At 36.6% G+C, this 72,089-nt stretch overlaps 1 protein-coding gene across 1 annotated transcript; it reads left to right on the top strand.

The window, feature by feature from the left end:
- The first annotated feature begins 32,356 nt into the window (after positions 1 to 32,356).
- Positions 32,357 to 37,561, top strand: LOC130467420 (protein FAR1-RELATED SEQUENCE 5-like). Its single transcript, XM_056835924.1, has 6 exons — positions 32,357 to 32,380; positions 34,170 to 34,254; positions 35,380 to 35,568; positions 35,686 to 35,912; positions 36,005 to 36,318; positions 36,394 to 37,561. The coding sequence occupies exons 1-6, from the start codon at positions 32,357 to 32,359 to the stop codon at positions 37,559 to 37,561; spliced, it is 2,007 nt and encodes a 668-aa protein (XP_056691902.1).
- Positions 37,562 to 72,089: the final 34,528 nt, after the last annotated feature.

Genomic DNA, 72,089 nt, shown 5'->3' on the forward strand with positions numbered 1-72,089 from the left:
TCCATCTATGAATATTCGGAATCGACGGATCTTGGTTTCAGTGGGAGCTGAGATCGTCACAGGCAAGAAATGAATACTCCGGAAACGATGATATTGCCGGAAACGGAAATATGGATCGTATCGGAAATATAAATATTATCCAAGTCGTAGATGTTGCCGGAAACGGAAACATGGTACGTATCGGAAAATATTATCGGAAATGGAAATATTGCCAGAATCGGAAATATTGCCGGAAACGGAAATATTGTCAGAATCGGAAATATTATCGGAATCGGAAAATAATTCCGGAAACGGAAATATTAAATATTTGTTCGAAACGGAAATTAATTCCGGAATCGGAAATGTTAAATATTGTTCGTATCGGAAATGAATTCTGGAATCGGAAATTTAATCGGAAGCGTATCGTACGAATAAGCATCGGACGAGGCCTGCCGGACGAGGGCCCAGCTCGAAGCCAGGCCATCGCCCAGCAAGCCAAACGCGCGCCACAAGCCCAGCCAAGGCAGCGCCCAGGCCTACCGCAAGGCAGGCCCAGCGCGCGCCAAGGCCGCGGCTGCGTGGGCCTCGCTGCGTGGGCTGCTGCTCGCACGCACGCGCATGGGCGGCCCATCGTGGCTGCCGTGTGTGTGTGTGTGAGTTTGTGTTCATGCACGATTCCTAAAACATGCAGAGTTCGGTTAATGATTAAATTTCTAATTCTATTTGATAAATTAATTAATTAGAGTTCTTGTAGGATTCTAAGTTTAATTAATTCGTATCCTAATAGGATTCCAATTCTCTTTCCATACCCCTATAAATATGTGGCCTGGGTTCACAATTTTTAATGAGTTTTCAAGTATTCAAAGTGAGTTTTTGAGAGAAAAATTCAGTCACACATCTTGCTCAAAAGTGCCGAAAATTCTAGTACCTTAAGGGCGATTCTAGTTGGTCAATCTTAAGGCGGATCCGGACGTGCTGTGGACTATCTACGGAGGGACGACACTTGGAGTCCTAAAGACTTGTTCTTGTTCGGTTCGGGCGCAGCTAGGGAGGGCACGCAACAAAGAGTATGCATCTAAATTATGTTATATGATTATGTGTAAATAATATGTATTCCTGGGTTAATGGTTGTTTCCGCATGATTTATGTAATATCATATGTATCATAACCTAACAGTGGTATCACGAGCCCCTTATTATTTTCATAATCTAAATTGCATGAACATGGTTAAATATTACAAATTTGCATGAATTAAAAGGGGTGATTAATTTTCATAATTGATAATTAATTGCAAATTGCGTTTATTTAATTATACGTACGCAGTTTTTCGGCAGTTTCTTCGTTACTCATCCAAATCGAGTGATTTTTGTGTCAATTCCGCATGTAAAAGGCATTATAAAATTTTGACAAAAAAAGTATTTTTCTGCCGAACCCAGAATTCTCAAATTCGAAGCCTAACTATGACTTTTCGAAGGCTTTAGTTTTTCGAATGCAAAATTTCGTAAATTTAAGATGTTAAATTTGTAATTATGATTAATTTGTTGAAAATTAGAATAATTTAGAATTAATTTGATTTTCATAATTAATTATAATTTAATTAGAAACCTATGATTAAAAACAACCATAAAAATTGTAAATTTATGATAAATTTTAAATTTTTATGACCTATACTTGAATCCATGATAATCGGAAATCAATTGAATAATAAATTTTCGATTTTTCGCCCTAAAATTATGAAATTAATATTATTTATTAATTTGTCATTAATTTTAAATATAAATTTTAAATTTTTATGCGATTCGTTCATATAACTTGCACGCACAAAGCAATGGACGCTTCGTGTTACCCTTAAGGGGTGTTGTATAGTGCGGGCATGCGACGACGAGCAAGGGAGCTCGTCGCCCATGCGGCACGAATGCAATGAGCAAGGGCATAGTGCACGAGCACAAGGCAGCAGCCCTGCCTTGTGTCGTGGGCCACGAGCTATGAATGAATGGGCATGGGCGAAGGCAAGGCACGACAGTCGCTTGTGGGCAGCAAGCGAGCTGAGCCACAACGCGCACTGCCTCGCGCAAGCGCGCGCAGCCTCGCGCGCAGCGAGCGCAAGCTCGCGTGCCACGAGTGCTGCGCCCAGCGAGCGATGGTCGCGCACAGCGAGCGCTGGCGAGCGCGCACAGCGAGCGATGGCTCGCGTGCATCGAGCGCTGGAGCGCGCGCAGCGAACACAGGCGAGCGCGCACAGCGAGCGATGGCTCGCGTGCATCGAGCGCTGGAGCGCGCGCAGCGAGCACCACAGCGTGCGATGGCTTGCAATGGAAGATGCAGCAGCTATGCGACGAGCGCATGGGCTGCACGCACATGGCCAGCGATGGCTGTGTGCGTGTGGCCCATGGGCGTGCGATGCGTAGGGTGTTTGCGTTGCGATTAGATCGTTTTGAATGTTTAATTTGAAAATTTTCAGTTTACGTAATTTTAATTAATTTTGAAAATTAATAATTTAAATTATTTTCTTGGATTTTAATTTTGAATATTGTAATTATAATAAATTTTATTTATTCTAATTATTTTACTAAAATTAAAATCATGAATTAATTTAAATACGACTGAAATTAAATTAAACTTTTTGGATTCAATTATAAATTTATATGAGCTTTAAATTTTAATTAAATTTGTATGTTTCCGGTTAGATTTGAAATACATTTTTATGTTTAAAATTAGTAAAGCATATGAATTTATTGGTTTAAGTGGGAGCCCTTTTAGTCATAAACTCTTGATTAGGTCTACAAATCCTTAAGGTTAAAACAACTTGATTAGAATTAATAAGGACTGAATAATTGGTAGATTATTGGTGCCCTTGATTAATTGCTGCAAATGTTTACGTGATGCATAATGTGTTTTACTAACCAGCTATGTGGGCCATTCATGATAATGAATGGGTGAATGGTATATATTGTATATGTACTGTTTTGCAGGTTATAAGTGACTAGTATGGCCCAAATAGGATAGAAAATATGGTCTGCGTACCATTAATTTGAATGTAATTGGTCTAAAGTACCAAAGCTGTTTTTGAATTCAAATATGGTCTGCGTACCATCAAATAGTTGTAATTAGTTATAGCTTATCCTATTTGAAGAAAATGGTGCCTCCCACGGAGATTTTCAAGACGGACTTTGAAGTCAAAGCTTCAAGATGAAGTCGGGCCATACTAGATCACATTTATCTTGTGCATGCTTTAAGTTATTTATTGCTTTAAATATGTCTTAATTATGCATAAGATTGTGGCTTGATTATGTTGCATGATTAAGGATTTTAGTTCACTTAAAATCTAACCAACATAGTAAGAGCCTTAAGTTCCAAACTTAAAAAATTGAGTTATAAGGTGCCATGCCAAAATATACACTTGCTTGGATATCCTTTACATCAATCTAGTAATAGTTTTCGCTCAGCGAGGTGTTACTTATTGGTCCTAAAGGGGCAAGGTACACAAATAATTGTGAGTACATGTTAGTTTTGGTGAAACTCAACGATATAAGTAAGGAGTCCTTTTATGTCGTGGCAAAATCGATAGGTTTACCTAATAAGTTCTTAGACGTACCTATCAACCAAGAATAGTTTCTAGACTATTAGCAAAAGGTTTTTGCTTACCTAAGATGTTTTAGGATTAAGTCGACAAACTGTGCTTAGTTCTTTAATGATTTTAGGATCTTGGAATCATTTTATTCACACCTGCCGGAACAAATAACTTGAATAAAATGCTTAATAAACATTGAATTATGCATGTATGCTAGAATTTAAGTTTATTAAGAGAAACTGTGAATGGTTATTTATTTGTTTATTCTTTTCAATTGTAGTTTTTAATATGGCAAACAACAATTCATTCAACATTCGATCAATTCTCGAAAAGGAGAAGTTGAACGGGAAAAACTTCCTTGACTGGCAAAGGAACTTGCAAATAGTTCTTATGCAGGAAGAAAAGGAGTATGTCCTAGATGAGGCGATGCCCGAAGCCGCAGGCGACGGGGTCACTCAGGCAGCCCTCAATCGTTGGATTAATGCCAACAAGGATGTGAAATGTCTAATGCTCGCCACCATGAGTGCGGATCTGCAGAAAACGTTCATCAACTCAGATGCTTTCACAATCATCAGTGAGTTGAAGAACATGTTCCAAGATCTGGCTCGAGTCGAAAGATTCGAGACTCATAGGCAAATTCTTGAGACCAAGCTTAAGAAAGGCGAGCCCGTAAGTCCACATGTTCTCAAAATGATTGGACTCATTGAGAATATGAGTCGGCTGGATCAGCAATTTTCTCAGGAAATGGCTATAGACACCATCCTCCATTCTCTTCATAGCGGGTATGATCAGTTCAAACTGAACTACAGTATGAATAGTCTGGACAAAACGCTCACTGAGCTTCACGGTATGCTGAAGACCGCTGAAAAGACGCTCAAAAGTGATAAGCAGGATGTGCTTATGGTGCGTGGGGGCAAGTTCAAGAAATCTGGAAAGAAGAGGAATGCTAAGAAAGGTGGCAACAAGGCCAGCCCAACTAAGCAAACTGGCGCCAAATCTGTAAAGAGGAAGGTCAGTCAACCCACTTCTGAATCCGAATGCTTCTACTGCAAGAAGAAGGGGCATTGGAAGAGAGATTGCTTGAAGCTAAAGGAAGATCAGAAGAACGGAACAGTCGTTCCATCTTCAGGTATTTTCGTTATAGACTGTATACTTGCTAATTCAACTTCTTGGGTATTAGATACAGGTTGTGGCTCACACTTATGTTCCAATCCACAGGGACTAAGAAGAAGTAGAAAGTTAAGCAAGGGTGAAGTCGACCTACGAGTGGGAAATGGAGCACAGATTGCTGCATTAGCTGTAGGAACTTACTATTTGTCGTTGCCCTCCGGGCTAGTTTTGGAACTGGAAGAATGTTTCCATGTTCCAAGTCTTACTAAAAACATCATTTCAGTTTCTTGCTTAGATGCTAAGGGATTTTCCTTTTTAATAAAAGACAATAGTTGTTCGTTTTATTTTAAAGAGATGTTTTATGGATCTGCTAGATTAGTCAATGGACTTTATTTATTAGATCACGACAAACAAGTATATAACATAAATACCAAAAAGGCCAAAAAGGATGATTCAGATCTCACCTATCCGTGGCATTGTCGATTAGGCCATATAAACTTGAAACGCTTAGAAAGACTTCAAAAGGAAGGAATTCTAGAACCATTTGACTTAGAGGATTATGGTAAATGCGAATCATGTTTACTTGGCAAAATGACAAAGCAACCTTTCTCTAAAGTTGGAGAAAGAGCAAATGAACTATTGGGTTTAATCCATACAGATGTATGTGGACCAATGAATACAAATGCTAGAGGTGGTTTCAGCTACTTTATCACTTTCATTGATGACTTCAGTAGGTATGGTTATGTCTACCTAATGAAGCATAAGTCTGAATCCTTTGACAAATTCAAGGAATTTCAGAGTGAAGTAGAGAATCAATTAGGCAAGAAGATTAAGGCACTGCGGTCTGATAGAGGCGGTGAATATCTGAGCTATGAATTTGATGACCATCTGAAAGAATGTGGAATTCTATCAGAATTGACTCCTCCTGGAACACCACAATAGAACGGTGTGTCGGAACGGAGGAACATAACCTTGCTAGACATGGTCAGGTCAATGATGGGTCAGGCCAAACTTCCATTAGAATTTTGGGGACATGCACTAAATACAGCTGCACTCACTATAAATAGAGCTCCGTCTAAAGCTGTCGAAAAGACTCCATACGAATTATGGTTTGGAAAGCCTCCAAATGTGTCTTTTCTTAAGATTTGGGGATGTGAAGTATACGTCAAACGATTAATTTCAGACAAACTTCATCCAAAATCTGACAAATGTATCCTTGTGGGCTATCCAAAGGAAACAAAGGGGTATTACTTCTACAATACATCTGAGAACAAGGTGTTTGTTGCTCGAGATGGTGTCTTTTTGGAGAAAGATCACATTTCCAAAATGACAAGTGGGAGAAAAGTAGACCTCGAAGAAATTCGAGTCGAACAACAAACTTTAGAGAATACTCAAGATGACATTCAGGATGAAACTCAGAGATCTTTAGAAGAATCTGGTGAGAATCATGGTCAATCTAGATGTTACCCCGCGTAGATCGCAAAGATATAGATCTCAACCGGAAAGGTACTTAGGTATTTTGACGAACGAGAGCTATGACGTTCTATTACTTGAAAGTGATGAACCTGCGACTTACAAACAAGCTATGACGAGCCCTAGCTCCAAGCAATGGCAAGAAGCCATGCAATCTGAATTGGACTCCATGTCTGAAAACCAAGTATGGGATTTGGTCGATTTGCCAGATGGCTATCAAGCCATTGGAAGCAAATGGGTTTTCAAACTGAAAAAGGACAAGGATGGGAAACTTGAAGTTTTCAAAGCTAGATTGGTTGCAAAAGGTTACAAGCAAGTCCACGGTGTGGATTACGATGAAACTTTTTCACCAGTTGCAATGCTAAAGTCTATTCGGATAATGTTAGCAATCGCTGCATATTACGATTACGAAATATGGCAGATGGATGTCAAAACTGCTTTCTTAAACGGCGTTTTAACAGAAACTGTGTTTATGACACAGCCTGAAGGTTTTGAGGATCCAAAGAATGCTAAAAAGGTATGCAAGCTAAAGAAGTCAATCTACGGATTGAAGCAGGCATCCAGGAGCTGGAATATACGTTTTGATGAAGCAGTCAGTGACTTTGGTTTCATCAAGAACGCAGACGAATCTTGTGTATACAAGAAGGTCAGTGGGAGCAAAATTGCTTTCCTAGTATTATATGTCGACTACATATTACTTATCGGAAATGACATTCCTATGTTGAACTCTGTCAAGATTTGGCTTGGGAAATGTTTTTCGATGAAGGATCTAGGAGAAGCACAGTACATATTGGGCATCAAGATTTACAGAGATAGAATTAAAAGGATGATTGGACTTAGTCAAAGCACTTATATCAATAAGGTGCTTGATAGGTTCAAGATGGCGGACTCCAAGCGAGGCTACTACCCATGTCTCATGGAATGACTCTAAGCAAGACTCAGTGCCCAAAAACACTTGATGAGCGTAGACGAATGAGTGGGATTCCATATGCATCATTGATTGGTTCAATAATGTATGCTATGATATGTACACGCCCGGATGTTGCGTACGCACTCAGTGCTACGAGCAAATACCAGTCAGACCCAGGAGAGGCGCATTGGACTGCTGCCAAGAACATTCTGAAGTACCTAAAAAGGCACAAAGATGACTTCCTGGTCTATGGTGGAGATGATGAATTAATTGTTAAAGGCTATACGGACGCAAGTTTCCAAACCGACAAAGATGATTTCAGATCACAGTCTGGGTTTGTCTTCTGCCTCAACGGAGGAGCAGTAAGCTGGAAAAGTGCTAAGCAAAGCACCATTGCGGATTCTACAACTGAAGCGGAGTACATTGCTGCACATGAAGCAGCAAAGGAAGCTATATGGCTAAGGAAGTTCATAGGTGAACTTGGTGTAGTCCCCTCCATTAAAGGACCAATAGCCCTGTATTGTGACAATAACGGAGCTATTGCACAGGCAAAAGAGCCTAGACACCACCAGAGAGTCAAGCATGTACTTCGTAGATTTCACCTTCTACGAGAGTTCGTTGAAAGAAAAGAAGTCGAGATAAGCAAGATTGGAACTGATGACAACATATCAGATCCATTAACTAAACCACTGCCGCAAGCGAAGCACAACTCGCACACTGCAGCTATGGGAATCAAGCATATTGGAGAATGGCTTTGATGTCTCTATTTAATGTTTTAAAGTTTTAGAGTTTAAATCTTTGTAAAACATTATTGGTTAATCATTCACAATAAATGAAAAGAATTCATTTTTCCATTTAATTTGTGGTTTATTAAATGATGAGTCCCTTCAATTTGACGATATATTCAAGATAGACTGTCAGGACCAGTCCTGTGACTAAGAAATGTCTATCAAGTGAACTTGAATGTCAAAGGTTGAAAATGGTCCCTAGTCGAAGTTTTCTATAAAATTGGACGCATAGAAAACGTTAGACGATTAGAATGCAAGATGACTAGTAGTTCTGTTTCTTGAACTATGTGGACATGGCAATGTCATAATCATTTGCATAGATACTTACTTTGAGAAGACTAGTATCGGACAAGACCTATGAAACTTTACTGTAAGAGATGAAAATCTGTCATAAGTAAATTTCATTAAAATTATTAGACACTAAATCCTCAATACCTGAGTGGTTTGAGATTACTTGTTTGAGAACTGGTTGCTTTGACGTTGACCAACCGTCGCACCGTAAAAGGAGGCTATAAAGGCAACGCTTAGGTTGGGATTGTCCTCCCATAAATCGGGATGAGATGCTTAAAAGTTGTACAAGGCCACTCGGAGAGCTAGAAACTGTGAAATGCATGGCCGTGCTCGGATAAATCATAGGCTATGATTATCTGTTTATTTGATCAGTTGAACTCTGAAACCGAGGAACACCTCTGGACATAATAAGGATGACAACTCTTACCTTATGTTCAAGAGCAAGCATCGAGCGACAAAGGAATTAGGAAATGCACACTTGTCCCTAAGGACAAGTGGGAGACTGAAGGAAATAATGCCCTTGGTCCAAGTATGCATTCTATGATAAGTCTAATAAATGCGGTTCAGTATTAATTAACAAGTTAATAATTCAGTGAGATCAAGTGAGCTGAATGCCTAGCTAGAGGCAGCTTCAGTTCAAGTGGAATTAATGATATTAATCCACAGCTTACTCTTGACTGAACCCGTAGGGTCACACAAATAGTACGTAAACGGATCAAGTATTTAATGGCATTAAATACTCCATCTATGAATATTCGGAATCGACGGATCTTGGTTTCAGTGGGAGCTGAGATCGTCAGGCAAGAAATGAATACTCCGGAAACGATGATATTGCCGGAAACGGAAATATGGATCGTATCGGAAATATAAATATTATCCAAGTCGTAGATGTTGCCGGAAACGGAAACATGGTACGTATCGGAAAATATTATCGGAAATGGAAATATTGCCAGAATCGGAAATATTGCCGGAAACGGAAATATTGTCAGAATCGGAAATATTATCGGAATCGGAAAATAATTCCGGAAACGGAAATATTAAATATTTGTTCGAAACGGAAATTAATTCCGGAATCGGAAATGTTAAATATTGTTCGTATCGGAAATGAATTCCGGAATCGGAAATTTAATCGGAAGCGTATCGTACGAATAAGCATCGGACGAGGCCTGCCGGACGAGGGCCCAGCTCGAAGCCAGGCCATCGCCCAGCAAGCCAAACGCGCGCCACAAGCCCAGCCAAGGCAGCGCCCAGGCCTACCGCAAGGCAGGCCCAGCGCGCGCCAAGGCCGCGGCTGCGTGGGCCTCGCTGCGTGGGCTGCTGCTCGCACGCACGCGCATGGGCGGCCCATCGTGGCTGCCGTGTGTGTGTGTGTGAGTTTGTGTTCATGCACGATTCCTAAAACGTGCAGAGTTCGGTTAATGATTAAATTTCTAATTCTATTTGATAAATTAATTAATTAGAGTTCTTGTAGGATTCTAAGTTTAATTAATTCGTATCCTAATAGGATTCCAATTCTCTTTCCATACCCCTATAAATATGTGGCCTGGGTTCACAATTTATAACGAGTTTTCAAGTATTCAAAGTGAGTTTTTGAGAGAAAAATTCAGTCACACATCTTGCTCAAAAGTGCCGAAAATTCTAGTACCTTAAGGGCGATTCTAGTTGGTCAATCTTAAGGCGGATCCGGACGTGCTGTGGACTATCTACGGAGGGACGACACTTGGAGTCCTAAAGACTTGTTCTTGTTCGGTTCGGGCGCAGCTAGGGAGGGCACGCAACAAAGAGTATGCATCTAAATTATGCTATATGATTATGTGTAAATAATATGTATTCCTGGGTTAATGGTTGTTTCCGCATGATTTATGTAATATCATATGTATCATAACCTAACAGGTATAGTTTCTTAAAGCGACCAAACCCATTGTGCAGTGAATTGAGCAGGATAGAGACTACCATCCTTTCACTTATTGGTGTTCCTAGCAGACTTAGGCGATCAAAATATGAAAGCATAAGCTCTACATGGAACCTTAGTGGGACACCAATTCTTTGTTTAGTGCGAAGGACCTGAACATGTGCTTCTTGGACCTCCATCCTAAAACACCTGTTATGAGAACTAACCTTTAGACCAGACATTGATTCAATCAACTCATGGACATTTAGGTCCCTGTCCTCCGTGTTTCCACGAAAGATATCCCTCAGATTCTTGATGAGCGTAAAAGGTTCATAAGCTACAAACCTTCTATCCCATTCATCAAGGATATTATTCAGCATGAGACTCATAACCTTTTTGAGATCCGCATCCCAGGCGGCAAATCTTTCAGGGGTCATGTCTCTGGCATATATAGTAGCTTGGCATGGGATGGAACAGTACATACTCAAGTCCATTGAGTCTAACTACTTCAACTAACTTAGCTTCCCATTCAAGAAAATTTGTTAGGTTCAGCTTGACCATAAGCTCAGAACCTATGATGATGTTTTGATTGTTGTTTGCCATAGTAAAAACTACAATTGAAAAGAATAAACAAATAAATAACCATTCACAGTTTCTCTTAATAAACTTAAATTCTAGCAAACATGCATAATTTATCATTTATTAAGCATTTTATTCAAGTTATGTGTTCCGGCAGGTGTGAATAAAATGATTCCAAGATCCTTAAATCATTGAAGAGTTAAGCACATTATGTATTTAGACTCAATTCTAAAATATTTTAGGTAAGCAAAGCCTTTGCTAATAGTCTAGAAACTACTCTTGGTTGATAGGTACGTCTAAGAACTTATTAGGTAAACCTATCTCATTTGCCACGACATAAAAGGACTCCTTACTTATATCGTTGAGTTTCACCAAAACTAACATGTACTCACAATTATTTGTGTACCTTACCCCTTTAGGATCAATAAGTAACACCTCGCTTAGGCGGAAAACTATTACTAAGATTGATGTAAAGGTTTATCCAAGTAAGTGTTATTTTGGCATGGCACCTTTTAACTCAATTTTAAAGTTTGGAACTTAAGGCTCTTACTATGTTGGTTAGATTTTAAGTGAACTAAAATCCTTAATCATGCAACATAATCAAGCCATAATCTCATGCATAATTAAGACATATTTAAAGCAATAAATAACTTAAAACATGCATAAGATATAAATGTGATCTAGTATGGCCCGACTTCATCTTGAAGCTTCAACTTCAAACTCCGTCTTGAAAATGGATTGGAAACTCCGTCTTGAATTTCACCATGGGAGGCGCCATTTTCTTCAAATAGGATAAGCTATAATTAAACTAATTACAACTATTTGATGGTACGCAGACCATATTTAAAGCAATAAAATTTGGTACTTTAGACCAATATTACATTCAAATTAATGGTACGCAGACCATATTTAATATCCTATTTGGGCCATACTAGTCACTTTCAATAACCTGCAAAACAGTACATATACAATATATACCATTCACCCATTCATTTATCAATGAATGGCCCACATAGCTGGTTAGTAGAACATATTATGCATCACATAAATATTTGCAGCAATTAATCAAGGGTTTCAATAATCTACCAATTATTCAATCCTTGTTAATTCTAATCAAGTTGTTTTAACCTTAAAGGAATGTAGACCTAATCAAGAGTTTATGACTAAAAGCTCCCACTTAAACCAATAAATTTACATGCTTTACTAATTTTAAACATAAAATTGTATTTCCTAGTCTAACCGGAAACATACAAATTTAATTAAAATTTAAAGCTCATATAAATTAATCATTGAATCTTTTAATTTATTTTCAGTTGAATTAAATAAATAAATTTAAATTTATTCAAGGTTTTAATTTTAGTAAAATAATTAGTATAAATTAAAATTTATAATAATTAGATTATTCAAAATTAAATTCCGAGAAAAAAAATTTAAATTACGAATTTTAAAGTTAATTAAAATCGTTTCAGAACTGAAAATTCAAAATTAAATTCAAAGCGCATCAATCGAATCAAGACGAGGCCATGGGCTTGCGCCCATGCCCCGTCGAGTGCACGAGGCATCAATGCCCCTCGAATGATCGCATGGCAATGCATGAGCAGGCCACATGCATACGCAGCCAGCCCAGCCACGCATGCGCGCAGCCCGCCTTGCTCAACACGTTCTGGTCTGCTCGCTAGGCGAGGCAGCTCGGCTTGTGCCTTGCCCCCAAACGTGTCTGCTCGCTCGGCTTGTGCCTTGCCCCCATCGCCCATCGCCCATGCGCGCAGCACACACGCCCAGGCATCACTGCCTTGCGCGCGCACCACGCTCGTTGCTCGCTGCATTCGTACGGCATGGGCGACGAGCTCCCTTGCTCGTCGTCGCATGCCCGCACTATACAACACCCCTTAAGGGTAACACGTAGCTTTCATTGCTTTGTGCGTGCAAAATTCATGAGCGAATTATATAAAAAAATTAAAACTTTTAATTCAAATTTATTGACAAATTAATAAATTATATTAATTTCATAAATTTAGGGAGAAAAATCGAAATTTTTTTAATCAATTAATTTCCGATTATCATGGATTCAAATCTAGGTCATAAAATTTAAAATTTATCAAAAATTAACAATTTTTATGGTGGTTTTTAATCATGGATACCTAATTAAATTGTCAATTAATTATGAAAATCAAATCAAATTCTAAATTATTCGAATTTCAACAAATTAATTACAATTACAAATTAGGTTGTATAATTAACAAGCTTAGGCATATAAATTTGTTAAACATATACAGTAGGTCAATAAAAAAATTCAAGATTTAACAACAAGAAGCGCAAATATTTAATTTAACATCTTAAAAGTTACAAATTTTGCGTTCGAAAAACTAAAACTTCCGAAAAGTCATATTATGCTTCGAATTTGGGAATTCTGGGTTCGGTATCAAATCTTTGATTTTAATCAAAATTTTAAAACGCTGTTTACATGCGAAATACACTATAAAATTATACGATTCCGACCATTATTGACTAAACTGCCGAAAATTCTGCGAACATATAATTAAATAATCACACGAATTTGCAATTAATTACAAAAAATTAAAAATTTCGTACATTAATCACCCCTTTAATTCATTGCAAATTCATAAAATTTAACCATGTTAACTAATTATTATGGAATTAATTAGAGGCTCGTGATACCACTGTTAGGTTATGATACATATAACTGAATATAAATCCTGCGAAAAAACCATAAAGCCAGGAATTCAAATTAATTGCCACATAATAATTAGCATAATTTAGGACACATACACTTTGTAGCGTGCCCTCCCTAGCTGCGCCTGAACCGAACAAGAACAAGTCTAGGACTCCAAATGTCGTCCCTCCGTAGATAGTCCACAGCACGCTCGGATCCGCCTTAGATTTAATTAACTAGACTTGCACCTAATGTTCTATGTAATTTTCGGATTTTATAGCAAATAAAAATATGAGTTTTAAGCCTAAAACTTATATGAATACTTGAATTAGATTGTCCATAAATTGTGAATATGATCACCTATTTATAGGGTAGGGAAATCATATTTTAGAATCCTACTAGTAATCAATTTAGCTAATCTGAATTTAATTTAAATTCAATCACATAATTTCTAGTAGATTTAGGAATTTAATCTAAACGAATCCTAATCGATCAAGGCTTCGTACACAAACACAAACACACACGCACAGCCCATGAAGGGCGTTGTGCACGCGCGCTGAGCTCGGCCCAGCAGCTGATCGCAGCCCACGAAGGGCGCGCCAGCTTGCTGGCCTTGCTCGCGGGGCTGGCCTTGCTTCTCGCTTGGCTGGGCTTGCTTGCTTGGTCGCAGCGGGTTGCGCATATGTGCTTGTGCGCGCGGGCTTCGCTAGGCGTTGGGCCTAGCTTCGTGCTGGGCCTTGCGTCTAGCAAGCTTGTCCGATGTTTATTTCGTACGCCGCGCTTCCGATTAATTTTCCGATTCCGGAATTCATTTCCGATACGAACAATATTTAATATTTCCGATTCCGGAATAAATTTCCGTTTCGAACAAATATTTAATATTTCCGTTTCCAGAATTATTTTCCGATAATATTTCCGATTCCGATAATATTTTCCGATACGTACCATGTTTCCGTTTCCGGCAACATCTACGACTTGGATAATATTTATATTTCCGATACGATCCATATTTCCGTTTCCGCCAATATCATCGTTTCCGGAGTATTCATAATTTGCCTTTGACGATCTCAGCTCCCACTGGAACCAAGATCCGTCGATTCCGAATATCAATAGATGGAGTATTTAATTCCATTAAATACTTGATCCGTTTACGTACTATTTGTGTGACCCTACGGGTTCAGTCAAGAGTAAGCTGTGTTAATATTATTAATCCACTTGAACTGAAGCGGCCTCTAGCTAGGCATACAGTTCACTTGATCTCACTGGATTATTAACTTGTATAATTAACACTGAACCGCATTTATTAGATTTACCATTAAATGCATACTTGGACCAAGGGCATTATTTCCTTCAGTTGCATGGAGCAGAAAAATGAAAAGTCAGATTGTGTTTGGAATGAGCTCATTTATCTAGACATATTATATGTCAACCCTTCAAGGCTTTAACAATAAATGCCGAAACAATAAACTTCAGAAGTAACATGATTTTCGCATTGAAGGAAACAATGTGGGTTGGAGAGTATATGCTGCAACTACGCTTGAAATACTAACCACAATAATATGGAGATATATGAAATGTAAGATAGATAACTGATTTGTCTGGCCCTTAGTTGCTCTTGTTCAGATGGAACCTGAAAAAGGAACCAGTTATTAAGTAAGGATATCTACGATCGACATCCCTGATAAAGTCAATGCACCAAAATCACAGTATTCATAAGTCATATCAGCAATACTTACCTTCAAAAGCCATGGAAGGAAGCAGCGATCATCAATAGGAGGACACCATTGACTCAAATTCCAATTCATGTCCTTCAATGCATTCACGCTCAAACAAGGTTCCCGACAAAGAAGAACGACTACACTTTCGGATTTTGCCGAAATAAATCCAAGTACAAAAACATTTCGGCAACCACAATTATAACACTCAAGAATTGTTTCTCCAAGAGGACTATCTTTATGAAGACAAACTTCCTTGTGTTTGGCGCGAACCTGCAAAACACCAGTTATTAAGAGTAGATTTAAAGAAAACATAATACAATGAGTCTAACATTAAGCACCAATTTGTCAAAATATTGAGCAATTGAAACACGGGAACAACCCCATGACTTCTAGGTTTTTTCATGAAATTAACAACGATTTCTCTGATATTCTAAATACGGAGTAACTAAGAAAGATTTGCCAAGTCCAACAAATACTAATAGCACAGAACCACTGCAAAGTGCAGAGACATCACATACTTGAAGATGTACCATACAAACAAAGCCAATATAGAACAACATCATGGCAACGTAGTAAGTGGTCTATACTGAGTACTAAGGTATTACGAGATGAAAGCAGGTCAATAATGACATTAACAGCAGAACATATAAATGAAAAAATGGTTCGTAATTCACGTCAAAGAAAAATTCTACAGATGCCACCAGCAAAAGTTAACTAGAAGTACAAATTTCAAGCTATTAATGATCAAAGTAATACATGCGCAACAGCTAGTTTCACTTCGCATCAAGGGCAAGCTCGAAATAAAGATTTGCACTCAATGCCACAGATAAAAAGCATCAAAATTTAAAGAACTAACCCCAAAAAAGCACCCCATCACCATCCCAACAGAAATTCAGCAGCATATGCCAGCAGAATCATATTTCAATATCCCCCAACTCATCAATTGACCTAGTAGGTCGAAAATCAAAACAAAACGAACACAATTTCATTCCCCCTAACCCTAATTTCCCAAACTTGATGACATTCTAGGGTTTGCGAAAATAAAAATAAAAATAAGGTCAAAATTAAAGGTCGAGAAGATCACCTGAGCAAAACACACCACTCCCGCAACACGAAACCCTTAGATTACAAAACCTATGTCGCAAAACAGCAAGCAAAATTTGAAATCCTTTGCCCTAATTTCCGAAACTAGGGTTTTTTTAGGGCTTGTAAAACGAAACTAAAAAAAAAATCGATTTTCCTTTTTCCTCCTCTTCAACAAACGAATTCGAACCCTAATTTCATGAAATTAACAACGATTTCTCTCTCCGAAATCCAAATAGAAGAATGATCGGGTAGAAGAAGGAGTGAGTGCGGGATTTTTGATTTCCATTTTGCTCGTGGTTTGAATAGAATTACCTACCTTTGCAGCGAAAAAAAATTACAAAAAACTATTGCAGGGGGCTTTTACCATGTACGTTGCAAAATGGAAGGTCTATTGTAGGGGGCTTTTACTATGTACGCTGCAACAAACTCTTTTGCAGGGGGCAATTAATTTGTACGCTGTAACAACCCTTTAAAAGGTTTGACCCGCGTTGATTGACTGGTTGTTGAAGCGTATTAATACATGTACGCTGCAACAAGGGGGGTGCAACAGGAGTTTTTTCTACTAGTGCCTACTCTACAATATGCTATGATTCTCGAGGAATTCCTATTCTACTTTAGGTCTCACGTGATTTTGCAGTATCCAAACTTTTGGCATTGAAATCAGGAGTGTTTTACTAGGGTTCCTATGAAGCAGGTCATCCGACTAAACAATGCATTTTTGCATATTATTTCTTCAGTATGTTACAATATCATGCTAAAGGTCATTCTATATGCCTAACACTAATATGAACCTTTTGTGTTAGGTGGTTCTTCTCTCCTATCCACTTCTTTGGTTGAAGCTTTACTTGCATTTACTTAAACAAAGAAGATCTAAGCTCAGAAAACACCATGACAAGAAAAGGGAGTGAATATCTCAATACAGTCTGTACGATCTCTCTGTGTATTAATGAGCTACTTATATTCTGTATGTATCTCATGTTTTATAGATGACTGATTCATTGAATTCAAACATAAATGCATTCTTTCTTTCAGTCATATCATAAGTATAATAAATATTTGTTTCAGTTAGTGTCAATGTCAGTGTGTCTCCCTTCTGTTGGAATTAATAGTTATATATGTAGTGCTTCGTAATTCAAAACTTTGTTGCTGATGTACATTGCAAATCTTTTTAGACTAAATCAAAATTATTGATGCTCATGCCTACCTACAAAATTGTCCGTTTTGTGTTTGGTGCTTACTTGAATATTGTGTATTTGATACCTATTTCATTATTTGACACCCTTAGTTTAATATGTAACATGGTTTAGTTCCCCTTCCCCAACTAACTCTCTGATGCAACGGTGAGATTTTGATATTTCTCAAGATGTTTAGGGATTCATGTTTGTTTACCAGACCACCAATGGAGAAGTTGAGGAGGAGGCAGGCAACCACAGCACCAAGGCACTGAGCAATCCAGTAGAGGATTGTGCAGAAGAATGAAATTTTACCACCAAGGGTGACGGCAGGGTTCATGTGACCACCAGAGATGTTAGCACCCACTGTCCACTGATACGGCCACAAACAGCGCAAAACCATGAGATAATGCCGCAACTACCAGCCCGGCAGGGGTTGCGGGACCATCACCTGAAAGCTTGGCTGTTCCAGAAAACATACCAAAATCATCAGTAACTTTAGAAGCAAAATATTCAAATCTTCTAATACAAAAATGCCAAAGATGTCACCTTTTTTGTGTGTAGTACATGCAAACATTTGAAACAATCTATATATCAGTTAATATAGTTGACATTTTAAAATGGTAAGAGTTTGTTAGTGATCATGGATTAGTGGAACATACCAAATGCCATGCCAGAACCTTCTCCAGCCAATGTCAGCCGAAATCGATTCTCGGAATTGCCATTCTTGAAATCCTAGTTAAACTCTTAATAGCTTTTGCTAACCTAAGGTTGCTAGGTACTTGCTATTAAGCTTGTTCTTATTAGAGGAGTGGTTAGGTGAATTGGCTTGCCTCCTCTTTCTTGTATTTAATCTTATGTCATTGTGATTGTTATAACCAAACGCCTACCACGAACTATTAGGAACAAACCCTGCAAATACAATATAGAACAAATAGTAAAAGACAATAATAAAAGACACAAGTGTTTATGAGGAAATTTATATTTCCTCCCCTCAAATATTATCGTATTATTAAGGATATTTTGATATTTACCACCTTCTAAGTTTCATGTTTTTGTATTTACCACCTTATAAAATGTTATTTCATATTTACCACCTTAATTTTATGAAATATTTTAAATTCACCACCTCTTAGCGGTTTTCATCAAATTTTAGGCCCATGTGAACCTTGTTTAACTAACTTCTTCAATTGAAAACCTTCTAAAAGATGAGGAAAGTTGAAGAAGTTGGTTAAGTGGAGTTCACATGGATGAAAAATCTGATGAAATTCGTTAAAAAGTGGTGAATACGAAACTTTTCATAAAATTAAGATGGTAAATATGAAATAACATTTATAAGGTGGTAAATACAAAAACATGAAACTTAAAAGGTGGTAAATATGAAAAATTCCTATTATTAAGTTCCTGCAAAATAACACAATAATCCCTCAATTGATGATTCCTCTCACTCACCAATGTATTTTCCGTCTTATTTTCTAGCTAGGCCTAAACTCTCTTTTATAGGCTAAACTAGAAACCCACGTCTACTAGAATTATACTTGCTCCCCAAGTCTAAATAATTCTAGAGATTGTTACATACCAAAATATATCTACTTTCCTTACACTTCTAATTAAACTAGGAAACAATATATCAAATCAAACAAGTCCGTTTCGTATTTTTGTCAACTTAACTAAGTTGTGTTTATTTCCTAACAAACCTTCCCTTAAACTCAACTTAGTCTCTTCGCGAACTAACGAACAACTTTCGGGGCTTGCCTTCCCTTGAGCCAAAATTTGTCCCTCATTACCTCCTTCAAGTATGAAGAGATTTTGTTTGTTACGTCGTCCCTTCAAGATCACAGTCCTAGCTTTGGTGACCTCCAAACGACCTCCCTCAATATGAATAGCATAACCCAAGCCATCCAAACGACCCATAGATATAAGATTGCGATCAAGTCTCGAAATGTACCTCACCTCTCGTAATTTTCGAGTCTTCCCATCATGTGTCTTGATCTCAACCTCACCTATACCCTCAACCTTAGCCTCTTCTCTCTTAGGCAAGGTAACACACAATCCATCACTTTGTTTATAAGAAGTAAACCACTCCGTCCTACAACAAATATGTTGTGAGCATCCCGAATCTAAAATCCAACCCTCTTTTGGATCTTTACTCTCCTCCACCATTAAAGCCATATCCTCATCAATAGCAATCGTAGCAGCACCTCTAACCCTTCCGTTCCTCAACGCCATCAAGTCTTCCTTGTACCTAGGACACTTTGATTGTATATGTCCTACCTCGTCACAGTACCAACACTTGATATTAGGGTTTGTATTGCCTTTCCAGTTATTGCTACTACCTTCCGCTACCAATCCTGCTCCTCCATGGATTGATGATGATCCCCCTTGCTTCATGAACCTCTCCGCCTCGAATAACACCACCACAGTATCGTGAAGGAAATAGTGCCCTTGGTCCAAGTATGCATTCTATGTTAAGTCTAATAAATGCGGTTCAGTATTAATTAACAAGTTAATAATTCAGTGAGATCAAGTGAGCTGAATGCCTAGCTAGAGGCCGCTTCAGTTCAAGTGGAATTAATGATATTAATCCACAGCTTACTCTTGATTGAACCCGTAGGGTCACACAAATAGTACGTAAACGGATCAAGTATTTAATGGCATTAAATACTCCATCTATGGATATTCGGAATCGACGGATCTTGGTTTCAGTGGGAGCTGAGATCGTCACAGGCAAGAAATGAATGCTCCGGAAACGATGATATTGCCGGAAACGGAAATATGGATCGTATCGGAAATATAAATATTATCCAAGTCGTAGATGTTGCCGGAAACGGAAACATGGTACGTATCGAAAATATTATCGGAAATGGAAATATTGCCGGAATCGGAAATATTGCCGGAAACGGAAATATTGTCAGAATCGGAAATATTATCGGAATCGGAAAATAATTCCGGAAACGGAAATATTAAATATTTGTTCGAAACGAAAATTAATTCCGGAATCGGAAATATTAAATATTGTTCGTATCGGAAATGAATTCCGGAATCGGGAAATTAATCGGAAGCGTATCGTACGAATTAGCATCGGACGAGGCCTGCCAGACGAAGGCCCAGCACGAAGCCGGGCCATCGCCCAGCAAGCCAGCGCGCCACAACGCACCAGCCAAGGCTGCGCCAAGCCCACCGCAAGGCAGGCCCAGCGTGTGGGCCTCGTGGCAATGGGCTGCGAGCTCGCGGGCTGCGCGCGCGCATGGCGCCCCTCGTGGGCTGCTGTGCGTGCGTGTGTGTGTTTGTGTGCTATACGAATCCTAAAGCTATCAGGTTTCAACATATGATTAAATTCCTAAACCTAAAAGGATGAATTAATTAAATAAGAATTCTATTAGGATTCTAGTTTAATTAATTCGTATCCTAATAGGATTCCAGTTCCTTTTCCATACCTCTATAAATAGGGGCCTAGGGTCATAATTTATATATACAATTTAAGTATTCAAAGTGATTTTTGAGAGCAAAAATTCAGTCATATAATTGCCTACATTAGCCGAAAATTCTAAGTACCTTAAGGGCGATCCTAGTTGGTCAAGCTTAAGGCGGATCCGGACGTGCTGTGGACTATCTACGGAGGGACGACACTTGGAGTCCTAAAGACTTGTTCTTGTTCGGTTCGGGCGCAGCTAGGGAAGGCACGCAACAAAGTGTATGCATCTAAACTATGCTAAATGATTATGTGTAAATAATATGCTTTCCTGGCTTTATGGTTTTTCCGCATGATTTATGTTTTGTCATATGAATCATAACCTAACAGTGGTATCACGAGCCTCTTATTATTTTCATAATCTAAATTGCATGAACATGGTTAAATATTACAAATTTGCAAGAATTAAAAGGGGTGATTAATTTTCGTAATTGTTAATTAATTGCAAATTACGTTTATTTAATTATACGTACGCAGTTTTTCGGCAGTTTCTTCGTTACTCATCCAAATCGAGTGATTTTTGTGTCAATTCCGCATGTAAAAGGCATTCTAAAATTTTGACAAAAATATTAATTTTCGACCGAACCCAGAATTCTCAAATTCGAAGCTTAACTATGACTTTTCGGAGGTTTTAGTTTTTCGAATGCAAAATTTCGTAAATTTAAGATGTTAAATTAAATATTTGCGATTCTTGTTGATAAATCTTGAATTTTTGATTGACCTACTGTATATGTTTAACAAGTTTGAATGCCTAGCCTTGTTAATTATGCAATCTAATTTGTAATTATGATTAATTTGCTGAAAATTGGAATAATTTAGAATTAATTTGATTTTCATAATTAGTTATAATTTAATTAGACACCTATGATTAAAAACCACCATAAAAATTGTAAATTTATGTTAAATTTTAAATTTTTATGACCTAGACTTGAATCCATGTTAATCGGAAATCAATTAAATAATAAATTTTCGACTTTTCGCCCTAAAATTATGAAATTAATATTATTTATTAATTTGTCATTAATTTTGAATATAAATTTTAAAATTTTATGCGATTCGCTCATATAACTTGCACGCACAAAGCAATGGACGCTACGTGTTACCCTTAAGGGGTGTTGTATAGTGCGGGCATGTGACGACGAGCAAGGGAGCTCATCGCCCATGCGGTACGAATGCAATGAGCAAGGCCATGGTGCACGAGCGCAAGGCAGCAGCCCTGCCTTGTGTCGTGGGCTGTGTGCGATGGGCGAATGGGCGAGGGCGAGAGCAAGGCACGAGCAGTCGCGTGTGGGCAGCAAGCGAGCTGCGCCACAGCGCGCACTGCCTCGCGCAAGCATGCGGAGCCTCGCGTGCAGCGAGCGCTATTGTGCGTGCGACGAGCGCTGCGCCCAGCGATGGCGTGCAGCGTGCTTGTTGCGACGTGCGACGAGCGCTGCGCCCAGCGATGGCGAGCAGCTTGCTTGTTGCGACGTGCGACGAGCGCTGCGCCCAGCGATGGGCTGCGGCAGCATGCTTGTTGCGTCGAGCGCTGGCATATGTCTTAAAATGCATGAGATCAAAAGCTTGATTATGTTGCATGATTAAGGATTTTAGTTCACTTAAAAATCTAACCAACATAGTAAGAGCCTTAAGTTCCAAACTTAAAAATTGAGTTAAAAGGTGTCATGCCAAAATATACACTTGCTTGGATATCCTTTACATCAATCTAGTAATAGTTTTCGCTCAGCGAGGTGTTACTTATTGGTCCTAAAGGGGCAAGGTACACAAATAATTGTGAGTACATGTTAGTTTTGGTGAAACTCAACGATATAAGTAAGGAGTCCTTTTATGTCGTGGCAAAATCGATAGGTTTACCTAATAAGTTCTTAGACGTACCTATCAACCAAGAATAGTTTCTAGACTATTAGCAAAAGGCTTTTGCTTACCTAAGATGTTTTAGGATTAAGTCGACAAACTGTGCTTAGTTCTTCAATGATTTTAGGATCTTGGAATCATTTTATTCACACCTGCCGGAACACATAACTTGAATAAAATGCTTAATGAACATTGAATTATGCATGTATGCTGGAATTTAAAGTTTATTAAGAGAAACTGTGAATGATTATTTATTTGTTTATTCTTTTCAATTGTAGTTTTATTTATGGCAAACAACAATCAAAACATCATGGGTTCAGAGCTTATGGTCAAGCTGAACCTAGCAAATTTTCTTGAATGGGAAGCTAAGCTAGTTGAAATAGTCAGACTCAATGGACTTGAGTATGTACTGACCAATCCCATGCCAAGCTACTATGCCAGAGACATGACCCCTGAGAGATTTTACGCCTGGGATGCGGATCTCAAAAAGGTTATGAGTCTCATGCTGAACAATATCCCTGATGATTGGGCTAGAAGGTTTGTAGCCTATGAACCTTTTACGCTCATCAAGAATCTGAGGGATATCTGTCGTGGAAGCACGGAGGACAGGGACCTGAACGTCCATGAGTTGATTGAATCAATGTCTGGTCTAAAGGTTAGTTCTCCCAACAGGTGTTATAGGATGGAAGTCCAAGAAACACATGTTCAGCTCCTTCGCACTAAACAGAGGGTAGGCGTCCCACTGAGGTTCCATGTGGATCTTATGCGTTCATACTTTGATCGCCTAAGTCTACTAGGAACACCAATAAGCGAAAGGATGGCAGTCTCTATCTTGCTCAATTCACTACACAATGGGTTTGGTCGCTTCAAGCAACTATACCTAAGTGAACCAAGAGAAGAAACAGTTGCAGAATTTGTTCACCATGTCAGAAAGGCTGAGATAATACTAAACTGTGAAGCCAAAGATTTCCTCAAGGCTAGAAGGAGACCGTTCAAGAAAAGTGGAAAGTCCAAGGGAAATGCTAAATCAAAGCAGGACAAGTCCACATCAAGCTGTCTTTATTGTGATGGAATAGGCCATTACAAAAGAGAATGTCCAAAGCTAAAGGAAGATCAGAAGAACGGAACAGTCGTTCAATCTTCAGGTATTTTCGTTATAGACTGTATACTTGCTAATTCAACTTCTTGGGTATTAGATACAGGTTGTGGCTCACACTTATGTTCCAATCCACAGGGACTAAGAAGAAGTAGAAAGTTAAGCAAGGGTGAAGTCGACCTACGAGTGGGAAATGGAGCACGGATTGCTGCATTAGCTGTAGGAACTTATTATTTGTCGATGCCCTCCAGGCTAGTTTTGAAACTGGAAGAGTGTTTCCATGTTCCAAGTCTTACTAAAAACATCATTTCAGTTTCTTGCTTAGATGCTAAGGGATTTTCCTTTTTAATAAAAGACAATAGTTGTTCGTTTTATTTTAAAGAGATGTTTTATGGATCTGCTAGATTAGTCAATGGACTTTATTTATTAGATCACGACAAACAAGTATATAACATAAATACCAAAAAGGCCAAAAAGGATGATTCAGATCTCACCTATCTGTGGCATTGTCGATTAGGCCATATAAACTTGAAACGCTTAGAAAGACTTCAAAAGGAAGGAATTCTAGAACCATTTGACTTAGAGGATTATGGTAAATGCGAATCATGTTTACTTGGCAAAATGACAAAGCAACCTTTCTCTAAAGTTGGAGAAAGAGCAAATGAACTATTGGGTTTAATCCATACAGATGTATGTGGACCAATGAGTACAAATGCTAGAGGTGGTTTCAGCTACTTTATCACTTTCACTGATGACTTCAGTAGATATGGTTATGTCTACCTAATGAAGCATAAGTCTGAATCCTTTGACAAATTCAAGGAATTTCAGAGTGAAGTAGAGAATCAATTAGGCAAGAAGATTAAGGCACTGCGGTCTAACAGAGGCGGTGAATATCTGAGCTATGAATTTGATGACCATCTGAAAGAATGTGGAATTCTATCAGAATTGACTCCTCCTGGAACACCACAATGGAACGGTGTGTCGGAACGGAGGAACAGAACCTTGCTAGACATGGTCAGGTCAATGATGGGTCAGGCCAAACTTCCATTAGAATTTTGGGGACATGCACTAAATACAGCTGCACTCACTATAAATAGAGCTCCGTCTAAAGCTGTCGAAAAGACTCCATATGAATTATGGTTTGGAAAGCCTCCAAATGTGTCTTTTCTTAAGATTTGGGGATGTGAAGTATACGTCAAACGATTAATTTCAGACAAACTTCATCCAAAATCTGACAAATGTATCCTTGTGGGCTATCCAAAGGAAACAAAGGGGTATTACTTCTACAATACATCTGAGAACAAGGTGTTTGTTGCTCGAGATGGTGTCTTTTTGGAGAAAGATCACATTTCCAAAATGACAAGTGGGAGAAAAGTAGACCTCGAAGAAATTCGAGTCGAACAACAAACTTTAGAGAATACTCAAGATGACATTCAGGATGAAACTCAGAGATCTTTAGAAGAATCTGGTGAGAATCATGGTCAATCTAGATGTTACCCCGCGTAGATCGCAAAGATATAGATCTCAACCGGAAAGGTACTTAGGTATTTTGACGAACGAGAGCTATGACGTTCTATTACTTGAAAGTGATGAACCTGCGACTTACAAACAAGCTATGACGAGCCCTAGCTCCAAGCAATGGCAAGAAGCCATGCAATCTGAATTGGACTCCATGTCTGAAAACCAAGTATGGGATTTGGTCGATTTGCCAGATGGCTATCAAGCCATTGGAAGCAAATGGGTTTTCAAACTGAAAAAGGACAAGGATGGGAAACTTGAAGTTTTCAAAGCTAGATTGGTTGCAAAAGGTTACAAGCAAGTCCACGGTGTGGATTACGATGAAACTTTTTCACCAGTTGCAATGCTAAAGTCTATTCGGATAATGTTAGCAATCGCTGCATATTACGATTACGAAATATGGCAGATGGATGTCAAAACTGCTTTCTTAAACGGCGTTTTAACAGAAACTGTGTTTATGACACAGCCTGAAGGTTTTGAGGATCCAAAGAATGCTAAAAAGGTATGCAAGCTAAAGAAGTCAATCTACGGATTGAAGCAGGCATCCAGGAGCTGGAATATACGTTTTGATGAAGCAGTCAGTGACTTTGGTTTCATCAAGAACGCAGACGAATCTTGTGTATACAAGAAGGTCAGTTGGAGCAAAATTGCTTTCCTAGTATTATATGTCGACGACATATTACTTATCGGAAATGACATTCCTATGTTGAACTCTGTCAAGATTTGGCTTGGGAAATGTTTTTCGATGAAAGATCTAGGAGAAGCACAGTACATATTGGGCATCAAGATTTACAGAGATAGATCTAAAAAGATGATTGGACTTAGTCAAAGCACTTATATCAATAAGGTGCTTGATAGGTTCAAGATGGCAGACTCCAAGCGAGGCTACCTACCCATGTCTCATGGAATAACTCTAAGCAAGACTCAGTGCCCAAAAACACTTGATGAGCGTAGACGAATGAATGGGCTTCCATATGCATCATTGATTGGTTCAATAATGTATGCTATGATATGTACACGCCCGGATGTTGCGTACGCACTCAGTGCTACGAGCAGATACCATTCAGACCCAGGAGAGGCGCATTGGACTGCTGCCAAGAATATTCTGAAGTACCTGAAAAGGCACAAAGATGACTTCCTGGTGTATGGTGGAGATGATGAATTAATTGTTAAAGGCTATACGGACGCGAGTTTCCAAACCGACAAAGATGATTTCAGATCACAGTCTGGGTTTGTCTTCTGCCTCAACAGAGGTGCAGTAAGCTGGAAAAGTGCTAAGCAAAGCACCATTGCGGATTCTAGAACTGAAGCGGAGTACATTGCTGCACATGAAGCAGCAAAGGAAGCTATATGGCTAAGGAAGTTCATAGGTGAACTTGGTGTAGTCCCCTCCATTAAAGGACCAATAGCCCTGTATTGTGATAATAACGGAGCTATTGCACAGGCAAAGGATCCTAGACACCACCAGAGAGTCAAGCATTTACTTCGTAGATTTCACCTTCTACGAGAGTTCGTTGAAAGAAAAGAAGTCGAGATAAACAAAATTGGAACTGATGACAACATATTAGATCCATTGACTAAACCTCTGCCGCAGGCGAAGCACAACTCGCACACTGCAGCTATGAGAATCAAGCATATTGGAGAATGGCTTTGATATCCCTGTTTAATGTTTTAAAGTTTTAGAGTTTAAATCTTTGTAAAACATTATTGGTTAATCATTCACAATAAATGAAAAGAATTCATTTTTCCATTTAATTTGCGGTTTATTAAATGATGAGTCCCTTCAATTTGACGATATATTCAAGATAGACTGTCAGGACCAGTCCTGTGACTAAGAAATGTCTATCAAGTGAACTTGAATGTCAAAGGTTGAAAATGGTCCCTAGTCGGAGTTTTCTATAAAATTGGACGCATAGAAAACGTTAGACGATTAGAATGCAAGATGACTAGTAGTTCTGTTTCTTGAACTATGTGGACATGGCAATGTCATAATCATTTGCATAGATACTTACTTTGGGAAGACTAGTATCGGACAAGACCTATGAAACTTTACTGTAAGAGATGAAAATCTGTCATAAGTAAATTTCATTAAAATTATTAGGCACTAAATCCTCAATACCTGAGTGATTTGAGATTACTTGTTTGAGAACTGGTTGCTTTGACGTTGACCAACCGTCGCACCGTAATAGGAGGCTATAAAGGCAACGCTCAGGTAATCACCTATCAAACGAAGTCTAATCTCAAGATCGCAAGATTGGGATTGTCCTCCCATAAATCGGGATGAGATGCTTAAAAGTTGTACAAGACCACTCGGAGAGCTAGAAACTGTGAAATGCATGGCCGTGCTCGGATGAATCATAGGCTATGATTATCTGTTTATTTGATCAGTTGAACTCTGAAACCGAGGAACACCTCTGGACATAATAAGGATGACAACTCTTACCTTATGTTCAAGAGCAAGCATCGAGCGACAAAGGAATTAGGAAATGCACACTTGTCCCTAAGGACAAGTGGGAGACTGAAGGAAATAGTGCCCTTGGTCCAAGTATGCATTCTATGTTAAGTCTAATAAATGCGGTTCAGTATTAATTAACAAGTTAATAATTCAGTGAGATCAAGTGAGCTGAATGCCTAGTTAGAGGCCGCTTCAGTTCAAGTGGAATTAATGATATTAATCCACAGCTTACTCTTGACTGAACCCGTAGGGTCACACAAATAGTACGTAAACGAATCATGTATTTAATGGCATTAAATACTCCATCTATGGATATTCGGAATCGACGGATCTTGGTTTCAGTGGGAGCTGAGATCGTCACAGGCAAGAAATGAATGCTCCGGAAACGATGATATTGCCGGAAACGGAAATATGGATCGTATCGGAAATATAAATATTATCCAAGTCGTAGATGTTGCCGGAAACGGAAACATGGTACGTATCGAAAATATTATCGAAAATGGAAATATTGCCGGAATCGGAAATATTGCCGGAAACGGAAATATTGTCAGAATCGGAAATATTATCGGAATCGGAAAATAATTCCGGAAACGGAAATATTAAATATTTGTTCGAAACGGAAATTAATTCCGGAATCGAAAATATTAAATATTGTTCGTATCGGAAATGAATTCCGGAATCGGGAAATTAATCGGAAGCGTATCGTACGAATTAGCATCGGACGAGGCCTGCCAGACGAAGGCCCAGCACGAAGCCGGGCCATCGCCCAGCAAGCCAGCGCGCCACAACGCACCAGCCAAGGCTGCGCCAGGCACACCGCAAGGCAGGCCCAGCGCGCGCCAACGCTGCGGCAGCGTGTGGGCCTCGTGGCAATGGGCTGCGAGCTCGCGGGCTGCTCGCGGGCTGCGCGCGCGCGCATGGCGCCCCTCGTGGGCTGCTGTGCGTGTGTGTGTGTGTTTGTGTGCTATACGAATCCTAAAGCTATCAGTTTTCAACATATGATTAAATTCCTAAACCTAAAAGGATGAATTAATTAAATAAGAATTCTATTAGGATTCTAGTTTAATTAATTCGTATCCTAATAGGATTCCAGTTCCTTTTCCATACCTCTATAAATAGGTGCCTAGGGTCATAATTTATATATACAATTTAAGTATTCAAAGTGATTTTTGAGAGCAAAAATTCAGTCATATAATTGCCTACATTAGCCGAAAATTCTAAGTACCTTAAGGGCGATCCTAGTTGGTCAAGCTTAAGGCGGATCCGGACGTGCTGTGGACTATCTACGGAGGGACGACACTTGTAGTCCTAAAGACTTGTTCTTGTTCGGTTCGGGCGCAGCTAGGGAAGGCACGCAACAAAGTGTATGCATCTAAACTATGCTAAATGATTATGTGTAAATAATATGCTTTCCTGGCTTTATGGTTTTTCCGCATGATTTATGTTTTGTCATATGAATCATAACCTAACATATCGTACAAAGAAATTGTTTTCTTCCCTACAAGTAAACTAGTTATCATAGAGTTATACCTTTTAGGAAGATATGTCAACAATAAAATTGCTTTGTCCTCCTCCTCGATTTTCACATCTAAACTCGCCAATTGGGTGATCAATCCATTAAACTTATTCAGATGATCTTGTAGTGCGCTGTCTTCCTCCATCTCGAGTGAATAAAGGTCTTTTTTTAAGAACAACTTGTTGGCCAATGACTTAGATGCGTACATCTTAATCAATTTGTCCCACAACTCTTTTGGATTGTTATCCTCTAAGACGTTGTACTTGATCTCCGGTGTAAGAGCTAATCTGATCGTACTAGTAGCCCGTAGTTGCATATCCTCCCACTTGTCCTTGTCCACCGAATCGGGTTTCTTATCCTCCAAAGTCTTGTGAAAACCTTGATGTATAAGAATATCCTTAATTGTACTTTGCCATAATGAGAAATTCGTCTTCCCATTAAAAAGTTCTACCTTGTACTTGTTCCCCAAATCATCCATGACTAAACTCAGCTCTTGATACCAGTTTGTTATAACCAAACGCGTGCCACGAACGATTGAGAACAAACCCACAAATATAATATAGGACAAATAGCAAAGACAATAATAAAAGACACAAGTGTTTATGAGGAAATTTAGATTTCCTCCCCTCAAATATTATCGTATTATTAAGTTCCTACAAAATAACACAATAACCCCTCAATTGATGATTCCTCTCACCAATGTATTTTCCCCTCTTATTTTCTAGCTAGGCCTAAACCCCCTTTTATAGGCTAAACTAGAAACCCACGTCTACTAGAATTATACTTGCTCCCCAAGTCTAAATAATTCTAGAGATTGTTACATACCAAAATATATCTACTTTCCTAATTACACTTCTAATTAAACTAGGAAACAATATACCAAATCAAACAAGTCCGTTTCGTATTTTTGTCAACTTAACTAAGTTGTGTTTATTTCCTAACAGTGATTATATTAATTAACCATAATCAAATCGTTGTTTTGTGTAATATTATTGCTCAGTGGAGATGATTAAAGTGCTTAATTTTATGTTAACTAGAATTAATGCACTGATCAATACATTAAAATTACAGAGTGAATGCATGATTTGTTACTTTTTTTATGGGGTAAAAGTATTACTGACATGATTCTCGTCGTAAGAACCATTACAACGTGATTCCGTCTAAAGTTCGTCGTGAAAGGGGGTTGGGTCGTCATAATTGACTACCTCATCACATATATCGATTATGTTAGTAATTAGAAACTCTGTCGAAGAATACTTCCCTTAAAATACGGCATTTGAGCCCGTCATAAGTAGCCCTTCGTTAATGAGAATTTTTTTTGTGTAATGTAGTTGTATTATGATTATATAGAACATGGAAATTGACTTCTAATAAAAAAAACTAATTTTTTTTTATTATTTAGACTCCTAGTAAATTTATCTCTTATTGTCTTTTACTAGTATTTGACTCCTATTATATTCAACTTTATCTCATTATTTATCATTTAAAAATAATTAAAATTCATATTTGATTATGTGACTGGACAATCTTGCGTGGACGCTCTAAATGCTCTTGAAAAACTCTCCTTTATATATAAGACTAGTATTGAAGCCTGTGCGATGCACGGGTTCAAATAGTTATTTTATAAATTATACGTATAATAGAAAGTTAAAATAGGTCACATTTCAAGTTGGAGTATAAATGTGTTCTTAATATTTAAAATGTTTATGTATAAGGTATTTATAGGAAAATTGAGTTATGAAATGGTTAGTTCAATAATGTTAAACTCGAGTTAGTTATTCATGTGTTCTCTACAAAATTATTACATATAATTGTATAAGTATAAACTCACTCTGTCCTTATTTTTTTCGCCCCATATTCTGTTTAGTCCATCCCTTAGAGACTGCTTCATTTGCGTATATTGTATTAAATTTACCCTATGGACCCCATTTACTTTGCTTTCAGCTTCCTTAGCTTCAATATAAGATCAAAAAAAAAAAAATCCTTCAATATAAAAGGAACTATTTTTATGTAATAATTAATTAATTCTATTCATTTTAACTAAAATACATTTTCTCTCCCCGTCTATTTCTCTCTCTCTTGCTGGGTTCTCTTTCTAATAGTTTGACATGGTATCAACAGTAAGATAGTCTTCCACATTTTTTCTCCTGGTCATCATTGATGGATATTGCAGAATCTTGCTGATTAGGTCGATTTTTTCCCGATTTCGTCACATTCAATTCCTAATTTCTCTGGTTTGGTTCCTAATTTTCTCTAGATGTTTGCAATTTCTTCCCTATTTGTTGTTCTGATGATATTACTTCAATTTGGTAGTAATTTCAAAGTCATATATAAATGCAAGTAGAATTCTATGATATTCCGTATGAATTCATCCAAATAACAAAGGTTTAAGGTAAATAAAACTCTATTACATATTTGATAACTATTTAGGCATGGAGCGTTTTATATTATTACAAATATGCATAAACTCTATTACGAATATGCATATGTATGTAATTGTATAGAATGAAGAATAGTATAGAATAATCACATAAATTGTATTACGAATGTGCATATCTGTGTAATTGTATAGAATGATCACTACTATGCGTATGCTATTCTACCTATTTTCTTCTTTGACCATATTATCCACTCCCTAAGGTATTTTACATTTGAGAAAACTCACTATTAATTCTATATATTTTTTTTAAAGGGGATAATTGTATCTTTTTCTCTTATTATCTTTTAATCTTAGCAACATTTATCTCTTATTATCTTTTATCGTTGCTTTTTTTTTATATTGGATACTTATTAATCTATTTTTATTTTAAAAATCTAAAATGTATTATGTATAAATTTGATGACGTGGAAATATATTAGTTAATTGTAGTATTAGAAATTAATAAATTAAGTATTAGTAGTAAATAACACGAAAGTATCTTTCATAAATGATCCCCAATTAAACCAAAAAAAGTAATTTATTAATAAATTATGATTCGTTGTGTTAAAGTATAGTAGTTCTGTGTCGATTGTATATCATAAACGTTAAACCAGATGTAATCACGTTGACAACACTACTCATATGTTTGTGCCGACTAAATTCCCATTGGAAGAGTAACGCAAACAGAAAAGAAAATGGGTACCATTAAAAACCTAACATTTATAGCTCAACAAATCATGAAATATAAAGGCTTAGTATAAGGTGGATATATGCTGGATCAAGCATGTGTAGCCTTATTGTGGCAATTGTAAGTAATTCAAATTAAAACTTTCACTAGAAAAGTGTATAGAGCTATAGACTACTCCGTATATAGTATCAAATGCAAACTTGTAACATACTCCGTATGCAGGTTCGAGAAGATTCCAATTCGAGAAGATTCCAATTCAGTATATCTAAATTCACCCAAAACATAACGCAATATTGCAGAAATAACAGAGTGGAACAACCGGCATGGAAACAAACAATGTCAATTAAAACCCATTAACCTGAATCCCAACAAAAGCTATATATATATATATATATATATATATATATATATATATATATATATATATATATATATATATAGGTAGAAGAGAAGTAGGATAACTCTTTATCATATTATCTACCATCTTATCATATTAAGTGATCAATAATGACAAGACTCTAATATTATTTATTTAATTAGTTTATAACTTAATTAAATATGATGATATGGAAATCCTACGTGGATGCTTTAAATGCTCTCCAAAATAACCCCCTTTGTTTATATATACTAGAATTTTAACCCGTGTGATGCACGAATTCTATTAAATTGTTAAGTTAAAATAACACTCTTATGCATACCAACTGCTATATTTATATAATAGATTAGATTATTTTTTTATTTTGGATTGAATTTTATTTTGTTTTTATTTTTTTTAATTATTAGAGTGTTTGATTTTTGATGAAGTTGTACATTGGATTAGTGTTTGATTTTGGATTTAATTTTATTTTAGATTGGTGTTTGATTTTGGATGAATTTTATTTTAGATTTATTTTTTGATTATTTGAGTGTATGATTTTGGATGGAGTTGTATATATTAGTATTTAATTAATTAAAATATCTACTTGACACCTAATTAATTATCTACGTGGCACTCGATTTTTTTAATTCAAAAATAAATTAGAAATGTTATTTTTCATTGGCCTAAACCATTAATAATCCTAGGTGGCGTTCTAATATTTCAGCAAATATGCCTCCTTTAAATATATATATATATATATATATATATATATATATATATATATATATATATATATATATATATATATATATATATATATATATATATATATATAGGGAGAGAGATAGAGAGAGAGAGGGGGAGAGAGAGAGAGAGAGAGAGAGAGAGAGAGAGAGGCTCCCGTAAGAACACTTCTTACGGTAAGAACACCTTCTTAACCGTTGGATGTAATTTAATCTAACTGCTGAGATTTGTCCATTACTAATGGCAAGTTTTGTAATTTTGCTGAAGATTTTTTTTGTTTCCTTCGTTTTTTATTTTCTGTGATTTTCTTTCTCTCTCTAATTTTTTTTTGCTTATTTCTCTCTCCTCTTCTCGCGCAGTCATCTTCAATCGAACACGAAGGAATCGCAATTTTTGTTCAAATTCTTCATCAAATTCATTATATCTCCTGCATTTTACTTGATTATCTGATTTCGATTTCAGATAGTCAAAGTTCGATTCTGATTGATTTTCTGATCGATTTTTCTCAATCGATCGATTCTGTTCATCAAAATTTTCACAGAATTTTCAGCAATTGTCGAAGGTATGTGATGTCAAATTGTAATTTTTTATTTTTTTGTTCGTTATATTGGTGAATTCGACATTTGATTTTGTTTTTTTGAATCATATTAGTTTGGATTGTTGTTTTGATTATGAACTTTTTCGTAATTTGATTTTCATTTGATTTCTAGGTTTTTAATGTTTTTAAATTGTTCCTGTTTGATTTCGTGTTAGTTTTTGTTGTTGTTTTGGATTTAATCTCTGATAATTCTTAATTTTTTTTTTCAGGTTATTTGTGCTCTGTTTTTATTTGTCATGGCTACTGCTGAAGTTGCTTTGTTACCTCGTAGTTCTAGTTCATCAGTTACATCAGGTATGATTTAATTCTCACCCTGGTTGTTGATGATGTTCTAAATTTTTTGTCATCGTGTTCTAAATATTTCTTCTTATGTTCTTTAGATCTTATTCTCTTGTCCGTACTCTTATTCATATTTTAACATTATTATTTTGGAAAATTTGATGGGAATAAGTCAACCTTTGCCCTATTTATTAATAATAAGTCTAACTTTTAATTATATATGATTAAGTTAACCTTTTATACCCATTTATTTTTAACAAGTTGTATTAAAATTTACCGATTGTAATAGGTACCATGTATGACATGGCAGTGGAAAAATGATATGTTGCGTGATTTTCAACAATTTTGGGTTCTTTTAAAAATTTCTTTTGTTTATTTAATTCTATCTATTTTCCCTTCCTCTTCACTTCTTCAGCGTCCCTCTTCTACTTCCCCTTTCTTCATAATCCCTCCATTAAATTTCATCCCTCCACTAAACTATCCCATTTTTTTCTTGTATTTCCAGATTTTTGCACCTGCAAATTTTGCTTGGATTATGAATTAATTTCTCTTGAACTTTCATTGCTGCATCTCTATCACTTTTTCCCGATGATTACATCAATGAAGAAGAAGATGCGAAGGTGGGTGAAGCTCATTAGCTATGGCAGAGAACGATGATCGGCAAAAAATATTGAATGCTTTTATTTTATTTAATTTTCTATTTGTTGTCGTATACGGAGTAACTGTATAAGTGAGAAAATTGTAAAGTGGGTGAGCCGTGCGTATTTGTCACAAGTTAATGCCACGCAGACACATTTTGGGAGTTGAAAGTGGAAGTTTACCGGTTCACAATTAATTTAACCGGTTACCGGTTAATTAACTTGTTAAAAATAAATGGGTATAAAAGGTTAACTTAATCAGATATAATTATAAGTTAGACTTATTATTAATAAATGGGGCAAAGGTTGACTTATTCCCATCAATTTTTCCTATTATTTTTATGTTCTAACTATTTATTTTTATGTTATGTACTTTTTGTGCACCTTTGTGAATTTTAATTTCATTTTCTAAAGTTTTTATTTCATGTTCTAAATTTTTGGTTTTATGTTCTGCACATTTTATGCACTAGCTGGTCTGAACTTTTTTTTTTTTCTTTTGCAGTTGGAATTATTAATAATGAACCATCAAGTTCTTCTGTTGGTACTCCTACAGTGTTTACTTCATTGAGCCCTGGTGGTACTAGGGAATGGATTCCTTCTTGTTCCGAGGAGTTAAACACTATTGTCGGAATGAACTTTAAAGATCATGAGGAAGGTTTATCATTTTATAAAGCTTATGCTACTGCTTCAGGTTTCAATTCTATAAAAAGTACTACTACAAGAAGCAAGAAGACCGGTGTAGTTGTGTTCCAGTATGTTGTATGCAATAAAGAAGGTTTTAAGGCGTCTCATAAGCCTATTGTGTAAGCTGTTGAAGAAAAATCAGACAAGGCTCGGTCTACACGAAGGCGAATGCTTACTCGTGTTGGTTGTGGTGCTGAAATGTGTATGAAAAACATTAATGGGTCATATGTTGTGACATATTTCAAAGAAGAACATAATCATCCTCTATACACTCCTGGTTGTGCTAAATTTCATAAACATGGGAGGAAAATGAGTCTTTTGCATAAGAAGATTATTATTGATAATTCAAAGGTGTTTTCCATTCTTGTGTTCTAATGTTTCCTTCCTACGTTCTAATATATTTTGTGTGTGTTCTAAATTGTGTTCTCTGTTTTCTTGTACAGGTTAACATTGGTCCAGTGAAGGCCTTTAGAATAACTAAGGAGTTAATTGGATCATATGACAATGTTGGTGCATCAAAGCAAGATTTCAAAAAATTTCAGAGAGATTTGAAGGCATTAATTGAAGGATTCGATACACAAATGTTTATCAACAATTTTCAGAATAAAAAGTTATTATGGAGTGCGTTCTTTTTTTATTATGAGTTAGATGCAGAAGGTCATCTCTATAGAGCATTTTGGGCAGATCCTATTTGTAGAAAGAAGTATGCTCTTTTTGGAGATATGGTTTCATTTGATACCACAATTAAAACAAATATGTAATGTTCTATTCTTTATGCTTTATGATCTAAACTGTTTGTTGTTATGTTCTAAACTATTCTGTTTTTTTCTAGGTACAATATGATATTTGGGCCATTTACTGGAGTTGATAACCATAAAAAGTGTATTACTTTTGCTGTTGCCTTTATATTTAATGAGGATATAGTGTCTTTCGAGTGGGTTTTTAGAATATTTGTGAAGGCAATGGGTGGTAATGAGCCTCTTTGTTTGATTACTGATGATGATCCTGCAATGAAAGTTGATTTTCCTAAAGTATTTCAGTCTACAGAGCATCGGTTTTGCATGTGGCATATTATGAAAAAGATGTCTGAGAAAGTGTGCCGTGATCTTCCACCAGATTCTGACTTTCTACAAAAGATTTGCAAAGCTGTTTGGAGTCTAGAGATTGAACCGGCTGAGTTTGAAGAGAGGTGGGCTAAGGTTATTAGTGAATTTAAGTTGGAAAACCATGACTGGTTGTTGCAGATTTATGATAAGCGTGAAATGTGGATTCCGGCTTATTTTAGGGATTTATTCTTGTGTGGTATTATGAGAACCACATCTAGGTCAGAGAGTGAGAATAACTTTTATACAAAGTTCACTAATGCACATCTTACCCTTGTTGAGTTTTATATGAGATTTGAAAGTGCATTAGATGCTCAACGCCATACTCAAGTTGAAAATGATAATTCTTCTAAACATAAACATCCTGAGTGCAAGACACGTTCTGCCATTGAGAAATTTGCCTCTGAAGTTTACACGACAACTGTTTTGTATGAGTTTCAAGATGAGGTGGAATCAACTCTTTTCTCTTGTGGTCTTGATGGTTTTAAGAAAGAATTTGGATTGGAAGTTTATACTATTGGAGAAGGTTGTCGTGTCCGCAAGTTTGATGTTCTTTTTAATGTTGAAACATTGGATACTAGTTGTTTATGCAAGTCATTTGAAAGGCAAGGGATTCCTTGTAGGCATATGGTTTGGGTTTGGAAGGCAAAACATATTCACAAAATTCCTGAGGCTTATGTGCTTAATCGATGGAGTATAATGGCATGTAAGAAGCCGATTTTTGATTTAGAAGGGAATGTGTTGGAGCAATGTGTTCAAGTTGTAGATAGGAAGAGATTGTTGAATGATTTGTTTTGTGAAATTCACTCTTGTGTGAGTTTGGCCCAAGGGAATGAATTGACACTTAGTGCTCTTGTGGACAATCTTCGATCATTGAGGTTAGATTTGGAATCCTAAAGTAGTATTGTTGATGGATCGAGTGTTAGTGTTTCTAGCAATGCTCAAGATATTGAATTTCTTATTGGAGCTAGTGTGCCTATTGAAATTTTGATCAACCGCCTAAAGTTTCAAAGAACAAAGGGACCGGGGTTCAAGTTCATGGTAGTGGAAGTGATAAACGGTTGAAGAGTGATAAAGAAAAAGATGTTGAACAAAGTCAGAAGAATAAGAGGTTGTGTAAAGGATGTAAGAAGATGGGTTACCATGATATTCGTAATTGTCCCGAAAAAAAGAAGTAAAAATGTAAGTAATATTGCTTTTATAAAAAAATATTTCATGGTTTAAGTTTTTATTTTATTATGTTCCAAAACATATTGCCTTGTGTTCTAATCTTTTGTATTTGTGTTCTAGTTGTCTTCTGTTTGTTTTTTGTACTTTTTTTTAATAATATATAACAATGTGTTTAAAATATTTCAATATGTGTTTGATTCTTCGGGGGTTTCTATGTTCTGGTTCTTTTATATTCTAATGTTCCAGAATAGAGGCCTTGTGTTCTATATATTCAGGTACTGTATGTTCTATATTTTTCCCTGTTTTTTTTGCTTATTTTAAATATTAATGTCAATGAAATTTTTTTTTTCAGATTGTTGCTAGAACACTCAATGACTTCATTGGAGGACAGATACTTTATCTTTTTTTATTTACTCATTGCATATTATAATTTATTTGTTTTTAGAACACAATTGTTATTTTACAGTTGACATTTATTACCTTGTAATTTTTTATTCGTTTTTTATGAAATATTCATTTAATATATGAATTTCTGGTTTTTTTAATATCGTATGTTTAAAGTTCGTCTTCGGTATTAGGATTTAACTTTGTATATTTTTTAGACTTCTTATCCCTTAGAACATGGTCTTGCCATTTTAGAACATAACCATTGTGTTTTAGAACATGTCCAATTAAGTTTTGATATTTCAATATTATTTTACATAGGACTACTATGTGTTCAAAATATGCTTTTGTGTATCAGAATTTTGTATTAGAACATATCTTGCAATTATTAGAACTTGCCATTTTATCTTTTGAAACATGGTAAATTAATAGTAAATAAACATGCATATAACCCATGATAAATCAATATTTTAGAAATCAACACATGGAAATATTATCCAAAATAACACACGGAAATCAACACACATAATGTTTTCCAAATATTATCCAGAATACGTAACCTTGGTTCAAATTAAAACAGCAACACACAGAAATTATAATCCAAACTACATTTAAGTCAAAGTTTTATATAAGAAAGTTCTACTCTAATCATATTTAAGCTAATCCATCCTCATCTCTTTCTTCCATCTCCTTGACTTCACTGAAATCTAATGATGCACGTCATTTAGCTTTGATGATAATATCTTCCCACAATATTCTACCCTCAGTCTTTTGAGTGTTTCAATCTGCAATTAACAAAAAAAACCATTAGAAACATCGTTTTTTACTTGAAAGTACAATATTGTGGGAAAAATATGTTTTCCAGCTTAGTTCTTTGTTATTTCTGTTGTTTAATGATTTTTTGTTCTTCTTTGTTCCTCTTTTTTTTTATTTTTTTTATGCATCATGTTCTAAAACAGAATGTCTTGTGTTTTAATTTGTGTCACATATGTTCTAAACTAGTTTATTGAAACAAATAATACTTACATTGTCTTTCTCAAGTCCACAATCCCATTGATCTGCATCTTCTGTCTCATATGTCTCCATGTGCCTCATCAAAAAAACTCCACAATCATTCTTGTTGTTTAGGCTTCTCCATGGCATTTTTATTGTCCGTGTTTTGAACGAATCCACATAGTCTGTGGTTTCAATCTTGTCGATGTGGCAGAAAAATTTGGCAAATCCTCTCAACTGAGTAAGAATAAAAAACATTTATTGCATTTGTTTTTTTAATTATATTTTACAATTAAAATGAAAGAATCATATAATGTATTACCATTTGTTTCGGTTCATTTCCATATTTCTTGAAAAAATAAATCTTTGCTGGCAATGGTCTGTTATCGATCAAATCAAGTGTGTTGTTCAAGAAATTCACGCAAAGCAGGTAGAAGTGTGCTCCATTTACGACAGACATGAATAGATGTTTAGTAAAATAGATATTAGTCCCAGGTTCTATGTTCATATTATTCAACAGTTTAAACTCAAATAAATCCAACAGGTTCTATGTTCATGTTCTAATTATTCCTTAACAAGTTCTAATCTTAAATTCATTATGTTCTAATCTTACTCTATCATGTTTTAAAGAATTTATATCAAGTATAAGTTTACATCTTACCAGTTGGATATGTTTTAAGTTGTCCACTCCAGCATGTTTCATCTCCTTTTGCATCCTTGTAAACAGAAATTCCATCCTCTCTTCTTGCGTATCCTTTGTATTGAAATACTTGTTTGAGCACAGTATAAGCTGGAAATTTAAGTTCAGTGTTAGATTTCATTGGTAATAAGTTATTCATACAACATTAATTAAATGTAAAATAATACACTTACGTAAATTTGTGTGGAGAAAAAGAATCTGTTTGTTTTCTGTACACTCCTTATGTTTTCGATGTTTAGCATATATGAATATGCATCAATAATGTTGTTCACCACATGTTCCTTATCTGCAAGAGTGTGCATATCCTCTCTATTGATTGTGTTTACACTGTCATCATACATGGTTTCCCTATATATGATAGTTGTGATTAATTATTATAACAAATAGATGAAATGTTTATAATATCATGTTAAATTACGTAAAAGAGATGTACTTTAAAACTTACGTTATCTCCTTCAGCAAACGCATACTCTGCCAGCCTCCTATAACTTTCTTCCATGTTCTTGAATTTGCTTTCATTTTCAATCATGAAAGGAGACCTTAAGTTCAATGGAAGTCTATCCAAATTCCTTTTTTCCCTTCCTGCTTTTGTTTCAATGATATTTTCTTTGTCCCTGTTTAACACAATAGTATTTATTTATTATTAAAAGCTTATTTATATTAAACAAAGGAATTTATGTTCCAATTTCTAAGGCACATGTTCCATATATTCTGTTTCATGTTCCAAACTAACATGTTAGCTCTTATTTTCAACTGGAAAGAATTGTGTTATTTTAAAGTCTTTAAAATAATTTTTTATAAATATATTGTTTTCAAAATACATAATTTTTTAAAAAATCCCATCCAAAATACATTAATACAAATACTTTACCCTTGCCTCTTTTCCTTGCCCTTCTATTTTGCATCTCCAACGGTAAGAATTTTCTCGCTTTCCATAGCTGCTGCATCTGCCATTTTCATCAAATTTTCAGAAGCTGACTCATCTGTTCCCTGTTTTGGTGAAGCTGGGGTAACAATGTTATGCTCTGGATTTTCAGCTTTTTGTTCTTGATTGATTGGCGAGGGAGATAGTATGTTGAAGCTTGTGTATTTTGCAATTGCGATCCTAGTGGCTTCTCGTGTTTTGTTTGATGCAGTTTTAGTGGCAGGCTTCATGATTTCAGGCTCGGAAGGAATTTCAGGATCTGGGCTTGAGGTTCTTATTCTGAACCGTAAAGTTGGGATATCTAGCCTTGGAGTAATGAAATCCTCTGGATTGCTCCAGTACTTCTCGTATCTGTGCATCTCTAGGAGTGCTTTGTATCTTCTTTTCATTAGCTCTTTGCTCATAATACATATTCCATGCATTTGCCATTAAGTTGTCCAACTCCTCCATGAATCCAGGCTCGTTAAACAGATGTTGATCCTGGCTTAGAATTGATGGGGTAGTTGTATCGGCCTCGTTAAACATTTCATGCGCTTTGTCTAGCATGTTGTACATCTCGCTGACATTGGAAGCAAGCGTCTTTGCCAATGTATTAAAGTTTTTCAAAAATTCCTACAATGTTGTAAACAATATATTAATATATTATTTTATTTCAAATTTTCTAATTAGGACATATAATTCTATTTTAGTTTTTAAGATAGTCAAATTTAGAACATATGCATAATTAATTAGAACACACGATGGAAAGTTTAGAACATTAGACAAACATAAGTATTATGAATATTTAAAACTTAGAACACAAGCATATATAATTGGATTATTAACTTAAAAATTTAGAACATTGAAGAAACATTAGTATAAATAATATTGAAAAGTTAGAACATAAGCATACATAATTGAACCATTAATTGGAAAGGATAGAAAAATAGAGAAGTATAAGAATAATCATATACTGTATGTGTTTCAACCCTTCACTAACATGTTCTAAATATTTCTAGTTTTGTGTTTTATGATTTTTTAACATGTTCTACAGACTTCTTATGTATGTTCCAATGTTTTCCTTGCATGTTCTAAAATTCATTTGTATGAGTTCTAAGTATGTCTTAACATGTTCTAAACTGTAACAGAAGTGTGCTAATTAAATCTGATGATGTTCTTACCATCATTTCAGTTTTTGAATTTGAAGAAGTTCCTGCCATATTTGTTGCTTCTGTTGTTTTTGGGATTTCAGGATTGGGCACAGCATTTCCCGAGACATTTGGTTCAGCTCCTATGCGATTCAGCACTATACCTTGTCCAAATCCTCTTGTCTTCTCGATGGCAATTCTTTCTGTCATTCTTTTTCTATTCCACACCGACAAAAGTGGGATTTCTCTTGGTACTTGTTGGCCTCCTCTTTGTAATCGATCGAAGTACAACACCTGTTCATATCAGAAACGGTAGAGGTCCCGTATAGAAAGAAGTTCCTGCTTTCCATTCACACACAGATTTCTTCCAATGTTTGTACATAAACGTGCTGCAATCTAGATTAGCAATACAGCTGTACATGAACCTGATGGATACTTGTGGGTTTGTGGTTGATATCATACAGGAGTTCACTGCAGCAATTATGAAGTTCCAAATGAACTCATTGCATACAGGTCGACTCATTAGCTCCTTTATTCTAGCAATCAGTGGCAAGTTTGTTGGGCTCCCCTTCCTCAGGTTAAAACTTCTCCTCCATGTTGATAAGAACTCTATGTAATTATCACTGATATCCTCATTTTCTGGCTCCACAATTTCTTTCCCTCCCAATGGTACACCATGCACCTGATGAACGTCTTCTGGTGTGACAAAAATTTCACCACTTCCTGGCAGAATGATTGAATGTCGGTCTACATTAGAGCTCATAACTATGTATTCTGCCAATGCTGAATTATGATTTGCCATGCTGAGACTCAGAAATCCCCCAAATCCAATTTTCCTGATAGCTTCCTTGTGCTCGTCAGACATTTTCTTCATAAGTTCAATCAATTGGGTTGGTGGAATTTTCTGATACAAGACCACCTTTTTCTTTTTCTTTTTCTTTGGAACAATCGGCATTGCATCCTCATCAATCTCCAATAACTGCAGATCATCATCACCATGCTCTTCGATTTTCTTTAATTTTCCCTTGTCTTTGTCTGCTTTTGTCACAATCTGTAATAAAAACATATAGAACGTATGATGAGCAAGAATATAACATACCATTCATATTTTAGAACATGTAAACATATTACAAATTATAAGAATATAAGATCTTAACTAATTTAATTATGTTCATTTATATATTAGAACATAAGGTCTTATTTTGTTTTAAATTCTTAAATCAGCATGTAAGTATTTTCTCTTATGTTCTAATTAACTTTACACATGTTTTAATTAATCAGGCATGTGTTCTAATTAGTATTAATATGTTCTAAGTCACTGTCACATGTTCGATTTAATATTTTTATGTTCTAGTTCAATGAACACATGTTTGAATTAATATTTCTTGTGTTCTAATATTTTTTAACATGTTCCAAAAAAAATTATTTTGGTTTTTTCAACCATATTTTATGTATTCTAGTTTATTGTCATGAAATTTTAATATTGTAAATTTTACCTGTAATTGTTGTCTTTTTCTCTTTTTCAACGGCTTTTCTTCCTCTTCCTCTTCCTCTTCTTGTTCTTCTTCTTTTTCCACTTCAAAATCTTCGTCATCTTCCTGATCTTCTTCATCGATCTCAGAGTCTTCTTTCTTTATTGTTTTACGGGATTTTCTCCCAACTCTCTTTCTAGCTTCCTTTACAATCTCTCCCTTTTCCTCCTCTTCTTCAACAGCCTTCTCAGATTCTTGCACTCTTAAGCTTCTTCGGGTTGGTGTTCTTATTCCCAAGGCCTTGGCTGCCTTCCACTGTACCACTCCCTTTTCCTTTTTTGCAAGTCCTTTGTCATCCTTTTCGTCTTCCTTTTTCGTTTTTGCATTCTTCTCCTTTTTTGTTCTTTTCTTTGGTGGTTGTGTCCTTGCAACTTTGAATTGACTAAGCAGTATATCAATATATGTTTCTTCATCGTCTTCTTCCATTGGATCTTCTGCTTCATCTTCAAGGATTTTTTCCACTCGTCGAACTGGTTGCAACTTTGTCTTTGCTGCCACGCTTTTTCTTTTCATTTTTCTTGGAGCAGACGCAACAATTTCATCTATGTTAATGTTTTCATCTTTTTCATTAACTTTCTGCCTGTTAAACAGTAAAAATAAGGTAGAATTTATATTAGAACATGAGGTGTTATTGTGTTCTAAATTCTTAAATCATATTCAAATAAACTACTCTTATGTTCTAATTCAGTTAACACATGTTTTAATTAATCAGTCTTGTGTTCTAATTATATTTTATATGTACAAATTAATTTTACTCATGTTCTAATTAAACATTCTTATGTTCTAACTGTTAGGTTATGACAAATATAAATCATATATTTCATGCGGAAAAATCATAAAACCAGGATTCCAAATTAATTACCACATAATCAATTAGCATAATTTAGGATACAAACATGTGATGCGTGCCTTCCCTAGCTAGGTGCTCCGGAACCGAACAAGAACAAGTTTAGGACTCCAAATGTCGCCCCTCCGTAGATAGTCCACAGCACGTTCGGATCCGCCTTAGATTCAACCAACTAGGATATTCTCTAAGGTATTATGTTTATTCGGAAAGGCTAATTATTAATTTAGACAATTTATTAAATTCGTATTTGAACTTAAACTATATGAATACTCATTGATTGTTGTGTATAAATTGTGATTATGAACCACATATTTATAGGGTGGAAATAACGGACTTAGATTTCTACTAGGATTCAAATAACTAAATCAATTAGAATTCTAGTTAAATTAATCCATTATAATTTAATGTTTAATCAAACACCTAAGTGTTTTAGATTTCGCAAACATTCAAATCGAGTAGAATTAGGAAAACGATTAATCAAGCAATCCTAAACCACCAAGGAGTTGTTCGTACGTAGCATTGCAGCCACGCAACCACAAGGGTCGTTGGTGCGCGGCTCGGCCCAAGGCAGGCGCTGGCAGCACGCAGCCCATCATGGGCGCTGCTGCTGGGCCTTGCCTTGCTCGCTTGCTGCGCGATGGGCTTTGCCTAGATCGCTTCTCGCGGGCTTCGCAGGCCTTGCTGCTCGCTGCACGCGGGTTTCGCTAGGCGCGGGTCTGGCTTCGTGCTGGGCCTTGCGTCTAGCTTGCTCGTCCGACGATCGTTTCGTACGTCGCGCTTCCGTTTCGTTTCCCGATTCCGGAATTCATTTTCGATTCGAACAATATTTAATATTTCCGATTCCGAAATTTATTTCCCATTTGAACAAATATTTAATATTTCCGATTCCAGAATTTATTTTCGATTCCGACAATATTTCCGATTCCGGTACTATTTCCGTTTCAGGCAATATTTCCTATTTCCGGCAATATTTCCATTTCCGATAATATTTTCCGGTACGTACCATGTTTCCGTTTCCGGTAACATCTACGACTTGGATAATATTTATATTTCCGCTATCATCCATATTTCCGTTTCCGGCAATATCATCGTTTCCGGAGCATTCATATTTTGCCTTTTGACGATTTCAGCTCCCACTGGAACCGAGATCCGTCGATTCCGAATATCCATAGATGGAGTATTTAATGCCATTAAATACTTGATCCGTTTACGTACTATTTGTGTGACCCTACGGGTTCAGTCAAGAGTAAGCTGTGGATTAATATCATTAATTCCACTTGAACTGAAGCGGCCTCTAGCTAGGCATTTAGCTCACTTGATCTCACTGAATTATTAACTTGTTAATTAATACTGAACCGCACTTATTAGACTTAACATAGAATGCATACTTGGACCAAGGGCATTATTTCCTTCAGTCTCCCACTTGTCCTTAGGGACAAGTGTGCATTTCCTAATTCCTTTGCCGCTCGATGCTTGCTCTTGAACATAAGGTAAGAGTTGTCATCCTTATTATGTCCAGAGGTGTTTCTCGGTTTCAGAGTTCAACTGATCAAATAAACAGATAATTATAGCCTATGATTCATCCGAGCACGGCCATGCATTTCACAGCTTCTAGCTCTCCGAGTGGCCTTGTACAACTTTTAAGCATCTCATCCCAATTTATGGGAGGACAATCCCAATCTTGCGATCTTGAGATTAGACTTCGTTTGATAGGTGATTACCTGAGCGTTGCCTTTATAGCCTCCTTTTACGGTGCGACGGTTGGTCAACGTCAAAGCAACCAGTTCTCAAACAAGTAATCTCAAATCACTCAGGTATTGAGGATTTAGTGTCTAATAATTTTAATGAAATTTACTTATGACAGATTTTCATCTCTTACAGTAAAGTTTCATAGGTCTTGTCCGATACTAGTCTTCCCAAAGTAAGTATCTATGCAAATGATTATGACATTGCCATGTCCACATAATTCAAGAAACAAAACTACTAGTCATCTTGCATTCTAATCGTCTAACGTTTTCTATGCGTCCAATTTTATAGAAAACTCCGACTAGGGACCATTTTCAACCTTTGACATTCAAGTTCACTTGATAGACATTTCTTAGTCACAGGACTGGTCCTGACAGTCTATCTTGAATATATATCGTCAAATTTGAAGGGACTCATCATTTAATACTAAACCAAGATTAAATGGAATATGAAAATACATTTCATATATGATAAATGTTCAACCCTAATGTTCTACCGCCATGGGCCTCGAACCCATCCTTAAAACAGTTCATGGAATTCAAAGCTATGCTTGATTTCCAGTGCCACAATGTGAGTGTTGTTTCTCACTTGTTGCATAGGTTTAGTTATCCTGCTTTGCCAATCTTAATATCTTTTCATCGAATGTTCTTCGAGATATGATGATAAGATCTTTTGAGTGTGTTTATTTTGTGATCTAGTCTTTTCTTGCTTCAAGAGTGGTTCTACGCATTTTTCAATGAAGAACCATCAAGCCAGCAGACATGTGATCTACCCAAGTTCAGTGAAGAACTCTTTAACATAAACAACCCTGTTTTATTGCTTCTTAGGCAATAAGTACTTTTACTTCAACTTTATAGGTTGCTAGTGATGCTTTGTTTGGAATTACTTATCCAAGCAGTTCACAGATATGTGGAATACTTTCCAGTTGTATCTTAGAACATAGAAATTAATATTTTAATATCCCATGCAACAACTCATGGTCTCCAATCCATGTTGCCATTTCAAAACACGATGCTCTATAGCTCGTCCTTATCAATGGTTAACTCCAAAGGGTCTTTCTTGATCCTTTGCCAGTGTTTATGCGTGTAGCATCAATATTTAGAATATCTTTATTTCCTTGAATCAAGAACTATTCCTATGTACCTTTTCAAGTACCATAAGTATTCTTGATCTCAATCTAGTTGATCTTCACTTAGATCAATAGAGATTGGTATATGTTCGTCATGCCTAAAGTCATACGATACGTTTTTGGCGATCCTCATATTATATTATATACATGATAAATTCTTTTGCAGAATAATTCCCAATTGAATTCTATTCATGTAACTTTAGCTCAATCAGTTACAGTAGATACTGAATCCAACTAAATTCTTTGACATATAATATAGGTGAAGAATCTCATTAGATTCTTTGATGTTTAACTTAGTAAATGCTTATACATAGTTCAAACATTCATTACTTAGATTTATTCATATGGATCGAATATCTCCAATGGAGTCTTTCGTGTTTGATTTAGTAAATGCCATTACTAAACAATATCATAAGATCTTTGTAAATAGATCTTAATACCCAGTATGTACTAAGTTTCGCCTTGGTCCATCATTGATGAATAATTTCAAACCTAAGTCATTAGCATTTGAATGTTATTTCACAATAGAGAGATATGTGTGTGATACACATAGGACCAATTAAGTTTTTATGTACTCCCACTAAACTTCTTATATATCTATAAGAATTATGTACATTTTATGAAACTAAAATACTTATTAGCTTCACTAAAATACATTTCTAATTCCCAATTTACTTGCTTAAATCTGTACTTAGATTTCATAAGCTAGCATTCATTTCAAGCATTATTTGGATCCACAAATCCTATGACATGCCATGTACATAGTTTCTTCCAACATTTGATTTGAGGAAGATGTTTTGTCATCCAATTGCCATATGTACCAATATGCAATCATTGCTTGATTTATAGACTTGAGCATTATGATTATGCATGAGGTTTCAACACAATTCATGCCATGAATTTTCTTGTAACCTTTAGCAACTAATCTAGCTTTGTGTGTGAACACAATTTCATGTTTGATGGTTTTTATCCTTAAAACAAATTTGCAACCAATAGGTGTAAAACTATTCTTGCAAATTAACAAAATTTCAATTTTGTCATCAAAACATTGAGTATGTTTTATGGCCTCTAACCATTTAAAACATTTGAGTCTATATATGGCCTCTAACCATTTTAGGGAATCTGGGTTTCGTCATAGCTTTCTTACAGGTCACAAACTCATTAATCTACATGATAATAGTTTGACTGCAAGTTGTTGGTTTCTTCACTATCTAATAGAAGAATCTCATAGTTTCAGTGACTTGAACTCTATGCCTATTTGGGTATAGAACATCAAACAAATAGAATATCAATAGCCACTTGAAAGTCCTTTGAATATTCTGTTCTCCTTGAAGCACTTGTAAAGTCTTCTAAGAGATGTCTATTCTTTAAAGCCACTTCTAAAGTCTTCAAAGAATAAGTTCGGATTTTCTGAAGCACTTCGAAAAGCCTCCGGAATGTCCATTTATGTTTGTTGTTCGCCTCGAAGACTTTCAAGGTCTATTTTCTCCCACTTGTAATTTTGGAAACGAATCTCCAAAAGGACATCATTTCGAGCAAACAAACATTATGTTCTCAAAAATTCGTGGTAGAAACAATACCCTTGTGTCTCATTTGAATAAATCACAATGAAACATATATCTATACTTGGGGCCTTAGTTTGTTGAATAACAAACACTAAGCTCCCACTAAGTTTAGGAACTCTTTAGATATATTATGAAAAGATATTTTGAAATTAATTTTCAATAGCTTTGACGAATTTGGTTTAGTTTGGTGGTAGTTGAGCATTTTGTTTTAGAAATTATAGGAAAAGTCTTTATGATCCATCATTGATCGAATCAAGTACTAATTGACTTCGATTATTCCAACTAAGATATGCCATATCTTATGGACCTAGATTGTGAAATTACAACACACAATCATTGATGATCATATTTGGTCTCAAGTAATCATCAACATGATCTAACCTAGATCTTTATGATTTCTTGCCAAGTGGATTTTATACTTCTGAATCTTTGAACTAGCCAAACAGATTCAACTTATATCACATTTGAGTAAATAAACCTATATTCACTCAAATCCATGTGAAATAATAAAGTCTTAAAATCTTTCTTTAGCTTTGAACTCTATTGTCTAGGCGTTCTAACAATAGTTCATATCTTTTGTTACTTTCAACAAGTAAGACTAGTTGTCTTAAAATGATCTAGAAATCAATCAACTTTCAAAAGTCCATTAAAATAGAGCTTGTGAATGTTAACTTGTTGATATGGTCTAAGCAATAATGCCAAAGATTAGTGGAACTCAAATCAAGGGGTTGATTTGAACCTAGTAAAGTTCTTATTTAAAGAGTTGTTTGTTTTAATCAAGCATATTGACTCAACCCGTAAATGACCATTTCATTCAAATAAACAAACATTGTTTTTGTTCTTCTGAATGTGAGTCTTTCTGTGTTTGAAAACAGAAATTTAGGTATGCTGATTGTGGAACAAAATAGCCATTAAGTTCCAGCCTTTGAAAGGACTAAAAACAAACTAGATGACCCTACAACTAATGTAGCATTGCCATGCTTCATTTCCCACTTGTAGGCCATTAGTGTAGCCTAGCTTCCATTGTTTGAGTTATTTACCGAAGTAAGAACCTCAAGCGGTATATGATACCAAGGAAGTTTGATTGCTAGGTCACTTCTCTTTAAACATAAACTTATAGGTAGAAACGGAATCGTAAATTCCTTTCATTTGTTCCTTGTTTTCCTATTTCTTGTACCCTTTCTTATAGCCTTAAGAATTGAATTCTTTAGTGTTGACTTTTATACTTTGTTTAGACATGTCCAATGTCACTACAACAAAGTTCTTACCATTTTAATTTATGTTGAACATTTTATTTCAACTGGATGATCTTACCAGAAGCTTCTAAAGTTCTCTAAGCATCTATCTATTCGAATGTCTAGGAACTAGACTCATTCGATAATTAAATGGAAAAAGGATTTTAGGTTGTTAACCATTGGTAAAGCTGAGTGTTTAAACTCAATGCTTTATGATCTCAAAACTACATTGTATTTTGAATTCACAAGAACCAATCGATTTGCCATTCGACTTTGATATTCGAAAACAACCATAAAAGTCGCTATAAGAAACGTACATTTTAAATTGCTCATTTTCTCTCATTTCCGTGAATCGTTCTTGGATTCACTACCAATCGAGGAAATTTACTGTTACCTTTCTAAAAGGATTTATTGCAGTGCAAGATATTTAATTATAAACAATAATTAAAACATACATTGAAGCATGCAAAGTCTAAACATTTATCATGAATAATAACTTGAAAATGAAAGCAATCATGCAATTTAAACAAGTCATTAGCATTTTATTCGAATTATGTGTTCCGGCAGGTGTGAATAAAATGATTCCAAGATCCTAAAATCATTGAAGAACTAAGCACAGTTTGTCGACTTAATCCTAAAACATCTTAGGTAAGCAAAAACCTTTTGCTAATAGTCTAAAAACTATTCTTGGTTGATAGGTACGTCTAAGAATTTATTAGGTAAACCTATCGATTTTGCCACGACATAAAAGGACTCCTTACTTATATCGTTGAGTTTCACCAAAACTAACATGTACTCACAATTATTTGTGTACCTTGCCCCTTTAGGACCAATAAGTAACACCTCGCTGAGCGAAAACTATTACTAGATTGATGTAAAGGATATCCAATCAAGTGTATATTTTGGCATGGCACCTTTTAACTCAATTTTTAAGTTTGGAACTTAAGGCTCTTACTATGTTGGTTAGATTTTAAGTGAACTAAAATCCTTAATCATGCAACATAATCAAGCTTTGATCTCATGCATTTTAAGACATATTTAAAAGCAATAAATAACTTAAAACATGCATAAGATAAATGTGATCTAGTATGGCCCGACTTCATCTTGAAGTTTTAACTTCAAAGTCCGTCTTGAAAATCTCCGTGGGAGGCACCATTTTCTTCAAATAGGATAAGCTATAATTAAAAAACTAATTACAACTATTTGATGGTACGCAGACCATATTTGAATTGAAAAGCAACTTTGGTACTTTAGACCAATTACATTCAAATTAACGGTACGCAGACCATATTTTCTATCCTATTTGGGCCATACTAGTCACTACATAACCTGCAAAACAGTACATATACAATATATACCATTCACCCATTCATTATCATGAATGGCCCACATAGCTGGTTAGTAAAACACATTATGCATCACATAAACATTTGCAGCAATTAATCAAGGGCACCAATAATCTATAAATTATTCAGTCCTTATTAATTCTAATCAAGTTGTTTTAACCTTAAGGATTTGTAGACCTAATCAAGAGTTTATGACTAAAAATGGCTCCCACTTAAACCAATAAATTCATATGCTTTACTAATTTTAAACATAAAAATGTATTTCTAGTCTAACCGGAAACATACAAATTTAATTAAAATTTAAAGCTCATATAAATTTATAATTGAATCCAAAAATTTTAATTTAATTTCAGTCGTATTTAAATTAATTCATGATTTTAATTTTAGTAAAATAATTAGAATAAATAAAATTTATTATAATTACAATATTCAAAATTAAAATCCAAGAAATTAATTTAAATTATTAATTTTAAAATTAATTAAAATTACGTAAACTGAAAATTTCAAATTAAAATTTCAAAACGATCTAATCGCAACGCAACAATCCCACGCAACGCACACCCATGGGCCACACGCACACAGCCATCGCTGGCCATGTGCGCGCAGCCCATGCGCAGCGTCGCATCGCTGCTGCTCACCATCGCAAGGCATCACGCGAGCTGGTGCTCGATGCGCGCGCCAGCGCTCGACGCAACAAGCATGCTGCCGCAGCCCATCGCTGGGCGCAGCGCTCGTCGCACGTCGCAACAAGCAAGCTGCTTGCCATCGCTGGGCGCAGCGCTCGTCGCACGTCGCAACAAGCACGCTGCACGCCATCGCTGGGCGCAGCGCTTGTCGCACGCACAATAGCGCTCGCTGCGCGCGAGCGATCGATGCTGGGCGTAGCACTCGTGGCACGCGAGCTTGCGCTCGCTGCGCGCGAGGCTCCGCACGCTTGCGCGAGGCAGCGCGCGCTGTGGCTCAGCTCGCTTGCTGCCCACACGCGACTGCTCGTGCCTTGCTCTCGCCCTCGCCCATTCGCCCATTGCACACAGCCCACGACACAAGGCAGGGTTGCTGCCTTGTGCTCGTGCACCATGGCCTTGCTCATTGCATTCGTACCGCATGGGCGACGAGCTCCCTTGCTCGTCGTCACATGCCCGCACTATACAACACCCCTTAAGGGTAACACGTAGCGTCCATTGCTTTGTGCGTGCAAGTTATATGAGCGAATCGCATAAAAATTTAAAATTTATATTCAAAATTAATGACAAATTAATAAATAATATTAATTTCATAATTTTAGGGCGAAAAATCGAAAATTTATTATTTAATTGATTTCCGATTAACATGGATTCAAGTCTAGGTCATAAAAAATTTAAAATTTAACATAAATTTACAATTTTTATGGTGGTTTTTAATCATAGGTATCTAATTAAATTATAACTAATTATGAAAATCAAATTAATTCTAAATTATTCCAATTTTCAACAAATTAATCATAATTACAAATTAGATTGCATAATTAACAAGGCTAGGCATTCAAACTTGTTAAACATATACAGTAGGTCAATCAAAAATTCAAGATTTATCAACAAGAATCGCAAATATTTAATTTAACATCTTAAATTTACGAAATTTTGCATTCGAAAAACTAAAACCTCCAAAAAGTCATAGTTAGGCTTCGAATTTGAGAATTCTGGGTTCGGCCGAAAAATACTTTTTTGTCAAAATTTTAGAATGCCTTTTACATGCGGAATTGACACAAAAATCACTCGATTTGGATGAGTAACGAAGAAACTGCCGAAAAACTACGTACGTATAATTAAATAAACGCAATTTGCAATTAATTAACAATTACGAAAATTAATCACCCCTTTTAATTCTTGCAAATTTGTAATATTTAACCATGTTCATGCAATTTAGATTATGAAAATAATAAGAGGCTCGTGATACCACTGTTAGGTTATGATACATATGACAATTCATAAATCATGCGGAAAAACCATAAAGCCAGGAAAGCATATTATTTACACATAATCATTTAGTATAGTTTAGATGCATACTCTTTGTTGTGTGCCTTCCCTAGCTGCGCCCGAACCGAACAAGAACAAGTCTTTAGGACTCCAAGTGTCGTCCCTCCGTAGATAGTCCACAGCACATCCGGATCCGCCTTAAGCTTGACCAACTAGGATCGCCCTTAAGGTACTTAGAATTTTCGGCTATTGTAGGCAATTATATGACTGAATTTTTGCTCTCAAAAATCACTTTGAATACTTGAATACTCGATATAAATTATGAGCCCTTAACTCATATTTATAGACCATGGAATAAGTAATCGAATCCTACTAGGATACGAATTAATTAAATTAGAATCCTAGTAGAATTCTTATTTAATTAATTTATCTTTTAGGATTAGGAATTTTAATCATTAAACAAATCCTATACTCTTTAGGTTTCGTATGGCACACAAACACACACACGCACGCATAGCAGCCCACGAGGGGCGCCATGCGCGCGCGCGCAGCCCGCGAGCTCGCAGCCCATTGCCACGAGGCCCAAACGCTGCCGCAGCGTTGGCGCGCGCTGGGCCTGCCTTGCGGTGGGCCTGGCGCAGCCTTGGCTGGTGCGTTGTGGCGCGCTGGCTTGCTGGGCGATGGCCCGGATTCGTGCTGGGCCTTCGTCCGGCAGGCCTCGTCCGATGCTAATTCGTACGATACGCTTCCGATTAATTTCCCGATACCGGAATTCATTTCCGATACGAACAATATTTAATATTTCCGATTCCGGAATTAATTTCCGTTTCGAACAAATATTTAATATTTCCGTTTCCGAAATTATTTTCCGATTCCGATAATATTTCCGATTCTGACAATATTTCCGTTTCCGGCAATATTTCCGATTTCCGGCAATATTTCCATTTCCGATAATATTTTCCGATACGTACCATGTTTCCGTTTCCGGCAACATCTACGACTTGGATAATATTTATATTTCCGATACGATCCATATTTCCGTTTCCGGCAATATCATCGTTTCCGGAGCATTCATTTCTTGCCTGTGACGATCTCAGCTCCCACTGAAACCAAGATCCGTCGATTCCGAATATCCATAGATGGAGTATTTAATGCCATTAAATACTTGATCCGTTTACGTACTATTTGTGTGACCCTACGGGTTCAGTCAAGAGTAAGCTGTGGATTAATATCATTAATTCCACTTGAACTGAAGCGGCCTCTAGCTAGGCATTTAGCTCACTTGATCTCACTGAATTATTAACTTGTTAATTAATACTGAACCGCACTTATTAGACTTAACATAGAATGCATACTTGGACCAAGGGCATTATTTCCTTCAGTTAATCATTGGTAAAGCTGGGCGTTTAAACTCAATGCTTTATGATCTCAAAACTACATTGTATTTTGAATTCACAAGCACCAATCGGTTTTCCATTCGACTTGGATACTCGAAAACAACCATAAAAGTCGCTAAAAGAAACGTACATTTTAAATTGCTCACTTTCTCTCATTTCCGTGAATCGTTCTTGGATTCACTACCAAACGAGGAAATTTACTGTTACCTTTCTAAAAGGATTTAATGCAGTGTAAGATATTTAATTATAAACAATAATTAAAACATACATTGAAGCATGCAAAGTCTAAACATTTATCATGAGTAATAACTTGAAAATTAAATCATTTATGCAATTTAAACAAGTCATTGGCATTTTATTCGAATTTATTGTTCCGGTAGGTGTGAATAAAATGAATCCAAGATCCTAAAATCATCGAAGAATTAAGCACATTGTGTATTTAGACTCAATTCTAAAATATTTTAGGTAAGCAAATCCTTTGCTAATAGTCTAGAAACTACTCTTGGTTGATACGTACGTCTAAGAACTTATTAGGTAAACCTATCTATTTTGCCACGACATAAAAGGACTCCTTACTTATATCGTTGAGTTTCACCAAAACTAACATGTACTCACAATTATTTGTGTATCTTACCCCTTTAGGATCAATAAGTAACACCTCGCTATGGCGGAAAACTATTACTAAGATTGATGTAAAGGTTATCCAAGTAAGTGTTATTTTGGCATGGCACCTTTTAACTCAATTTTTAAAGTTTGGAACTTAAGGATCTTACTATGTTGGTTAGATTTTTAAGTGAACTAAAATCCTTAATCATGCAACATAATCAGGCCATAATCTCATGCAAAGCAATAAATAACTTAAAGCATGCATAAGATATAAATGTGATCTAGTATGGCCCGACTTCATCTTGAAGCTTCAACTTCAAACTTCGTCTTGAAAATGGATTGGAAACTCCGTCTTGAATTTCACCATGGGAAGCGTCATTTTCTTCAAATAGGATAAGCTATAATTGAAACTAATTACAACTATTTGATGGTACGCAGACCATATTTAAAATTAAAAACCTTGGTGCATTAGACCAATTTCACATTCAAATTAATGGTACGCATACCATATTTTCTATCCTATTTGGGCCATACTAGTCACTTTCCATAACCTGCAAAATAGTACATTTACAATATGCCATTCACCCATTCATTTATCAATGAATGGCCAACATAGCAAGTTAGTAGAACATATTATGCATCACATAAACATTTGCAACTACTAATTAAGGCTTCCAATAATCTACAAATTATTCAATCCTTATTAGTTCTAATCGAGTTGTTTTAACCTTAAAGGAATGTAGACCTAATCAAGAGTTTAATGACTAAAATGCTCCCACTAAAACCAAGAAATTTACATGCTTTAGCAATTTTAAACATAAAATTGTATTTCCTAGTCCAACATGAAACTTACAAATTTAATTAAAATTTAAAGCTCATATAAAATATTTTTTAAATCCTTTAATTTTATTTTCAGTTGATTAAAATTAATTAATTTAAATTTTATCAAGGTTTTAATTTTAGTAAAATAATTAGTATAAATAAATTTATAATAATTAAATTAATCAAAATTAAATTCCGAGAAAAAATTAAGTTACGAAATTAAACTTAATTAAAATCGTTTTCAACCGAAAAAATAAAACGAACCAACGGGCTAAGACAAAGCCACAGGCTCGCGCCCATGCCTCGTCGAAGCCTTGTAGTAGCAGCGCCCATGGGCCACGTGCACGAGTGCAGCACCCATGGCCTACCACTGCGATGGTCTTAGCACAAGCGTCGAGCAGGCCACGCAAGGCACGCAGCAAGTATCGCTCGCTGGGACGAGCCAGCACTTGCTGGAGCGTACCAGCGCTCGTCGCTCGCGCGCGCGGCCTGTGTCCTCGTTGCGTTTGTCTCTCCATTCGCTCACATACACACAGCACACAGCGCACAGGAGCGCAGCCCCCGCACGCGTGTGCTCGTGCCTTCCTCGCTACCTAGTACCGCATGGGCGACGAGCTCCCTTGCATGTCGTCGCATGCCCACACTATTGCAACACCCCTTAAGGGTAACACTTAGCTTCCATTGCTTCGTGCGTGCAAGATTTCTGAGCGATTTATAAAAATCAAAAATTTTATAGTTTTAAATTTATTTGTAAATTAATAGCTCATATTAATTTCATAAATTTAGGAGAAAAATCAAAAATTTATTATTCAAATTAATTTCCGATTATATTTAATTTCATGGATTCAAATCTAGGTAATAAAATTTTAAAACTTTTCAATTTCAACAAATTTTATGGTGGTTTTTCAATAATAGGATCCTAATTAAATTGCTAATTAATTATGAAAATCAAAACAAATTCTAAATTATCGAATTTCAACAAATTAATTACAATTACAAATTAGGTTGTATAATTAACAAGATTAGGCTTTAAAATTGTTAAACATATACAGTAGGTCAATCATAGATTCAAGATTTACATACAAGATTCGCAAATATTTAATTTAACATAATAAAAATTACCAATTTTGCGTTCGAAAAACTAAAACCTCCGAAACGTCATAGTTAGGCTTCGAATTTGGGAATTATGGGTTCGGCATCAAATCTTTGATTTTTGTCAAAATTTTAAAACGTCGTTTACATGCGAAATTCACTATAAAATTATAAGATTCCGACCATTATTGACAAAACTGCCGAAAAATCCTGCGAACATATAATCAAATAATCGCACGAATTTGCAATTAATTCCATACAACGAAATTAATCACCCCTTTAATTCATTGCGAATTTATAAAATTTATCCATGTTAACTATAATTGATTATGGAATTAATTAGAGGCTCGTGATACCACTGTTAGGTTATGACAAATATAAATCATATATTTCATGCGGAAAAACAAAAAGCCAAGAATCCAAACTAATTACCACATAATCAGTTAGCATAATTTATGATACATACATGTGATGCGTGCCTTCCCTAGCTGCTCCCGAACCGAGCAAGAACAAGTTTAGGACTCCAACTGTCGCCCCTCCGTAGATAGTCCACAGCACGTTCGGATCCGCCTTAGATTCAACCAACTAGGATATTCTCTAAGGTATTATGTGTATTCGGACAGGCTAATTTTTTATTTTTTTTGGCAAGCAAATAAGGATATATTGATTAGCACAAAAACAGTATTACACCCTTAACCTTAGGTCCACCCTAGGAAGGCAGCCACAAGGTCAAAGAACAGAAAGGCTAAAAACACCTAGCCTAAAAACAAACAGGAAGAGCAACAAGCTCTCCTTTACAGACTTTTAAACCAAATGAGATCACTAGGCCTAGACTTTTTGCTAAGAAGGTTGTAAACCCTTCCTTTGACTTCTGCCTTGATGTTAGCAACTGTAGAATGGACAATAGGCACCTTAGCAGCCCAAACAGCTGCATTTCTAGCTTTCCACACATTGTACACTAAGCTGGCTATGGCAGTAAACAGAATTGCCTTTTTGCATTTGCCTCTATTATATCTTTGAACCCCTTTGAGGAGACTGGTTACAGTGAATCTATTTAGATGGATCCCAAGCCAATGCAGAACCAGTTGCATGCACTGCTTGCTAAACTCACAGGCAAAGAAGAGGTGATCAATCTTTTCTGTATGAGTGAAACAGATAGGACACAGGTCATCAGGAACAACCCCACCTTGTGAAAGGCTAATTATTAATTTAGACAATTTATTAAATTCGTACTTGAACTTAAACTATATGAATACTTATTGATTGTTGTGTATAAATTGTGATTATGAACCACATATTTATAGGGTGGAAATAACGGACTTAGATTTCTACTAGGATTCAAATAACTAAATCAATTAGGATTTTAGTTAAATTAATCCATTAGAATTTAATGTTTAATCAAACACCTAAGTGTTTCAGATTTAGCAAACATTCAAATCGAGTATAATTAGGAAAAAGATTAATCAAGCAATCCTAAACGACCAAGGAATTGGTCGTACGTAGCATTGCAGCCACGCATCCCACAAGGGGCATTGGTGCGCAGCTCGGCCCAAGGCAAGCGCTGGCAGCACGCGGCCCATCATGGCCGCTGCTGCTGGGCCTTGCCATGCTCGCTTGCTGCGCGCTGGGCTTTGCCTAGCTCGCTGCTCGCGGGCTTCGCTGGCCTTGCTGCTCGCTGCGCGCGGGCTTCGCTAGGCGCGGGCCTGGCTTTGTGTTGGGCCTTGCGTCTAGCAAGCTCGTCCGACGATCGTTTCATACGTCGCGCTTCCGATTCGTTTTCCGATTCCGGGATTCATTTTCGATTCGAACAATATTTAATATTTCCGATTCCGGAATTTATTTCCGATTCGAACAAATATTTAATATTTCCGATTCCGGAATTTATTTCCGATTTCGACAATATTTCCAATTCTGGTAATATTTCCTTTTCCGGCAATATTTCTATTTCCGATAATATTTTCCGATACGTACCATGTTTCCGTTTCCGGTAACATCTACGATCTTGGATAATATTTATATTTACGTTTCCGACAATATCATCATTTCCGGAGTGTTCATATTTTGCCTTTTGACGATTTCAGCTCCCACTGGAACCGAGATCCGTCGATTCCGAATATTCATAAATAGAGTATTTAATTTACTTAAATACTTGATCCGTTCACGTACTATTTGTGTGACCCTACGGGTTCAGTCAAGAGTTAGCTGTGGTTTAATATTATTAATTCCACTCAAACTGAAGCGGCCTCTAGCTAGGCATTCAGCTCACTTTATCTCACTGAATGATTAACTTGTTTAATTAATTAATACTGAACCGCATTTATTAGACTTAGCATTGAATGCATACTTGGACCAAGGGCATTATTTCCTTCACTAACTAAGTGTACACATGTTCTAATTAATCACTCTTGTGTTCTAATTGTTTTTACTATTTTCTAAAGTAGTAGAACATGCAAAATATGATATATAAAACTAGAACAATAAGTATTTTATTACAACAGAAAGTGTAATTTTCTTCCAACATACCTAGAAGGTGATTTGAGGTTTTCAGATTTATTCTCAGCATTCTCATCCTCATCCCTTTCTGTTTTTTCATCTTCATCTCCATCATCGCCAGTTTCTTCATTTTGATCACCTTCTGCATCATCTTCCTCTTCCCCGGATTCCTTTTTCTCCATTGGGCAACCGGTTGATTTCTTTACATTCTCCCACCTGTTAATTTATGAATAGAAGTTATTCTTTTATAATTTAAATAATTTACTAAAATATAATGGTTTATTTTTAGAATATACCCTGGAGCTGATCTCGGTTTTTATCTCTCGGTTTTTTCATTCTGTTCCTTATGATCATCATCATCTGTTTCTTCATTATCAGTTTCCACAAGGACTTCTTCTTGTTCTTTTGTATCTGACTTTTCATCCTTGTTTTCTTTCTTGGATCCATCCCTAAAACATTGATTAGATATGTAATCATATTTTTAAATCATTAAAATATATTTAAATTAAAATTAAATTAAAACTTTAGATCTTTGACTTACTTTGAATCAATGTTTTCCAATGAGTTGGCAATAGCCAATTGTATTGCAATTTCTAACCCATCATCTTCGTTTTCTTCAATAATTGGTTTTGTTCCCGAAGATGATGCTCCTAACTCATTTGAATGAGTTGTAACAGTTGGAAACCTCAATGAATCAACTTTCATCTCTTCCTTCTTTTCCTCTGTTTTTTTTGCTCTGCTTCGGCATTTTGTTTTTCTGTTTGATTGTTCTGCACATCTACCTTTTGAGGCTCTTTTGTGTTTTCTTCCAGCTTTTCAGATTCTTTATTCTCAGTTGATATGTCCAACTTTTCCGATTCATTCCTAAAAAAAATTACAACATATTGCAGACTTTATTAGTACACACATACAAGTAATTAAAACATAGATATATGCAATTATAACATAGGATAGGTTAATTAAAACATAAAGTTATGATATTAGAGCATAAGTGAAGTATATTAGAACATACATTACAGATAAAAAATAACATTGATTCAAGTGACTTAAATTTAAAATCCAACTATATTAGTTCTGTTTTTCAAGTATTCTAAATGTGTTAATATCTCGATAAAAAATATTTACCTTTGATCATGGACTAATGTAGGCACCGCCTTCACTCCATGAAGATCACCTTTAATGTTGAATAAACTTTTTTTGGTGGTTGACCCTAAATGTTTATAGTTTATTCCAAATATTAGTACATAAATTTTTTATTATAATATAGGATCATTTAAACAAAATCCAAGTAATTGAAAATTAGAACATAAGAGACACACTTTTAGAACTTAAGCATCATACCTAGAATTAATTTTTTCCTGTTGTGGATTTTTAAGCCTCACTATGATCCTTTCTTTTTCTTTCCTATTTAGTTGTAGTTTTAAACATTTATTAGTAAATGTTGTGAAATTGAAATTTATTTTTTCTTATTGTTAAATTTAATTAGGATTATTACCTCTTAATTGGAATTACTTCAGAAGTGGTTTGTACCCCTTCAATAGTAAATATAAAGGTATGTTTAATCATTTCTTTCGGTTGAGGAACTCTATTGTATTCAGTTTCAGGAACACTCCTATCACATTGGTAAAACATTTTGAAACATAAGAAAATGGAGTAAGAACTTTCAATATTATATTAAAGAACATATTATGCATTTAATATTGTAGTAAAATTCTGAAACTTACTTTTGAATCAAAATTGTTGATTCAGTTGAAGTTGTTTGCAATACGGGCTCTTGTTCACTGTCTGTTCTTTCTGGATTTCGATTATCTTCTTCTATATCCTCATTCCTATAAATAAATTTGTATTTAATTATAAGAAATGATCAGGCAATAAGCATACTAAATCAAAGTGTAAAAGACATGTTCTAAAGATTTATGTTATGTTCTAAATATTGGCAAATGTTTATTATAATTTAAATTCTGGAAAATTACCTTATAATGTCACACGGAAGTGAGATGGCACTTTTTGCCTCATAGGCCCCGGGGGCACCATAACTCCTCAAATCATGCGCCATATGAAATGTATCACTTGAACTACTTTTGAAAGATCGAAGACTTTCCGTCTCTCCGTCCGAATATTCTAGTTCTTCGTGCTCAAAAGGAAAAACGGGTTCCTCTTGATGATCTATGTTGTTAGATGCTCGTTGCAAGCTTCGACGCCTAGCACGAAATGTCCGCTCAATTTCCGGATCTTGAGGAATGAGGGGAGATGCTCTAGGAATTCTTGGCATGCACACTCAAGCAAACATTAGCATTGACAATCAAAAAGGAAAAAAGGAAAGCAATTAAAAGAACTAGACTTATACACTAAAAGCTACTAAAATTAGCCGCAACTCCCCGGCAACGGTGCCAATTTGATAAAGGGAAAAACTAGGTCGTTACTATTCTTACACCTAAATCAACTTAAATACCTAAACTAACCACAAGAATGAAGTAGAGTGGCAAGAAAAGGGTCGATATCCACAGGGAATTGCGAGTTCCGTAGAGAAATGCTAACATAAGTTAATTCGAAAAGGGATTGGTTGTTGAAAAAGAAAGAAAATTCAAACTAAGCGATTAAAATGTTAAACAAGGATTAAAAACACTAAGGGAGTGGGATTCACCAAGGGATACATGCAATGGGGGAATAAGGATTTGGAAATTAACTAAACTTGCAAAGACAAATTGAAAAGGGAATCGATCTTTAAAATTCTCAAGCAACGAATCATGCTTCCGCAATCAACCCAAAGCCTAAGAACCAATCAAAATAAATCCGATCGAAATCATACAATGCAATGACTTACAATCCCTTGCCAAATCAATGCATCGCGTTCCATTGACCAAGAAAAGTTACGTCTAACCAAGCAAGCAACGAGGACCCCCCAACTTATACATTTAATTGCAAAACTAGCAAATCCTACCTTAAAACCCCATACATGAAAACCCTAGGCTACACCCAAACCCCTAGATGAGAACTACTCACTCATGGACTTGACTACAAATTTCAACATGATAAATTCAACGGGAGTATGCATTTCCGAATAATCAAAGCAAAAATCCCTAACCAAATATTTCAAGCTAGTTTCATCATGGCAATCAAATCTATAGGCAAAACCATCATCCACAATACAATCAAAATCACCAAATCTCAAGAGATTAGCAAAGAAACTAGTAACTCTAATCATAAAGGATTAGGAAAAGCTAAACAATCAAACAAGTAGGAAGGGAAAATATAAAAGTGCCTATTTTTGGGGGTTTTTGATTAATGAGAAAAATAAGAGACAAAGTAAGAAAAATCAGAAATTAATGACATTAAATGGAAATAAGAGTTGAGAATTTTTACAATGAAGCTTCAAAATCCAAGATTAGGGAGAATCCCAAGCAATACAATGAGCAATGAATGAAGTTCTCCTCCTTTCTCTCTCTAAAATTAATTTCAAACTACTTTTGTAAAAAACTAGGTTTTCTAAAAGCTTCTAAAATGCTTAAAATAGTCCCGAAAAACGGCTCAGCGCTGGCAGCAGGTTCGGCCGAACATAAATAAAGTTCGGCCGAACTAAGAGGCAAGTTCGGCCGAACATAAGGCAGGTTCGGCCGAACCTGGGAAGAAACAGGAGCTACTAATTGCGAGGTTCGGTCGAACAATTGGGGAGGTTCGGCCGAACATAGGTAAGTTCGGCCGAACTTTTGTGAATGTTCGGCCGAACTCTGGGCTTGATTGCTTCAGGCTGTTCTGCTTTGGTTCGGCCGAACACATCTGAAGTTCGGGCGAACATCTTGAGTTCTTGACTCCTTCCTTCCACTTCGAGCTTTCCTTGGATACCGTTGACTTCCATTGACTATTCCGTCCATTTTACTTGTTTTCCTACACATTAACAAACCCGTGAAAAGCAAAAGCTTGACAAAAATTAAGAAAAACAAGGCCAAAGGACGGTAATTAGGAGAAACCGAGTCAACTAGCATGTAAGAGCAAAAGGACTAAAATGAGCATAAAAGGGGAGGAAAACAAACAAAAACAAGAATAAAAAGATGCAAAATACTATCCTAGGAGTGACATAAATTTCACTCATCAGTTAGCCACCCAGTCTGGGTACTGACAGGGGCGTATAAAGCCTACGTCCATCAATTTTTGCACCTCGGCGGCGGCGGCTAAATTTCTTGCCTCCCCATGATTCCTTTTCTTCTGTCGTACTGGTTTCATGGCACTATCTACATTCAATTTATGCACGGCTACTGCCGGATCAATACCTGGCATTTCTTCTACTGTGAAGGCGAATATCTCTTTGTATTCTCTTAGCAGTTGTACCAGTGTTGCTGCCATGGGATCGTCAGACGGGATTCCAATAGGAACTGTTCGAGATAGATCCTTTAGGTCCAGGACTATATCATAGTGTGCTCCCACGGGCTCAAGACGTCTGTCCGCACTATGAGCCATAGGTGTTTCTTTGATTTTTCGCTTGCTTTTCAGTGGTTTCAACTGTTCGCTCTTCTTCGGAGAGGCTCCCCAGGCTACCGGTTCCAACGTAGATAGGTAGCAATCTCTGGCCAATTGTTGGTTTCCGTAGAGGGCTCCAATGCGACCATTGCTTCCCACAAATTTAACTAGCAGTAAATGGGGGTCGGGACAATTACTGCTTTTAGGTCATTGAGTGCTGGACGGCCAAGTATGATATTGAAAGAGGTGAGGCTTGCTACACTCGTAAATCGGACGACACCTTCTTTAGTCACTGGAGGGGTGCCAATGGAGACGGGAAGCAGGATGGAGCCAATGGGGCAGACGACACTTCCCCCAAAACCTACAAGGGGCCTGAACACTTTTTCTATCGTTCCAGGGTCATGCTTCAATTTCTGTAGGCATTGCAAACTGATTGTCGGACGAGCTCCCCGTGTCTACCAACACTCTTTTCACCCTGAGATTTGCCACCCTAATTTCCAGTCCCAAAGGATCATCATCATATGGGCTGCCGTCTCGCGGTAATCGTCTTTGGGAATTTCCACAGGAGGTAAATCCATTTGCTTAGGGCAGAGATGAGACAAACTTGATTGTCGTCCTTCTCTAGACGGTGCTCCTGCCGCAATCCCTTCTGATATCACTGCTACGAATCCTTCGTCTGAATAACTGTTGTTGTTGTCAAAGATGGGGGAGGCACCCGACTCCTCGCTTGTTCTCTTATTGGCTTTATTTGCATCTGTCAACCAGAGGTACTGACGTAGGTGTCCTTTAGCCGTGTAGCCATCCAGTATCTTTCTCAGCATCCGACAGTTTTGGGTGTCGTGCCCCTCCTCTTTGTGAATGCACAGAACGAGGCCTTCTGTTTCGATGCAGTCGGCCGTTTGGGGGACCACTTCTCTATTCCCAGATTCCGTCCCTCAGCTAGGAGGATATCTTTAAGAGTCGTGTTGTATATAAACAGGTTTTTCGCTGACGGCTTCTTTCGTTTCCCTCTTACTTCATCGCCTCGGCCAATTTCTTTCCGTGTGAGGTTCACGTGCCGCCTTCTAGAAGTTATGGTGGAGGGCCCTTTTGTGAAGTGACAATCCTGAGGCTTGCAAGCTGGCCGTCGAAATGGTAGGCTCGTTCGCCATCCCGGACGTTCTTCTCTTACATGTTGACTTTCTTCCTTCAGAAGTCGTCTTTCTCTAGGTGGGCCGCGACCATCTGCTACTGGCTCCACTACTCTTCCGCTTCCCTGCACTGGGTTGGCTTCGCTGAAGGATCTGGTGATTTCTTCTTGGAGGACGTGCTGAAATCCTTCTTGCCATTCATCCGTGATGTTTTGATGCAGACCATTCAACACGTACCGCAGGGACCTCGCGGAGGCCGGACGGCTAGCTAAGCGTCACAATGCTTGCTAGTCTTGCCTTTAACAGGGGGTTGCCCTTCGTTGATAGCAGACCGTGCTCCTTCCGCGCTTTCCTTAGATTGTTGTTCGGCCATGATACTATACCTCCCCACAGACGGCGCCAAATGTTGTGGGATCTTTTCCGGTGATGACGTGTCACGCGTTCCTCGGAGGTATCAAGTATGAGCTGGCACGAACCTCTGGCAACCTGCAAAACAAGAATATTCCCGTAGGAATATTCCCTCGATGCCTAAGTTAGTATAGGCTAGAGAGAGAAGTAATTTTAGAGAGAAGGCAGAGCTAAGATTGCTTAAGGTAGGTGGGAATGAATTGATTGCCCCTCTTACCTTGGGATCTGAGCTATTTATAGGGCTAGGGTTTATTGGGAATTGATCCCACAACCCTAGCTGCAGGACGTGTTGCCTACTAGGGATTTGGGACACGTGTCCTTGTGCAATAATTGATGGACCATTTGCAATTTGGGCTTGGCCACCAACAAAGGTGGGCTTTTGATAAAGACATTATTCTTTTATTGTTTAAGTATGTAGGCTTGAGCCATCTTCCAGGCCTTGGACCCATGAATCACCTGGAGGTGGGCTGTACTCACCATTCAGCCCCTTGGCGTATTGTGGAGATATTCAAGCCCACATCACTTGGTGATGAAAATCTCAATCAACTTGACAATTGTCCAATCATTGTAGCATGTGGCACGTCAAGAGATTTTATGGTACATCAACCAAATTTAATTATCATCGCCCATGCAGTATTTTTAATATGTATTTCAAAGTATAATATTCATATGTGATAATAGTTCTAATTGATACCTACAAACATGCACATATCTTACCAAAGGATACCACACTAGGGTTTATGTTAACCCGGTTAATGAAAAAACAACATCCTTATCTACATGGTATGCACAAGTTCGCTAAATTCATGTACAATATAACTTGTATACGTATAAATCGGAAAAATGGGCAAAGATAAGGAGAGATTGGTTTCGCTCGTCGACATTTTCGTTAAAGTCGTCTATTGATATTTCTAATGCTCCCCGTATCCGATTATCTCAATTTCCGACCGTGAGAAAGGTATCGTTTCTAACCTTGAAGTTTGAGTGTTGTCAACAAATTAAATACAATATTATGTACATGATTGTCTAACTTTGCTTCTTTTGTAGGTACAATACTGTTGGGTTACTGCATATGCATGTCGTGTTGATCATGTAGATAACGTAATATATGAAGCATGCAATCGTTGTATAAAAAAGGTTATCATCTTTCAAGGACTACAAAAGTGTCAATCTTGCAATCTCATCGGCGCTGTAACTATTCCAAGGTAACTATTTAGTCCCTTTTTATACTTAGACTCACATTATATATTGGTGTAGACACCTACTGTTGTCCCCATTCCCGAAAGGGAAATGTTCGATGATGAAAGCATAAATCTCCACTCGACAACGCATCTCCTATAAAATAAACGAATCTCAATTCCCCTTTTCATTTCACCCGAAACCTGATATTTATAGAAAACTGCTATTTATGGAAACCTTCTAAAAATAGTAACTGCCGTAAAAAGTAGCTTCTAAAAGTGGCAAATCATAAAGGATAGAAACCTGTCAGAATTAGGTGTTGTACTCCAACATAAATCCTAAATGAGATAGAAAACTGCGAGAATCCTATTCCTAATATGATTCGGAAATAAGAGTTACGTATTAATTAAAATCCTAACGAGCCTAGAGTTCGTAACGGGCCCAGACGCATCCCGTCGCAAGGTTAATACGCACTAAAAGACTCGATTAAGTCTCAAACTCTACGGATTTCAGGAATCCGAATCTGACTAAGAAAACAGCCCATACCCTATTTTCAACGCCTGGCTCTGGGCGCCGAAATCTTCGGCGCCCAGGCCTGGGCGCTGAAAATACCTGGGTACGTGTTTTTTCCTAATTCTTTATGGATTAGAACTCTGCAATTCTATCTTTCCACGAACTCTTCCCTATAAATACAGCCCCAAATTCGACGTGAAAAGACACACACAATACACAATTATATTCTGAGTATTGACTCCAACCCTTAGCCTAAGCCTCACGCTGCGAAACTGTTCACGCGTTCTGTCGCAATCGATCCATAAATCGAACAGAACGTATCCTGTCACATAATTGAGATTCGCTAAATAAAAAGGAGAAATAGCAAAGTCAAAGTGGTTAGTTTTCTGAGAACCGTGACGCACCTCTCAAGGGTGCGTCGTAATGTGTCCCTTTTTGATCATTTAACTGCTTTCCTCGCCCTTTTTATGAACTGTTAAACTAACTAAATCTGATTGTTCTATCACGCCTAACAAATATAATATTTTCCGGAAATTGGATTATCCTGCTAGGTCCCTTAATGCAATCTAAATCAGATAATCGCGATCGATCTAGTATTATATGTTGCATATTGCTAAAATCAATTCAGGTTAGTTTAATAGTTAACGCATGTCCCTTCAATTATTTATGCTGAGCTAGTAAGGATATCCTGCCTCTGGAGTTATCGACGAGCGAAGTACTCCTCTCGGTAGTTACAGTCCCCCGAACCCTCAATCTCTACCTTGCGGGTGTATGTTGAGAGATCCCCACACCAGGGATCACAAGGGAACCTACGGCCGTCGTGGTCAAACATAATTGCACTCCCTTTATGTCACGATAACCGGGTTTTGTCAGTTTTTCTCATTGTCGTTAAAAACTGAATGGCGACTCCTATATTACTAGTCAATTGGGTGTAAACTCACAGGCAATCCAATTACACTTGATTGAATAAAAAGAATCGTCACACCCACGAGGGACGAGGTCACGCATTAGCCTCGCGCTTTTTCGACCCCCTCACAATTGGTAAAGATCTAAAATAATTATTTTTTTTAATTTTGTTTTAAAAGGAAAATACGTAGCGCAAAAAAATGTTCATAAAAAGAATTGCTACGAGGGCGTAAGAAAAGCACTCGATTTCAAAAGCGACTCGTGAAAAAATTAATAACTCTTTGCGTCTTTGTTAGGCCTCCTACGACGGCAATGCTCGGCACTAAAAGTCGACCATGCAAATAATTATGAATGTCACACGGGCAGAGATTTTCGAAAATATAAAGAGTTCAAAGTGCACACATAGCAGTCCAAATATACTAGTCCAACTTAAGGGTAGCCATGGAATGTCTAAAAAACCGACTCACGAAACAAACTAATGTGTCTCCTACTCCACAACAATAATGCAGGGCCCCTGAGTACTTGCCCGTGATAGCCATCAAGGAACGCGATGGGAGAAGCATATCCCGAACATCAATACCTAGAGGTCGCACAAACCCAAGAGATGCATGCTCTGGGACACGACCCTTTACGTTCTCAAAGGCCACTTGCCCCAAAGAATCATGCTATGCCAAAAACGCTCCCCAACTCACGTGCTTTCGGGCTATTGTTTGGGTTAGAAAAGAAAAGAGCGAAGAAAGAAACAGAAATTATGGCATTAGCTCTCCAAGATGAAGTATTCGATCCTACTAAATTGATTGCTCCATCACCCTCAAAAGATGACCAAATCCAACGAGGGTGGCGCAAGACTTTCAAATGGACTAATGCTCGTGGGATGAAGTTCAAGATATATGCGGGAGAGGGTCCGATGTACGAAGAATTAGAGTCTGAATCCGAGTCTGACTCCGAGTCCGAACCTAGAAAAATTGTAACCCCTCCCAAAAATAGTTTAGACCCGGAAATCTCTACTCCGGGAGATCTTTTTGATGTAATACTTCATGACTTTAATAAGATAAACAAAACTTTTGAGTATGTGCCGCTTAAAAATCCGAGTAATAATGCAGAATGTCTCGCCACTAATGAGCACGAAAAAGAGCCAGAAGAGGAATATACCGAATTAATAAAAGCTGTAAGTGAACAAGAACTCAAAACTCCTATAATTGAGGACACAGAATCGGTAAATATTGGAACAGAAGAAAATCCTAAAATTATTAAAATTGGCCTCACCTTAACTGCCACTGAAAAAGCCGACCTAATCTCCACTTTGCGGGAATTCGAGGGTGTCTTTGCTTGGTCCTACAAAGACATGCCAGGAATAGATCGAGAAATCGCTGAGCATAAAATTCCGCTAGATCCCAAAATGACGCCAGTAAAACAAAAGCTACGGCGGCTCAAACCAGAGATAGCCTTGAAAATAAAAGAAGAAGTCACTAAACAATTAGACGTCGGCTTTATAAAAGTCTCCAACTACCCAGAATGGGTGGCCAATATTGTCCCCGTAGCTAAAAAGGATGGACGAGTGCGAATGTGCGTAGACTTTCGAGACCTCAACAAAGCCAGTCCTAAAGATGACTTCCCTCTACCTCACATTGACATACTAGTAGACAACACCGCACAGCATGCGCTCCTCTCCTTTATGGACGGGTACGTCGGATATAATCAAATACTCATGGCAGAAGAAGACATGGAAAAAACAAATTTCATTACCCCTTGGGGTACATATTGTTACACTGTAATGCCTTTTGGTTTGAAAAACGCGGGGGCCACCTATCAAAGAACAGCCACCACGTCACTCCATGACATGATACACAAAGAAATCGAGGTCTATGTGGACGACATGATCGTCAAATCTAAAGACCGGCACGGTCACCTCCCGGCACTTAAAAAGTTCTTCACTCGAATCTTGAAATATAACATGAGACTAAATCCACAAAAATATGTGTTCGGGGTAACCTCGGGAAAATTGCTAGGATATGTTGTTAGTACGCGAGGAATCTAGATTGACCCATCTAAGATCAAAGCCATTACCGAAATGCCCCCACCAAAAACTGAAAAATAGATAAGGGGCTTCCTAGGAAAGCTGCAATACATTAGTAGGTTCATTTCCAAGCTTACTATGACTTGTGAGCCAATATTCAAAAAATTAAGAAAAGAAGAAAAGGTCGACTGGGATGAACAATGCCAAACTGCCTTCGATAAAATCAAAGAATACCTAAGCAAACCACCCGTCCTCTCCCCGTCTTTGCCTGGAATCCCTTTACGCCTATACCTAACCATCACGGATACTGCAGCGGGAGCTATGCTCTCACAGTGTGTACATGGATCCGAGCGAGCCATTTACTACTTGAGAAAGAAGTTCATACAGTACGAGACGAGATACACAGAACTTGAGAAAACCTGCCTCGCCCTCGTCTGGGCATCCAAAAAACTCAGACATTGCCTATTGGCCCACACTGTTCATATAGTGTCACAACTAGACCCCTTAAAATACATGTTCGAAAAGCCCGCCCTAAATGGTCGCCCGTCCAGGTGGCTAGTCATTAGTGGCGGATCCAGGATTTTACGGATGCTGGGTCACCATCGCGTACAAACGTCTTACCAATTACAAACTTTTATATAAGGCGGTCTTACACGAAAGACCGTTGTGGTGTTATATAAGTTAAGCAATGGAATCAATTAATTAATCACCGAAACCAATTAGTTAAGCACTAAAATCAATTAGTTAAGCACTAAAATCAATTAGTTAAGCACTATAACTAATTAGTTAAGCATTAGAACTAATTAGTTAAGCAAACAAAGCGGTCTTTCAGTTAAGACGGTCTTACACAAAAGTTGTCATATATCAATTATTAACTAACGCATGAATAAAAAAATTATCGGTCTTTCAGTTAAGACGGTCTTACACAAAAGTTGTCATATATCAATTATTAAATAACGCATGAATAAAAAAATTATAATTTATAAAAGTGTCATCCCTAAAGTAAGTATCCATAGTACAAGTAAATATTATTACAATTGTTCTTCAAAATTAACCAAATATTTATTAAAAAATATCAGAAACTTAGGTTCTCAAACATTTCCCAAGCTAATTATACAAATATAAGATACACTTAACAATGGAACAATAAAAAAAATTGATTCAATTATCAACAAATAAGAAGAAAAAATCAAAATGTTAACTATGGAGTACATTATAAATTTATAGTGATTTTAGATATTTAAAGAAACTACAAATAGAGAATAAAAAATAAAAAAAATAAAAAAAAAAAAGAAAACAAGATAAAATAATAAAATGATGCCAACTAAGAATCGATAACATTTCCCAAGCTAATTATACAAATATAAGATACACTCAACAATGGAACAATAAAAAAAAATTGATTCAATTATCAATAAATAAGAAAAAAAAATCAAAATGTTTTTTTTTTTTTTTTTTTTGGCAAGCAAGTAATAATTTTATTGATCAACCAACTCAACCATTACAAACAGTCCCCTGAATGGTCCCAAAATCAAAATGTTAACTATGGAATACATTATAAATTTATTGTGATTTTAGTTATTTATAGAGAAACTGCAAATAGAGAATAGAAAAAATAAGGTAAAAAAACGCCAACCTAGAGTCAAACTCCTAACCTCTGGGAACTCCCGCTGGAAATAGCTATCCTACATCCTCAATTACCACTAGAGCACCAACGCGTTTGTGATAGTTAATGTACAAAGAATTATTTATA

This window comes from Spinacia oleracea, chromosome 2 (assembly GCF_020520425.1).
Source record: "Spinacia oleracea cultivar Varoflay chromosome 2, BTI_SOV_V1, whole genome shotgun sequence".
NCBI lineage: Eukaryota > Viridiplantae > Streptophyta > Magnoliopsida > Caryophyllales > Amaranthaceae > Spinacia > Spinacia oleracea.

Coding starts and splice junctions, on each gene's coding strand:
- LOC130467420 (XM_056835924.1), top strand. CDS start 32,357: ATGTGTAGCCTTATTGTGGCAATT. Junction 35,913..36,004: donor TTATTATTGATAATTCAAAG/GTGTTTTCCATT, acceptor TTTCTTGTACAG/GTTAACATTGGTCCAGTGAA. Junction 36,319..36,393: donor ACCACAATTAAAACAAATAT/GTAATGTTCTAT, acceptor GTTTTTTTCTAG/GTACAATATGATATTTGGGC.